At 43.5% G+C, this 60948-nt stretch overlaps 1 protein-coding gene across 4 annotated transcripts; it reads left to right on the forward strand.

Moving 5' to 3' along the window:
• The first annotated feature begins 12002 nt into the window (after positions 1 to 12002).
• NDUFV1 (NADH:ubiquinone oxidoreductase core subunit V1) lies at positions 12003 to 60124 on the forward strand. 4 transcript variants are annotated; one of them, XM_030222514.1, is made up of 12 exons: positions 12270 to 12354; positions 21925 to 22080; positions 30644 to 30753; positions 39477 to 39559; positions 40355 to 40525; positions 44366 to 44549; positions 44745 to 44934; positions 45835 to 46047; positions 50084 to 50250; positions 57245 to 57326; positions 58107 to 58252; positions 59755 to 60124. In XM_030222514.1, the coding sequence occupies exons 3-12, from the start codon at positions 30661 to 30663 to the stop codon at positions 59836 to 59838; spliced, it is 1413 nt and encodes a 470-aa protein (XP_030078374.1). In that variant the 5' UTR covers positions 12270 to 12354; positions 21925 to 22080; positions 30644 to 30660; the 3' UTR covers positions 59839 to 60124. The 4 variants fall into 4 exon arrangements, with proteins under 4 accessions (XP_030078382.1, XP_030078364.1, XP_030078374.1 ...); XM_030222522.1 differs by lacking the exons at positions 12270 to 12354; positions 21925 to 22080 and adding an exon at positions 12003 to 12067; XM_030222504.1 differs by lacking the exon at positions 21925 to 22080 and having other exon boundaries at positions 12256 to 12354.
• The last annotated feature ends 824 nt before the right edge of the window (positions 60125 to 60948 follow it).

Raw genomic sequence — 60948 nt, forward strand, 5'->3', positions numbered from 1 at the left:
TGTTTATCCCATGCATGTTTGAATTCCATTACCATTTTCATCTCCACCATCTCCCGCGGGAGGGCATTCCACGTATCCACCACCCTCTCCGTGAAAAAATACTTCCTGATATTACTTCTGAGTCTGCCCCCCTTCAACCTCAATTCATGTCCTCTAGTTCTACCACCTTCCCATCTCCGGAAAAGGTTTGTTTGCAGATTAGTACCTTTCAAATATTTGAACGTCTGTATCATTTCACCCCTTTTTCTATTTCTCCTCTGTCCCTCCTCTCCTCTAGCCTCCTCTTCAAATCTCTTCTCAAACATCTTTTGGCACAGACCCCATACCATTTTTCTTGCTTTCCTCTGATCTGTTTCAAGATATATCCTTAGCCAGATATGGCTTTCAAACCTGAGCATAGTTCTCCAACAGGGGCTTCACCAATGACATGTACCGGGGCATTATCCTCTTCTCCCTTCTGCTCCCCTCTCTATGCAGCCATGCCTCCTTCTGGCCTTGGGCACCACATTTGCCACTTTCAGATCCTTGGACACTATAATCCCGCAGACTCTCTCCTGGTCCATGAACTTTATTTATTTATTTATTGTGATTTATTAGCCGCTTTTATGAAGAGATTCACCCAAGGCCTGTATAACAGGTACAGTTTAAAATAAAACTTATCATTTTGTTAACAGCATAACAATAATAAAATGATCAAATATGAAACATAAATACAATGAATGAGGTAAACTTGAAAACAGCAAATTGAGGGGGTCTTTTACAAAGGCACAGTAGTATTTTTAGTGCACGCTAATGATTACTGTGCACTAAATGCTAGAGACGCCCATAGGAATATATGGGCATCTCTAACATTTAACGTACGCTTTATTTTTAGCGCACACTAAAAATGCTAGCGTACCTTTGCAAAAGGACCCCTGAAACCTAATAATAGAACTACCATAAAACAGTATAAAAATATACACATTTAAAAGTACTGCATTCAAATAAGATAGATATAATATTATGTTTATTTATTTATTTGTTACATTTGTATCCCACATTTTCCTACCTATTTGCAGGCTCACTGTGTCTTACATAGTACCGTAAAGGCGTTCGCCAATTCCGGTATGAACAAATACAGTAATGTTGTGGCAGAATAAGGTTCGTGTGTACAGACACATTAGGGAATCGTAGAGAGGAACAAATAAAACACTCAATAAATATGCATTAGAACATTCAAATATCATGGATACGATGCTATATGACATCACCCTCACTCCTGCAATTGCATACTGTTTATTTAAGTACCTCCACCCAAAATGTATCTCGCTGCCTTTCTTCAGATTAAAGCTTTACTGCCAAGTAATGGCCCAAGTTTTTAATTTTTGCAGATCACTTTTCATGTTGCTTACTCCCTCCAGGATGACCATTCTGCTGCACATCTTCATGTCATCCACAAAAAGGCAAACTTTTCCTTCTAACCCTTCAGTAATATCACCCAGAAAGATTGAACAGAATTGGTTCTTTTTTAAAATTATTTTATTTTATTAATTTCAAACAATTTACAAGTTCAAAACACTTGAACAAGAAAAGCAGAGCTCAATTAAAATAATAAAAGGAAAAAGAAGGATATCACAATATAATCTTAAGAGGAAAAATAAAAGAATCTTAAACAATATCCTTTACAACTTAGAAACATTTCTAATATTACTTTTTTGTTTGTTTTGTTACATTTGTACCCTGTGCTTTCCCACTCATGGCAGGCTCAGTACAGCAGGCAATGGAGGGTTAAGTGACTTGCCCAGAGTCACAAGGAGCTGCCTGTGCTGGGAATTGAACTCAGTTCCTTAAAACCAAAGTCCACCACCCTAACCACTAGGCCACTCCTCCATTCCATATTACCCTTCCTTAGGGGTCTTTTTACTAAGATGTGCTGAAAGATGGCCTGCGGTAGTGTAGGCATGGGTTTTGGCCACGCATAGGATCATTTTTCAGCGCACCTGTAAAAAATGCCTTTTTTTGAGGGGGGCTGAAAATGGACGTGTGGCAAAATGAAAATTGGCGCACGTCCATTTTGGGTCTGAGACCTTACCACCAGCCATTGACTTAGCGGTAAAGTCTCACGTGTTATCTGGGCGGTAATGGTCAATGCAAGTCAGAATGCTGATTACCACCTGTGCGCCAGAAAATAAAAATATTTTCTGACACGTGTAAGGGACTGCGTCAAAAATGAAATTACCGCCCGGGCCACGCGGTAGCCGGGTGGTAACTCAGAATTGATGTGCATTGGGTAAGGATAAGCACTTATGTGGCTTAGTAAAAGGACCCCTTAGATCCCAAAAGAAAAGAGGGGAGGGATCCGTTAATAAGGAGATCCAAAAAGTAGGATAAAAAGGAAAAGGCCTAGCCAGAATACAAACAGCCAATATTTACTACTACTACTACTACTACTACTACTATTTAGCATTTCTATAGAGCTACAAGGCATACGCAGCGCTGCACAAACATAGAAGAAAGACAGTCCCTGCTCAAAGAGCTTACAATCTAATAGACAAAAAATAAAGTAAGCAAATCAAATCAATTAATGTGTACAGGAAGGAGGAGAGGAGGGTAGGTGGAGGCGAGTGGTTACGAGTCAAAAGCAATGTTAAAGAGGTGGGCTTTCAGTCTAGATTTAAAGGTGGCCAAGGATGGGGCAAGACGTAGGGGCTCAGGAAGTTTATTCCAGGCATAGGATGCAGCGAGACAGAAGGCGCTAATTATAGCTAATTTATAGCTAATTAGATGGTACAGTGCTGGTTACTTTCTTTAGATGAAAAGATTGGAGATGTTCTGGGGCAAAAAATACATATTTCATCCCCAGGTATTTCTCTACGCATCTACTTGGGTATGCCAATAAAAAAGTAGCTCCTAATATTTTTGTTTCACCTAGGGTTACCATATGTCCGGATTTACCCGGACATGTCCTCTTTTTGAGGGCATGTCCGGGCAACTGGGCAGGTTTTGCCAATCTGCCCGTTTGTCCAGAAATCCGGACAAATGGGCAGATTGCTAGCCTCCCCTCCCCTTACTTACTACTGCCCTGGTGGTCTAGTGACCTCTTCCGCCTTCGGGGCAGGAAAGAGCCCCCTCTTTCCTGTCCGGAGCGCTGCCCTGCATGCATCCTTCCTGTTGCTGATCCTCGGTGCTGATTCAAAATGGCCGCCAAGAGTTGAAGTGACCTCGCGAGACTTCAACTCTTGGCAGCCATTTGGAATCGGCGCCGAGGATCAGCAACAGGAAGGATGCATTCAGGGCCGAAGAGGTCGCTAGACCACCAGGGCAGTAGTAAGGTAATGGGAGGAGGGGGAGGGGAGGGGGGGCGACGCGGTAATAGGAGGGAGGGGAAAATGTGACAGGGGGTGGAGTGAGGGTGTGAAAGGGGGCGGAGCAAGGGTGTGAAAAGGGGCGGGGTGTGTGGTGGGGCGGGGCATGTGTCCTCCTTTTTGGGGGACAAAATATGGTAACCCTAGTTTCATCTGTCATCACATGAATTCTTTCCATCTTTCATGTGTTGTCTGAGGGGCACTTTTACTAAGCTACATAAGCGTCTTCGTGTGCCCAAAGCACTCCAAAATGGAGATACCGCTCTGCTACCATATGGCTCTTGTGGTAATTTCATTTTTGGTGCGTGTCAGCTACGCGCATCCAAAAAATAATTTTTTATTTTCAGATGCGTGTATTGAGTGCACGCCAAGTGGCATTTGATGTGCGTTAGGTCGTTACCACCCGGTTAGCACATGAGACTTTACCAGTAGGTCAATGGCTGGCAGTAGGTCTCAGACCCAAAATGGACAATTTATGTGCTGAGTTAATTGGGCTCTGGTCTGAATATCAGCCAATGCCCTGTTAAGTTGCAGGTCAGCAGACATACTTGAGCATTCAGTGCCAGGGGTTGCCCATGCCCCAGTATTGAATGGCTGGGGTTAGATTTTCTTTACAAGCCACTTACTGCTATGGGCTGAATACTACTACTAATCATTTTTATGGTGCTACTAAATGTACTCAGCACTATATATATTATATGCAGGTACTTTCTCTGTCCCTAGAGGGCTCACAATCTAAGTTTTTGTGTCTGGGACAATGGAGGGTTAAGTAACTTGCCCAAGGTCACAAGGAGTTGCAGTGGGAATTGAATCCAGGTTGTCAGGGTCAAAGCCTGCTGTACTAAGCATTGGGCCACTCCTCCACTCCCCCTTACGGCCAGTAGTCTAGAAAGATGATAAGTATTACTGGTTCAGCAGACCTGAATGTTTCCATCTCACAGTGAGTCAGTGTAATGTACTTTCAAGCCCTTTCCCATCGTGATAAACTGGATTGCTTGATTACAGCATAGAGAATTAGGTCAGGCAGAGGTGCACGATCCAGGTGTGGAGTATTATTTCTTATTTCTGCAGGCATAATTACCAGTGGTTACATCATTTAACTAACAGCTTCAGTTCAGTCCTGGACGTTTACCCAGAGGCACAGCAGCTATTCAAAACTATGGCAATGTACTAGACATAAAACCACATGGGTTTGTGTCCCTTCCTGCAGGTACAGCCGTTGTGAATTTTCATCATTTGGATAGTTCCAGTTCCGAGGACATAGAGATCAGATTTATTGAATATAAAACGAAAATACAGTTGCATAACATGATTACCTGTCATCTTGCCAGCAGCTCCCGACTGACAGAAAGAATTGCTGTATAAATGCAGTGAGTGCAACCAAGAAGAAAATGCTGGTTGACAGCAGCGCTCTGAAGCCCCAACAACAGCATCTGGCAATTTGTAACTAGCTAAGCATTTTTTCAGAGATTTTCTTTACAGAATCTTTCCAGGTTTGCAGGCTGAGTTCATGACCCACAAGTTGCAGATTTAAGCTGTGCTGCAGTTATAGAAACAACAACCCGGAGAAAATATTTCTTCACTTAATGTGTAATTAAACTCTGGATATTTGTTACTAGAGAATGTGGTAAAAGCAGTTAGCTTAGCAGGGTTTAAGAAAGGTTTGGATAATTTCCTAAAAAAAAAAAAGTCCATAAGCCAAGATGGACATGGAAAAATCCACTGCTTATTTCTAGGATAAGCAGCATAAAATCTATTTTACTCTCTTGGGATCTTGCCAGGTATTTGTGACTGGATTGCTCACTGTTGGAAACAGGATATGGACTTTCAGTCTTTCCCAGTATGGCAATGCTTATGTTCTTATGGATTATTAGTTTCAAATCAGACTGATAAACTAAACTAGAGCTGATGAAGAACACGTACTTCCACAGCTTGCAAAGTGAGCACATATTTTGCTAGCACTGCCACATTCAACTGCTGTTAATCTAATGAGAACAAGCATGAGAAACAAACTACACATTGATGCTAGAAAGCTTACTGACAGTCAGAAATGGGTCTGGATAAGTTCTGTGAATACAGAGCAATGTTAAGCATTGCCGTTTTTCTTTTGCCATCTACTGGCTGTATTAAATATTGCACTTGAAAGTTTAGTTTCTAAGGGGCAGATATAACTTAGCTGCCAATAAATTTACAGCTTAGCAAGCACTTTTTAAGAAATGTTGCTATAAGGTGCAAATGAGCTCTTGGTTCATTCACATTCCATAGCAAAATTTTGTGAGACATTTCACATGTGTTTCTAGTCGTGGCATCCTCTAAGAAATAATGATTTTAAAAATGTGCTCTCTTTTGCACAGCTGTCATGCCTTGAGGACTGCTGGCCCTGTATTCTGACTGGAATTCTCCTCCCTTCCTGGCAGCAACCTCAAGGCACTGGAAGCCCAGTGGCCTCCCTCAGCACATCTCACAGCAAAAAATGTGAAATCAGTAATGTTCCTCAAGCAAGTGGAGGAGTAGCCCAGTGGTTAGCACTGTAGCAGGGGGAACTGAGTTCAATTCCTTGTGACTCTGAGCAAGTTGCTTAACACTCCATTGCCCCTGGTACAAAATAAGTACCTGTATATAATATGTAAGACCCTTTGATTGTAACCACAGAAAGGTGTTATATCAAGTCCATTCCTCCCCTCTTTAAAAAATCCCCCCTAACTTAAATTCAGTAAGACCCCCCCACTCCCCTGTAAGGTGGGGAGCAGGAACATTGCCCACTCACTCCTGCCCCAGCATCACTATTTTGTAAAATGCAAAGCCTGACACCTAAAAGTATTTTCTGATAATTTCCATATAAGACCATAACTTTTTTATTGGCCTAATATAAGCCAAATTTTATCTTCTTCTGTTTATTAAGTTCCTGACCATCCACAATCTTAATCCATAGGTAGATGTAACCATCCATATAATACTTATTATCATGCTGCACATCGCCAAAATAAAATCTCGGTCTACCAGTCAAATCTATAGACTTACTGTTCTTCAAAACGTGCCATATAGACAGTAGCAACAGAGGGTGCAAGAGAAGCCCCCATTGCTACCCCTTTAATCTGTTCATAAAAGTCATTATGAAACACAAAAAAAAACCCATTTTTTTTTAATTCTCACCATAAAGTCATTGATGCAGTGCTCTGATCTTACAAAGTGCTCTCCCATAGAAGTACATCGACAAATATGTTCCCAGCAAAATAATAATCTTCAATTCTTAATATAATTCATAGACCTGGTCTCAAATCATGTCAATAATTCCAATATATATATATATATAATTTTTTTGGACCATCAGCAAATGTAGGTTTACAGGCCATTGAGGGGGTTCCAAGCTGGACTAGGAGACTGGCGTCAATAAAGTTTCCTCCAGCTCCTGATTCGATTAAGGCCATGGTGCGAGCAGGAAAATAGGAATGGAGACAAGATTGTCTGAAAGAGGAAAGAATCGACCCAGGGCCACCCCCTTCAGAGGCCCTGGGTCAATGCATTTCCTGATTTTATTTGGGCAATATCTCAGGAAGTGACCAGCCTGTCCACAATAGAAGCAGAGTTGATTGCCCCGACAGCGAGCCCTCTCTTTCTCAGAGAGGCGATGCCGCCCAATAACCATCAGCTCTTTGGAGATTCCTGGAGTGGAGCCACAGCTCCCCTTAGGAGAGGAAGGACGTGACATCCGGGGAGATGGTCCCTGGGATTGACGCTGAGCAGAACGATCAGGTACTGCATACAGTTTAAGCTTCTCCTTTTAACCTGCAAATGCACTCGATCTACAGCCCCTCCCTACCACTCTACCCTCATCTCCCCTTACATTCCTACCCGTAATCTCCGTTCTCAAGACAAATCCCTCCTTTCAGTACCCTTCTCTACCACCGCCAACTCCAGGCTCCGCCCTTTCTGCCTCACCTCACCCCATGCCTGGAATAAACTCCCTGAGCCCATATGCCAGGCCCCCTCCCTGCCCATCTTCAAAGCCTTACTCAAAGTCCACCTCTTCAATGTTGCCTTCGGCACCTAACCACCATACCTCTATGCAGGCAATCTAGACTGCCCATTTGACATTTCTCCCATTAGATTGTAAGCTCCTTGGAGCAGGGACTGTCCTTTTATTAATCTGTACAGCGCTGCGTAACCCTAGTAGCGCTCTAGAAATGTTAAGAAGTAGTAGTAGTAACATTCCTGTGTCCTCTCTTGGAACCGAACATCAATACGGACACAGAGGGCAATCAGGGCATCCAATGTGGGCTGAAGTTCCCAGCCTGCCAATTTGTCTTTGATTCGGACAGTTAACCCCTGCCAAAAGATGGCCGTTAGGGCCTCCTGGTCCCATCTCACCTCAGAGGCTAGGGTTCGAAAGCGTACGGCATATGCCCCTGCAGAACAATTGCCTTGTTGAAACCGTAGAAGTTCTCCGGCTGCCGAGGAGGGGCGCCCAGGCACTTCAAACACTAACCTGAAGAGGTGGAGAAATTCCCATAGATCGGTGAGTAGAGGGTCCTGCCGCTCCCAGAGAGGGAAGGCCGAAGCCAGGGCTGGTCCGGAGAGTAGAGAGATTATATACGTGATCTTGAGTTTATCAGAGGAAAAGACTCTGGGTTGCATTTCAAAAAGCATAAGGCATTGGTTGAGGAACCCTCGACAAGAGGAAGGAGTACCTTCAAACCGGGGAGGTTCAGGGAGCTTTAACCCAGGAGTAGGTAAAACAGGTCCAGACAGAGCAGCCGGAACTTGTCATTGGGATTGAAAAGTAGACAACTGGGAACAAACGTCCTGCAGGACTCCGGACAGACGACTCAGCTGAGCCGCTGCTGAAGAAACTGGGCCATGTCGGCTTTGTCTGGCGAACTCATGGCTTCGGCTTACTGTCAGACCTGTGAGTTCTTGTACCAAGCAGAACGCTGCCGAGCCCAGTACTCAAACCAGATTCTGCTTGGTGGCCGGACAACCCCGGGTTTCACCTGCGCAGATCGCCGTTCCCCAGAGGTTGAGCCCCTAGGTACAGGCGGCCTGCAGGGCTTACGAGATGGAGCAGGAAGCGGGGTGATGAACGTGATGGCCAGACAGGCAGCAGGCAAGAGAGTGATCCAGGTACAAGCAGAGTCAATAGGCAGGCAGCAGGTCACAAGGGTAATCCAGGTACAGGCAGTCAGTAGGCAGGCAGCAGACACAAGAGTAATCCAGGTACAGGAAGAGCCAGTAGGCAGGCAGCAGACACGAGAGTAATCCAGGTACAGGCAGAGTCAGTAGGCAGGCAGCAGACACGAGAGTAATCCAGGTACAGGCAGAGTCAGTAGGCAGGCAGCAGGTCTCGAGGTTAATCCAGGTACAGGCAGAGTCAGTAGGCAGGCAGCAGGTCACGAGGTTAATCCAGGTACAGGCAGAGTCAGTAGGCAGGCAGCAGACACATGAGTAATCCAGGTACAGGCAGAGTCAGTAGGCAGGCAGCAGACACAAGAGTAATCCAGGTGCAGGCTAAGTCAGCAACAAAGAACAAAGTAGAGAAGAAGCACACTACTGAGCAAGTAACACCTACCAAAGTAAAAGCCGAAGCAAGGAGTCTAGGGAGAGCTCAGCTGATAAAGTGCTGGCGTCTGACATCAGCAGGGAGAAGGGGCACAGCCATAGGACAAGAGCAGGGGAAGGAGGAACCGGAAGACCAATAGGAGAGAAGCAAGGGAAGCCAGGCAGAGGAAGAGCAGACCCAGGTGGGTGGAAGCAAAGCAATCAAGGAGCCTGGAAGCCAGGCAGAGAGAGAGAGCAGAGCCAGGTGCATGGAAGCAAAGCAATCAAGGAGCCTGCAGCCAGAGAAGAACTATACACACATGGCTCAGGGCTGTGCCAGTCAAGTGTGTGTGTCGACGGGACCCTGCGTAGCCCGAGGACGTCGCTTGCGTTGAGATAGGGGACATGACACGAAGACAGGACTTGGGCATGCCTAACACATGGACGTCCTCGACCCATAATGGAAAAAAAAGGTCACCCCTGATGAGCACTTGAACGACTTTACCTGGTCCTGTTTTTTTTACAACCAAGCCCCAAAAGTTGCCCGAACTGACCAGATGACCACCGGAGAGAATTGGGGGTGACCACTCCTTGCTCCCCCAGTGGTCATAATATAGTATAGTATTTTGGATAATCAACATGCCAAAGCCTTAGTTTTAAGTACTCCACCTTTTATTTCTGTTTCCCTCTCCCCCCTTCCTTTATTGTAGTCTAAGTGACTAACCTAGGGATTGTTAATTTTCATATAAATATTTTTTATTGTAATTACTTTTCTTTATCTTTGGAAGTTGATCATATTTCTGTAACAAGTGGATTACTTGTAAAATTATGATTATAACTTGATAAAAATAAAATTAAATTAAAACTAAAGATAAATTACATATTATTAACAATAGTTCCGCAAGTTCATTTTTCAATTCTATCAGTACTCTGGGATGTATACCATCCAGTCCAGGTGATTTGCTACTGTTCAGTTTGTCAAATTGCCCCATTACATCATCCAGGTTTACAGAGATTTGATTCAGTTTCTCTGACTCATCTGCATTGAATACCATTCCTGGCACCAGTATCTCACTGTGTGTACCTGGTGTTCACCAGTATCTCTCCCACATCTTCCTCGGTGAAGACCGAAGCAAAGAACTCATTTAATCTCTCCACCATGGCTTTGTCTTCCCTGACTGCCTCTTTTACCCCTTGGACATTTAGCAGTCCAAGAATCTGTCATTGGCTTCTTGCTTCTAATATACCTAAAAAAGTTTTTACCTCCAAAGTAATCTTCTTTTCAAAGTCTCTCTTTGCCTTCCTTATCAGGGCTTTACATTTGACTTGTCATCCTTATGCTGTTTCCTATTATTTTCATTCGGATCCTTTTTCCATTTTCTGAAGGATTTTTTTTTTTAAGCTCTAATAGCTTCCTTCACCTCACTTTTTAACCATGCTGGCTGTCGTTTGGCCTTTCTTCCTCCTTTTTTATTACATGGAATACATATGGTCTGGGTTTCCAGGATGGTATTTTTGAACAGCATCCATGCCTGATGTACATTTTTGACCTTTGCAGCTGCTAAGTTGTTTTTTTTTTTTTACTGTTCTCATTATATCATAGTCTCCTTTTTGAAAGTTAAATTATAAAGTATAGGATTTCCTGTGCGTACTTACTCCAGAGCTTGTATCAAATCTCTTGTTGGCTCCTGAACCAGCTGCTCCATAAAGCAGTCCTTGATTTCATCAAGGAATTTTACCTCCCTAGCATGCCCTGATGTTACATTTATCCAGTTAATATCAGGGTGATTGAAATCACCTATTATTATTGTGTTCCCCGGTTTGTTAACCTCCCTAATTTCTAACATTTCTACATCTGTCTGTTCATCCTGGCCAGGTGGACAGTAGTACACTCCTATCACTATCCTTTTCCCCTATACACAAGGAATTTCAATTCATAGGGATTCTAAGATGTGTTTCGTGTCCTGCAGAATTTTTAGTCTATTCGATTCAAGGCCCTCCTTAGCATATAATGCTACTTCTCCACCAATTTGATCCACCCTATCATTGCGATATAATTTGTATCCTGGTATGACAGTATCCCACTGGCTGTCCTCCTTACACCAGGTCTCAGAAATGCCTATTATATCTATTTTTTTTTTTCATTTAGTGCAATATATTCCAACTCTCCTATCTTATTTCTTAGGCTACTGGCATTTGATATAGACATTTCAAACTATGCTTGTTGTTCCTATTTGCATCTTGCTCAGCAGTTGACCCTGATAATTTGCAATCTTGAAAGGCTGTCTGCTTTTTATCTAAAGACACCTGCAGGCTCATTTTCAAAGCACTTAGCCTCCCAAAGTTCCATAGAAACCTATGGAACTTAGCCTCCCAAAGTGCTTTGAAAATATGCCTGTTTGTCTACTATGGTCTCTATTGTCACCATGCTATCAGGATGCCCTGTCTTCCCAATTGGGCTGATATCTTTGAAAGATACCTTGTTCTGAACCATCCACTTTTGAGCGACTGTCGATCTGATATGCTCCCAGGTTTCAACCTAATTAAGGTTTAAAAAATTATTTGTTCTTAGAAATAAGAACTCTGACTGATGAGCACCTGATACACCTTTACTAGGTGAAAATATCTCTACACAAATACAACCTGATAGGCTGCTAGGGTGTCCCAATAACCAACCCCTTCCGAATGACAGAATATAATTTAGAACAAGGATAAAAAAAAAAAACCTTTTCATGCATATATTTTGTACTTTGTTTCTGTATAAAATCAATAAAGAAAATTAAACCAGAGAACAAATTAGCACTGTAACCGATGAAAGGTTATTCCGTTGTGGTTGCTCCTCTGTCTACATCCATAAGTTGCACAAGTTGACATGTTTCTAACTATAACAGTTAAAATAACAATGAACAACGACTACATGCAAAACCTCCTTGGCGCATGCTGCTGCAGCTACTACGGTAGTTTGTTTTGGACAAACCAATATGGCCGCTGAGCGAGTGGGAGGGCTTCAACTTTTTCACATCATGCCGTCTCCTGTTAATCCAACCTCCTTACGTAGATTCATGTATTGCTGATTCTTCTGTTATTAAATCTCCTTGGCTGCGTCAACCCGGGCAGACAGCATGTGCGGCTGCGTGAATTATTGAAGCTGGAGGAGGCGGTACTTAATGTCTTACAGGACACACTGGGTAGGTAGTTGATTACTGAGCGGCACAGTAGCTACCTTCATCCTCACAAACACCGTTCCAAAGCAGCTCTCTGTTCCAACTTGTCTTTGAAATCGCCCGTGACAGGCACCGTAGCTTTCCTTCTCCGGCGACGCCTCCCGCCCTCCTCTGACGCAACTTTTCAATTCTCTAGCGTGAGCGTGACGAAAGCCCTCTTCTGACGCAACTTCCTGTTTTGGTTTCCGGCAAGGCGGGCCGCGTCAGAGGGCACGGGGGGCACCGTAGTAGAAGGAAAGCTGTGATAGACGGTAAGATGGGGTGGAGGGTTTGAGGGAAAGGGGTCGGATCGCGGACAGGGACGAGAAAGGGAAACATTCTGGACCGGGAATATTGGAAGAGAGAGGGATAGATGGCAGACTGGGCCCCGATGCGTTTAAGGAGGGGTGTTCGGTGTGCGGGAACAACCGAATGCGTATGACTTGGTTGGTATCTCAGCAGCTGTCATTGCACGGGTTGAAACAATGAGAAGTGCTGCACCTTGTGGTTCGTCACAGCACTGAACTGTTGTATATTAAAAGTCATTCTTAGCGACTGTCACATTCCATTAGATAATTATAACAAATTTTTCTCTGCACTTGTTAATTTCTATTGTGCAAACATATGATAAACGGTCGTGCTACCCCTATGCTGCTGTTTTTGCCCTGCGTCAGAGAGAACTTCCAGATGTATGTGTTCCTGTTGTACAGCCTAATACTTTGTAGCACACTTTGAGATCTTGATAGTTGAAAGCCTAGAACAAACAAAAGATTATCCTTAAACTTGATTAGTATCTGGGGATTTTTATTCCAGTAGCCTGTAACAGATTGAATTCTAGATTGTATTAATAACTCTTGATATAAGAAGCACTGTGGGAGTTCCAACCAATCATACATCCAGTCCAATACTCTGTTTTTGGCAGTTGGCACTAGTCAGTTCCACGTGACTTGAAAACATCAGACAGCACACCTTCAGTCCTCAGAGGCAGCGAAGGTCAGGTTTTCATAATATATCCCTAATAAATGTGTATGCATGCTACTTTCATTGTATACAGACCTATCTTTTGTGTGTTCATTAGAAATGTTCTGAAAACCTGATCAGTTTGTGGCCCTCAACAACTAAATTTGTGCACCCCTAACGTAATTGGAAGATCTATTCCCAGTTTCACGTTCCCAGATTTGTAAAATAATCTCCATTCTTGCCTGGATATGGGATTTGGATTGAGTTCATTTATTGTTTACTAGTAGCTCAAAGTATGTTATATTATTATTATTAGCATTTGTATAGCGTTACCAGATGCACGCAGCATGAACACCTGATACAAAGAGACAGTCCCTGCTCAAAAGGTATAGTAGGTATTTCCTTTTTCCCAAGGACTTACAATGTAATGTGCCCTTTTACTGAAGGTGTGTTAAGCATGTAACTTACGAAAACAGGCTGCTGCATGACCACATTAAGGAATTTCGTGGTAGTTTGCCTGTTTCCATATATTAAACCAAGCATCACTGAACATTTCTGTCAGGCAGGGTGCAAGAGTGGAGAGTTAGTATGCAGTAATTGTAATGTGCTAACTGGTTAATGCACTGTTAATGTGGGATCACTTAGGCATATTTTCAAAGCACTTAGCCTTCCAAAGTTCCATAGGTTTCTATGGAACTTTGGAAGGCTAAGTGCTTTGAATATATGCCTCTTTACTACCTCCTAAATAAGAGATTGGGATAGTAAGTGCTCTCGCATTAACTGTGGCGAGCTACCTCACACTGATTGCCATTTCAGCGTGGGGCTAGCATTAGAAAATGCTAGTTCTTCCCCTACTAGGGGCTTCATAAAATTTGCAGCTACCACACCGTGTATTTTTGCATTAAGCCATGGTAACTTCAGATTTTATTGCAGTTTAGTAAAAGGGCCCCTAAGTTTGTACTTGAGGCAGTGAATGGTTGTGATGAGGAGCATCAGTGGGATTCTCAACCCAACAAAAGATGTTAGTGGACTTGTCTCTCAGGAACTTGCCCACACCTTTTTGTAATCATAGTTGTACTGTTAACTTTGACCCATGCTTTTAGCATAATTATGTGTAAATAGAATACTTTCTTAAATGTTACATTCAGCTTATTGGCATGTCTCCTACTGCTAGTATTATTAGTTAACTTATTCCTCGATTTATGTACTACAGTCTTGTCTGTTCTCCAAGCTGAAGAACCCCAATAAATGTTTAATCTTTCTTTGTGAGAGCTGTTTCCTTTTGAAAATCCAGATACTCTGGCTCACCTTTATCAATCTTCTTTGTTTCATCTTCAAACTATAGATAGATATAGAAGTTTGTGTGTTGGGGTGATGTTTGTTCACTTATAAAGTATAAATGAATCTTTTAATGTTTTTTTTCTGCCCTGTGTGCTTATCTTTCAGCAGTAGTGGCAGAGAGTCCAGAAACATCACCTGAGTGCACAAACTCCCTTTTATCCAAGTGTTGAATTTAAGAATAACCATACTGAGTCAGACCAGTGGTCCATCTAGCCCAGTATCTGCTTCCAACAGTGGCCAATCCAGGTCACAAGTACCTGGCAGAAACCCAATTAGTAGCAACATTCTATTCTACTTATCCTGGGGCAAGCAGCGTTCTCTTCCATGCTCATCTCAATAAGACTATGGACTTTTCCCCCCAGGAACTTGCCCAAACCTTTTTTAAACCCAGATACGCTAACCTCTGTTACCACATCCTCTGGCAACAAGTTCCAGAGTAGAGACTGCACAATTACCATTACTGCAGTAAGGGCCACAGAATCACTGCGAATGCAAGAACAAAACTTTTAACTGCCTTATGGAAAGGGTAAAAAAAAAACTTGTTCCCGCTGTAAAAAAATTCTTTCCTCCATTCCTGTCCTCCTCCCAGCTATTGTCGCTTACAGGAGTGTCGCTTACATTTTCCTGCAGCAGGCAGCAATTCCTCCTGCTGCGTCCCACCCTCTCTACTGCAACTTCCTTGTTTAGCGTCAAAGCGGTTGCAGTAGAGCGAGCAGGATGCGGCAGAAGGAAGGCCATGGAGTTGGCATGTGACTGTGAATTGCTGCAGGAAAATGTAAGTACTGAATACATGGTGCCTGTAGATTCTGTGAGAAAAAGTGAAGCAGACAGGAGGTACCTTTCCTATGGATGGCCTTAAATGCTGCAGCAATTTAAATAGGAGAGAAGTGTATCACTGAAGGAAAAAAAAAAGCTATTTTTAAAAATATTTTGTAACAAATAAAAATGATGATGATGTAGCACTGTATCCTTTCTGATCTAAGTCTGTGGTTGAAATCTTGCCCTGTTCAGTAGTGACTGAAAAACAAACGTTTTTGGTCCATACGAAATGAGCTGATGTCCCCATGACAATAAACGTTCTCAGGAACTGGCAGGAATGGACTTCGCTGCTGACAGTCTCAGCAGAGACCAAAGACTGCGCACGCATAAGAATCAAATTGGCCTCTTGCCTTTTGATGCAAGTTTCCTCCAGTTCAGTAGGGAAGGGTGAGGGGAGGCAGTGGCTTGTGTCTTGCACATCAGGCTACATACTCCTAATCTGCTGCTTTTTTATTCAGTGCTAAAGTGACAGGGGGGTGGTAGGGTGAGGATGTGGTCCAATGCACAGCTGTTCTCCTTTTTTCCCCCCTCTTGTATCACGATGTGCCACTGCTAGGGGTGGGGGAGGGGGGATAGAAAGCTGTGCACTTGCTCCCTGTCATTGTGTGTCCCTGCAGCACATTGAGATCAGGCACTGCATAGTTAGTTACACTGGAGCATTACATTTTCCAAATATTTCCAAATGTTTTCAGATCATATATTTGATTATAATGTTTTATGTATTGCAGGACTAGCAGGAACAGAGGTTCTCTTATGTTAGCTAAGTTTTAGTTAGGGATCTTGGTGAAATCCATTAGCAAATGGAATCAGAACTTGCGGAGAAGGGAACAAACTTTGTCCCTGTGTCATTCTCTATTCCAGAGCTTGACTATTCATAGTAACATAGTAGATGACGGCAGAAAAAGACCTGCACGGTCCATCCAGTCTGCCCAACAAGATAAACTCATATGTGCTACTTTTTGTGTATACCTTACCTTGATTTGTATCTGCCATTTTAAGGGCACAGACCGTAGAGGTTCCTAGCATTACGCATGTTTGAATTCCGTTACCGTTTTCATCTACACCACCTCCCGCGGGAGGGCATTCCAATTATCCACCACTCTCTCCGTGAAAAAATACTTCCTGACATTTTTCTTGAGTTTGCCCCCCTTCAATCTCATTTCATGTCCTATAGTTCTATCGCCTTCCCATCTACGGAAAAGGTTCGTTTGCGGATTAATACCTTTCAAATATTTGAACGTCTGTATCATATCACCCCTGTTTCTCCTTTCCTCCAGGGTATACATGTTCAGGTCAGCAAGTCTCTCCTCATACGTCTTGTAACGCAAATCCCATACCATTCTTGTAGCTTTTCTTTGCACCGCTTCAATTCATTTTACATCTTTAGCAAGATATGGCCTCCAAAACTGAACACAATACTCCAGGTGAGGCATCACCAACGACTTATACAAGGGCATTAAAACCTCTTTTCTTCTGCTGGTCACACCTCTCTTTATACAGCCTAGCAACCTTCTATCTACGGCCACCGCCTTGTCACACTGTTTCGTTGCCTTCAGATACTCAGATACTAACACCCCAAGATCCCTCTCCCTGTCCGTAGATATCAGACTCTCACTGCCTAACACATACGTCTCCTGTGGATTTCTACTCCCTGAGTGCATCACTTTGCATTTCTTCGCATTGAATTTTAATTGCCAAACCTTAGACCATTCCAGCTTCTGCAGATCATTTTTTATGTTTTCCACTCCCTCCGGGGTGTCCACTCTGCTACAAATCTTAGTATCATCCGCAAAAAGGCAAACTTTACCTTCTAACACTTCGGCAATGTCACTCACAAATACATTGAACAGAATCGGCCCTAGCACCAATCCCTGAGGCACTCCACTACTCACCTTTCCCTCATCCGAGCGAATTCCATTAACCACCACCCTCTGGCGTCTGTCCGTCAACCAGTTCCTAATCCAGTTCACTGCGTCATGTCCTATTTTCAGCCTGCCAAGTTTATTCAAGAGCCTCCTGTGGGGAACCATGTCAAAAGCTTTGCTGAAATCTAAGTAGATTACGTCTATAGCACGTCCATGATTCAATTCTCCGGTCACCCAGTCAAAGAATTCAATGAGATTCGTTTGGCATGATTTACCTTTGGTAAAACCATGTTGTCTCTGATCTTGCAACTTGTTGGCTTCCAGGAAATTCACTATCCTTTCCTTCAGCATCTCTTCCATTACTTTTCCAATAACCGAAGTGAGGCTTACCGGCCTGTAGTTTCCAGCTTCTTCCCTCTCACCACTTTTGTGAAGATGGACCACATCCGCCATTCTCCAATCCCACAGAACCTCTCCCGTCTCCAAGAATTTATTAAACAAATCTTTAAGAGGACCCGCCAGAACCTGTCTGAGCTCCCTCAATATCCTGGGGTGGATCCTGTCCGGTCCCACCTTATTTTCAAGTTGTTCATACACACTCTTAAGTGAACGGTGCTTTATCCACTCCATTCTCATTAGTGCTTTTGCCAGTCAATCGCGGTCCTTCTCCAGGAGTTCCTTCTGTGAAAACAGAACAAAAGTATCTATCGTGCAGCCTAGGGACTTTGTTCACCCTTCTCCAATGATTCTAGTTTAAAGCCCTCTTCAGTAAGTTAGCCAGTTTACAGTGGAAGGCATTTTGTCCCTTCTTTAGACCATCTCTGCTCAGCAGCCCGTACCCCACGCTTTCCCACACATAGCAGGTTCAATGTGGCTTACATAGTAAATAGAATTACAAAGTCTTGAAGGAGGATGTTACAAGTTGTCAGTAATACCCCCACTCCCCTTTCAAAATAACCCTTCCCCCTGCACCTTCTGAGGTTTCCTTGATGGGTAGAGGGTGAGAAAGGAGTAATTCCTGAGTACTCCTGTCCTTATAGCATCATTACCATAACAGTCTTTGCGGTACTACTGGTAGGGATCAGACTGCCAAATAAGCAGTTCTACTCTTTCCTCATCAGTTTATCCACATTCTTCCCTTCTTAATGCCACTTGTAGTGTGTCAACAGGCTGACAGGCTGAGAACCAGGGAAGCTAAAGGTTCAAACCCTGCTGCTCCTACCTACACTCCTTGTGACCTTGGGCAAGTCTCTTCATCCTCCATTTCCTCAAGCACAGCTTAGATTGTAAGTCCATTTTCATACCTGCTTGTCTTGGGAGTTTGGATTTGGAAAAGATGAGTAATTAAATCTCAAATCCACTAACTTTAGTTTTTTAAGATGTCTTGTCTCCCTGTTTTACCATATTAGCTATTTTGTATTTGTATCTTTGCTGTTCTACTTTCCTAACTTTTTATCTTTTCCAGATATTGTTGTTGGAGGTCTTTCTGGGATCTCATGTAGTTAATAAATGCTTGCCCCTTACCTTTTCAGCTACATTTCTAGAATACTGCAGTGGATTCTAACAAAAGGCTTTCTACCCTTACAATATCTCCTTCCAGTTTTTTCCAGTGCTCTTCTAAATCAGGGGAGTTTTCCCATCCAGCTAACAACTTCAGGTGTTCCTCCATCTGTGTCAAGTTTTGCTCCATGTGGTCCTACTTGGACAAATCATCTCAGGCTTCCATTCTTTATTATGTTGTCATGTTGAACCTGGACTACTGTAAAGTGGTTTATGTAAGAATTACCATTGCATTACTTGGACATCTTCAAACAGTCCAAAATACTGCAGTGCATCTTTATCATGCTCACAAATGTCACATCACTCTCCCTGCTTTTTCAGCATTATCGGCTGCCAATCAAGTACAGGATTCAATTTAAAATACTGACCCTACTTCATAAGGCGTTATATGTAGGCACTCCACCCTATGTTCTTCTACGCACTTTACGTTCCTCATCTAGCCACTGATTACAGATCCCTTTTGTTTTTCAGACTTGTCTGGCTTCTACACATAATGGTACCTTCTCTCTCTCTTTTTTTTTTCCTAGTCCCAGTTCATTGAAGAGACATCTTTTCACCTTAGCCTTTGATAGGTCATGGACAGACCGGTCAGATCTGGGCCTAGGATCTTACCTTTAGACTCCTTTTAACTTTTTTTTGTGTATTTCTCTGAGGTATTCTTCAGTAGTCCCTTGTGTAGTTTTGTCAATTGGCTTTTTCTATCCTTTCATTATATTACATTTGATTCTTATAACCCGCAGTGTACCCTAATAAAGAGCTCGGTGTGGTTCACATATCCAAGAAATGGGAATACTCATGAAATACAACATTATCTCACAAGTCTACTGATCAACCTTAGATAAAGCATAACTTCTAAAACGAAAAGTTTTTAATGATCTTCTGAACAGATTATAACGAGTAATCCGTCTAGTATATAGGGGTAGTAAATTCCAAAATTTAGCAGCTTGAAACTGAAACGACTCAGGGCCATGTTTACTAAGCAGTGTTATAGGCACGTTAACGTTTTTAACGCGTGTTAACCATGTAAGTGCGCTAATCATGTACATGCCTACAATATTCCTATAGGTGCCTACATTGTTAGCACGCTAAGTGTAGGCGCACTAAAAACACTAACGCACCTTAGTAAACAGGGCCCTCAGAAAGGACAGATCTATGGATCACTTTTTTAAGACTAGGGTATTGTTCTAAACATTGTCTAGCTGTTGTTTGTCTGTTACGAGGGAGGTTCTTTTTTGCTACTTCATATTACAGTGTACACCGCTTTGATTTACCTAACTATAGAGGCAGTGTAATAAGTGTAATAAAGGTAATAACATAGTAAATGTCGGTAGATATTTTATTTTTTCCTACATTTGTACCCCGCGCTTTCCCACTCATAGCAGGTTCAATGCGGCTTACATATTATATACAGGTACTTATTTGTACCTGGGGCAGTGGAGGGTTAAGTGACACGCATGGTCCATCCAGTCTGCCCAACCTGGTGGCCAGAGTTGTATCTGGAACTCCATATCATGATTAAACACTAGCATACTTAACCTCTTTCTCTCCCTGCCAATTTTGCAGCATCGACCGTAGAAATCTGCCTTGCACTGGTCGTACTTCCATTTCCCAACTGATAGAGTTGCCAAAGCCCACTCAAGCCTTGATCGTGATCTGTCTTTGCCATTTACGGGACCTAAATCACCTCAAGTCTTTTGATGACCAAGGTATGGCCTCCAAAATTGAACTTAATACTCCAAATGGGGCATCAGGAACGACTTGTACAGGGGCATTAACATCTTTCTTCTACTTGATATGCCTCTCCATGCAGCTTAGCATCTTTCTGGCTGAAGCCACCACCCTGTCGCACTCTTTTGTTGCATTAAGATCCTCCGATACTAACACCCCAAGGTCCATCTCCAGTCTGTGCTTATCAGCCTCTCACCCCCTAACAAATACAGCTCTTTTGGGTTTCTACACCCCGTGTGCATCACTTTACGCTTCTTCGCATTAACTGACAAACAATAGACCATTCTTCCAATCCTTTTAAATCACTTCTCATGTTGTCGACTCCTTCCAGGATGTCCACTCTGTTGCAAATCTTTGTGTCATTTGCAGAAAGGCAAACTTTTTTTCCTTCTAATCCTTCAGCGATGTCACTCACAAATATATTGTCTAGAATCTGCCCCAATACTGATCTTTGAGACACTCCACTACTTGCCTTTCTTTCTTCCGAGTGAATTCCATTCATCACCGCACTCTGTCAATTAGTCAACAGTTCCTAATCCAGTTCACTACTTTGGGTTGTAACTTCAGCCCATTCAATTTGTTTACAAGCCTCCTATGAGGAACCATGTCAAAGGCTTTGCTGAAATCCATATAGATTACATCTAGCACATGCCCTCGATCCCATTCTGTGGTCTTCCAGTCAAAGAAATCAGATCATTTGACATGATTTTTGTTTGGTAGAACTATGTTGCCTCTGATCTTGTAAGCCATTGGATTCCAGAAATTTTACTAGCTTTCCTTTAGCAGTGCATCCATTATTTTTCCAACCACTGAAGTAAGGCTTACTGGTCTGTAGCTTCCTATTTTTTTTCTCTTGTCACCATTTTTGTTAAGAGGAACCACATTCGCTCTTCTCCAATCTCATGGAACCTTCCCTGTCTCCCAGGATCTATTATGCAAATCTTTAAGAGGGCCCACCAAACCCTCTTTGAGCTCCTTCAATATCCTTGGGTGTATCTCATCTAGTCCCATGGCTTTATTTATAAACAACTGGAAAAGCTAAAAGAGGACAATAATCGCCTTCAAAGATTTTCAGGGTAGGAGTCTTCTCAGTAAAGACTGAAGCAAAGAATGCATTTCATTTTTCTGCTATGGTCCTGTCTTCCCTGAATGCCTCTTACCCTTCGTTATCTAGTGGTCCAACCAACTTTCCCACCTTGGTTTTGTGGTACCTAAAAAGGCTTCTATTATAAATTTTTCCCTCTATAGGAAATTTCTTCTCAAATCCTTTCTTGGTCTGATTTATTAAGTTTTTATTGCTTACCATTGCTTTTTTTGCTTGTTTGTTTTTCTTATTTCAGTCTGCCTTCCATTTAAAAAAATTGCTTTTTTAATAGAGTGTTTCACCTATTTAACCTTGCAAGCAGAAGTTTGGTCTTTCTTTGACTTCTTTTAACATGGCATAATTTTATCAGGCGGATTAGTAGAACTGTGTAATTCTGAGGTAGACCATAAGGGTAGTAAAACGCAGGGTAAGCACGTTGTATCCAGTTGGATTGCTAACTGAATGACCTTGTCTTGTGTCACCAGGGGGAAGCTCAAAGCTTGGAACATGTTATTGTGCTGTACCTTTGTTATAGTGGACCATCCTATTGTCTCTTACCAGTAACAGTGGACCAGTACATAATCCATTGCTCTCCTTTGAGCAACCAAAATGGGGCAAGATTTTGGAGGACAAAAGGATTGGTGGGTATGACAGTCAGATTTTAGTGAAATTGGTTATGTCGTTCCTGTGTTTCCCTAGAAACATCCAGAAAACACCATACCTGCTGACCAAAAAACAGCTCTGATCGAATGTTAAGTACATGATCAGGCTCATATTCAAAAGAGATAGCTGTCCAAAAAATGACATGTCAGCATTTGGGCGTTTAAGTCACAGAAAAGTACAAATCAATATTATTAAAACCTCTTTTTGGACGTCTTTCTCTGAAGTCTGTCAGAAGGACGTACCAGGGGAGTGTTTGAGGCGGGACTTGGGTGTTTCTAAAACATGGACGTCTTTCAGCAATAATGGAACAAAAGAAAGACGTCCAAGACTAAAACTTAGACGTTTTGAGCTAGACCTGTATTTATAACGAATAGCTGCACTGGGAATTGAACCCACTTCCCAGGATCAAAGTCTGCTGCAGTATCCACTTGGCTACTCCTCTACTCCACTTAAGAGATGCCCCAAATGACCAGATGACCACTAGAGGGACTTGGGGATCACCTCCCCTTACTCCCCCAAATCACAAAACATTTTTCCAAACAGCACTTTCAAAAGGAAAAGATAGAGTTTTTTTTGTAGAAAATGACCTTTCCTGTTCTGATTTTGGACGTTTTATAAAAAACGTCCAAATTCAGACTTAGATGTGATATCCAAAAATGCCCCTTGTGCATTTGACTTGCCCAAAGTCACAAGGAGCAGCAGTGGTAATTGAACCCATGTTGCCAGGATCAAAGACAACTGCACTAACCATTAAGCCACTCCTCCTCTGTTTTGGACGTCTTGCACTTGGACATCTTTTGTTCAAAAATGGACCAAAACAAAGGACATCCAAATCACAGGACGTCCATAGTATTTTCAAACACAAAAGATAAGACATCCATCTTTTTTGAAAATGATTTTCTGGTGTTTGTTTCTTTGCTTCAGGTGTCAACTTCCAATGCTCTTGTAGAAAATGGCTATAAAATATTATATGGCTGGTATTACACACCACAGAGATTAGCTAAAATGTTTAAAGGGGGGTCGGCTCTCTGTTGGCGTCAATGTGAAATGTTAGGAGATATGGCTCATATATGGTGGGCCTACCCTCATGCTCAACAATATTGGACAAGAGTGGTAAAATTGATCGTTAGCATAACGAAAATAGCTTTCCCTATGAAAATGGAATGTTGCCTTCTGCACATGTGGCCCCAGGGGACCAAAAAGCATGCATATCAGCTGGCCACACAGATATTGGTGGCTAGCAAACTGGTGTTGGCAGCGGCATGGAAACAACAAACTTTGCCGGGACTAAGGACTATTCTAAGGAAACTGGACTACATTCAGCTGATGTCTAAGCTAACTGCGATGCGACAAGGTCGTCTGATAGTGTATCATCAAGTTTGGTACCCATATATCGGGTGGTCGGCGCAGCCCGACCCTGCCTTGCCAATTAGGGGGGAGGGGGGGATGTAAGGGGGTTAAAGAGTAATAAAAAAGTGTTGATATTGCAGATGGAAGTAGTGATACAGTATGTTTACAATCATCTTTGTATGGTGTGTTTATACTCAATAAATATAAATAAACATTGAAAAGAAAATGATTTTCTCCCCACCTCTGAATTTGGTCATCTTTGTAAAACATCCAAATTCTGTTTTAGATGTTGGCAACGAATCTGATACATTTAGACTGTCTGGTGACACTGGAATTAAATCTCCATCTTGATGTTGCCCAGTGGATACACGTCTTTTTGATGGTATATAATAAACTTTACTCATGGGGGAATAGCCTGTAATGGAATTTTAAGAACATCATCAAATGTTTTTTCAACAAATTTCTAGGAGCCCTGTTTACTAAGCCATGCTGTAGGCGAGCAAACTTAGCGTGCGCTAAGGATAGAGACATCCATAGGAAAGTAATGGGGGTATCTATCGTTAACGTGCGCTAAAAGGTTTGCACGCCTATAGCATAGGTTAGTAAACAGGGCCCTCAGTGTCATAATTGCTATCTAAGGAAAGTTTAAGAATCTTAAATTAAACTGCCTCATGGAGTTCTCCAACTGTTCATGTTCTCAGTGTAATACCTGACAATCCCAAATGATTATATTCTGTATCACTTGAGTCTCCTTCAAACACTTCTCCAATTTATCCACTCTGTGTACTTCACTAGCCAAAGATGGCCGCTTAACTAGCCAAAGATGACATCCTCAACTTGTTGTGGACTTCCTCTTTTTTTAAGATCTGCTAGAGCCTCATATTGAAGAAAAGTCCTGTATTTGATAATAGTGATATATCTCCTGCCTTCTGATTCCACATTCCTCCATTAATTCCTAGAGTTGTCTTTTTTCATGTTCAATTGTGAAGCGCTGCGTACAACTGGTAGTGCTATAGAAATGATTTATAGTAGTAGTAGTAGTAGTGTTCATATAGTTCCCTCATCCAGGAATTGCCCTGAAGTTCTCAACCCTTGTGCTCACCTGCTGGGAAGTCATTAAGATACGGTAAGGGGGGGGGGGGGGGGGGGGGTCATTCTGAACTAGGTCTAAGAAGCTTCCACCAAATAGAATACCAGATCTGTAGAGTCAATGCCATATGACAGAGAAGTCTGGCCTGTAGAGTCAGTGCCATATGACTCGGGGGAAGTCTGGCCAGTGAGCAGTGTGATTGTTGATTACCAGGGGAAGGCCCAGAGTGCAACTGTCCCATTTGCAATTGTTCTAACTTTACCTGTTGCAGATGAACCCTTTCATCATGTGTGATGTGCTACTATTTGAGTTTCTGCCGAGTACTTGTGACCTGGATTGGAAACAGGATACTGGGCTAGATTGACCATTTCTCTGACCTAGTATGGCTATTCTTATGTTATTTTCTTGCTTTCTCCCCATTAATGACAATGGATGTTTCATTGTCTTTACCACCTAGGTAATAGTAAGTGTTTTATTGGAAACACTAATAGCAGCTGGAGGTTACAGCAGGCTGTTGCTTTCCTACTATTACTACTAATCATTTCTATAGCGTCACTAGACGTACGCAGTGCTCTACACATTATATGCAGGTACTTTCTCTGGCCCCTTAAGTTCTTGTACCCGGGGCAATGGAGGGTTAAGTGACTTGCCCATGGCCACAAGGAGCTGCAGTGGGAATTGAACCCAGGTTGCCAGGATTAAAGCCTGGTGCACTAACCATTAGGCATTCTCCATTCTCTGTTGTGCTTGTTTTGCCTTTACCCTACGTTTACTTCGTGCCTAACTTTTCACTTTATTATGCTACTGACTGCTGCTGTGTTTTAATGCTTGGAAACTACAGGATTGATATTCATCGTGAGTTAACTGGATAGGAGCGGGTCCTAAGTGGTTCACTCACACTCACTGGTTCCTGCCAAATATCCAGTGGCAAAATCTGCTCAAACTGCCTTGATACTGTCCACTTAGTGCCAGGGTGGAGTCTGGACAGAACCAGGAGTTACCTGGTTAACAGCAATTTTCAATCCAATTACTGGATAATTAACCGGATAAAGTTAGGACAGCAGAAAAACTATTCTATTTTATCCAGATATGGGTCTCAATATCACTAGTAACCATATAAGTGCTGGAAGCCACCCAATTCTCAGATATTCAGCACTGGTATCTGTGGATGGCCCAGCGCTGAATATTTGTGTATAAAATGCCCACAGTGGCTAGGTTTAAAAAAAAACAACAAAAAAAATGGCCACCACAGGCTGAATATGGATTGGATTGGATTTATTCATTTTATATACCGCCTTATACCACAGTGTCAAAGTGATTCACAATTTAAAAATACATAAAATAACAGCTACATACATAAAAATTGTAGCTCCATTACAAATTTTAAAAATCAACACTACCCAGCAAATAGTATCTTTAAGTGATCAAACAAAACATCCAAGTTTTTAATCTTCCAAAACACAGTATATGAAGAAGCATTTTGAACTTCCACAGGCAGAGTTCCAAAGAGAGGGGCCGGCATAAGAAAATGCATGCTTCCTAGTAGATGAAAGTTTCACAACACTAAGATTACGAACTTGCAAGAGATTTTTCTATGAAGAACGAAGTCCCTGCTGAGTATATTTCTGCAACTTAACTGGAGAGGTGTGGTAGCCGTGTTAGTCCACTCTTAAAGGTTATCAATAGACATCAAACAAACTAAAACATGGAAAAGAAAATAAGGTATCATCTTAATTTCTTTTCCATGTTTTATTTTGTTTGATTTCTATTGCAACTTAACTGCAAAGATAAGCTGGACGTCTCAAATAAAATGATTTGTAAACCGAACAACAATTTAAAAATAATACGTACTGCAACCAATGCAAATAGTGAAGCATAGGAGTAATGTGATCAGGTCTCTTAGACCCAGTTATCAAGTATGCAGCCCTATTTTGCACCAGTTGCAAACGTTGAAGGCTAGAATTGCTCAATCCAATCCTCTGGATGTCTTGGGCATCCTGATTGTATGACTCTGCAGCTGACATCCCAGCAGGGCAAAGGCAGAGGTCCGCTTTAGTCGGCAGTTCAGCCAAGGCCGTTGGAGGAGCCCTTATACATCTTCTTCCCTCAGTGACATCTGATAGGCCGTCTGTTGTGCAGGATTGTGCACTATCCTAATCTGGTCCTGCTAGTGGTGCCAGACTGGTCTTGCAGGCCCTGGTATGCGGTTCTCTGGTGCCTGCTGGTGGAGGATCCTTTTCCACTGCCCAGGGGTCGGAGTCTGCTCTGTCAAGAGCTGGTAGACTTGGAAGATCTTGCCAGGTATTTGTGACCTGGATTGGCCACTGTTGAAAACAGAATGCTGGACTTGATGGACCTTTGGTCTATCCCAGTGTGGCAATACTTATGTATTTAAGATCTGGATTCCTTCTGGCTTTCGGTTTTGCCATTGGGAAGAGACATTTAGAGAAGTGTGTGTCTTTATGCTGCACTTCTCCAGGGAGGCTTCCAGGTTCCTGGCCGTTGGGGTCTAGCGAGTTCTTGTATCCTGGTGTGGGGAGCGATCCCCGTCTCCCTGCAGGGCTGAAATTCCTGATAGTTTGGGGTTTCTGCAGCTAGGCCTGGATTGGGGCTTGCTCTGAGCTCCCTGAGAGTCCAGGGGCTGCTCTGGCCAGTTTTCATGGGAAGGTGAAGGGTATCTCTGTAAGTTTGCATAGAGAGGTGGCTCAGTTCCTGAATGGGGTGGCTCATATTCACCCTCTGCTACACCCTTCCTTCCCTTGTGGGACATCAAGCTGATGCTCCAGTCGCTGCCCGATGCTCTATTTCCACCAAGGACCTTACTATCAGGGCAATGTTTCTGGTAGCTATCACTTCTGCTCATAGAATCTCAGAGCTGCGGGCACTGTTTGTTGGGACCTATATCTGTCCTTCATGGAGGACTTGGGGTCCCTGTGAACAGTCTCCTCCTTTCTGCTGAAAGTGGTGTCTTCATCCCATGTTAATCAGGAGGTCAGCTTGTCCTCCATTTTGGCAGAAGGTTTGGCTCCTGGGGATTTGAAGTTCCATGAGCTAGATGTCCAGAGGACGCTGCTCCGGTATCTGAGGGAGATGAATGGATTTCGTCTCTGCCCACCTATTTGTGCTTTCCATGGCTCTTGGAAGGGCCAGGCAGCTTCTAGCCCTTTATTGTGAGGTGGCTCAAGGCATCTATTGAGTCTGCCTACATTGCAAGAATTGTCCAGTGTCTCAAGGACTGAAGGGCTATTCTACTAGGGCTCAGACCACTGCCTGGGTGGAGGCCTGAGCAGTGTCCCCTGAGGATATTTGCAAGGCAGCAACTTGGTTGTCGTTCTATTCCTTTGCTAAGCATTACAAGTTGGACCTGTTGGCCAGATTCTGTTCGGACTTTGGCAGAGCTGTCATTCGGGGAGGGGAGGCGCTTGTCTTACCCTGCCCAATAGAATGCTTTGGTACATCACATTTGTGCAGGTTAGTGGAACTGATGCTTAGAAAGGAGAACTTGTCTTACCAGATCATTTTCTTTCCTTTAGTCAGCAACACCGTTCTGCAATCCCTCCTTGAAAGACCTTGGCTTGGGTTCTGGGTTTGCTCTGTGCTTCCTTTTCAGTTCTTCAAAAAAAAAAAAAAGACATTCATTTTGTGATTGGCAGCCATACGAGTTCCTGTGATAGGGTATATCCTGGTAAATGCAGGGTAGGAATTGGTGTTTTGCTTGCTTGATTACTGCAGCTGCAGTGGTTGATGCGTTAGGTTTGATGGGGCATGGGTGCGTTATAGCGGGACCTTCTGCTGCTTGGGCAGATGCACACTGGATTGTTCCAGGGAGCACCTCTGCTTATGCTGGTGATGTCAATGTCAGAATTCAGTTTTCTCCAGCTCCACCTACTGAAATGAAGGGATATCGCCCATTTGTGCAGAATGGTGTCGTTGACTAAAGAAAAGAAAATTATCTGGTAAGACATAATTTCTCCACGGCTTTCACCACATCTTCTGGTGACTAATTCCACAGCTTAATTGTGGACTGAGAGAAAAAATTACTTTCTTCAAGTTATTTTAAATGTGCTTCCTATTAGTTTTTTGGAATGACCCTTCATCTTAGTGCTATCTGAAAGGGTAAATAACCATCCCCTAGTTACCCATTTCATCCCAGTCATGATTTTGTACACTTCTATCATATCTGCTCTCCATCAACTCTTCCCCCCCCCCCCCCCCCCCCCCCAGCGAAAGAGCTATGATCTCTTTAACTTTTCTTCATAAAGGAGTCGTTCCATCCCCTTTACCATTTTGCTTGTCATTCTTTGTGCTTTTCTAGTTCGATATATATTATTTGTATAATTGAATATAAATTGCCGTGGACAGAATTTTGCTGGTAAGTTAATAAAAAGTCAAAGCATTGCCTAGCTTTATCTGGCGAAATTTAGTTGATTAATGCTGAATAACACACTTTAACTGATTAAATACCAGTCCCCTCCCCTGACACATCTCTCACCCCCTTATATCACAGTAAGTTTTGTCTGCATAGTGATTTGTACAAACAATCTACATAGACAGTTCAGGAGATTTTAAAATGACAGCACTTATACAGTTGAAAGCCAACTTTAACTACATTTCAGAGGATCTCTGAGGGAGCAGAAGGGATTGTAGAGCGGAACAGTTGGTGCAGATAGGCAAGCTGGATGGGCCATATGGTTCCTGCTGGCTGTCATTTTTCTCTTTTTGTGTTGAAGAAAGCATGAGACAAGCAGAGGCTATAAATGTGTTATCTACCCCGTAATGACCTTTGTAGCTTTCCTAACATTTTGGATGCTCTTATGAGGATGACTGTCCAAAACTGAACCCCCACACAGTGTAAAGATGATTTCTTCTCTGTTTCACCCTTGACCCCTCCTCCCACACTTGTAATGTACAGAGTTGTTGCAAGAAGTATGTATGAAAGGCGGCCACCCTGGGTAACCGAAGGGGCCTCTTCATCACCCTTTTGAGTCAGTCTGTCATCATATGAGCTTGGAAAGAAAGTAGGGAGAACTAGCACCCCTGGCCCACTGACTGCCCTACTTATATCTGCCAGCATGCGCTCTGCTTTGATTGATTCTCCTGCTTGGCTTAGCATGTATTCTGCTGGTCTCTCTCCTCCAGTAGCATTGGAAGAGTACTTTGGTTTTCCCATTGATAGCAACAGTGATCTAGCTACTGCTACTATGGATAGCACTCTCATTCTCCCTGTCTCATCAGCTCGTAACCTTGGGGTCATCTTTGACTCCTCTCTCTCCTTCTCTGCTCATATTCAACAGATTGCCAAAACCTGTTGTTTCTTTCTCTATAACATTAGCAAAATCCATCCCTTCATCTCTGAGCACTCTACCAGAACCCTTATCCACACTCTTATCACCTCTCGTCTTGATTATTGTAACCTGCTTCTCACCGGCCTCCCTCTTAGCCATCTCTCTCCTCTTCAATCAGTCCAAAACTCTGCTGCGCGGCTCATTTTCCTCCAAAGTCGTTATGCTCACATTAGCCCTCTACTTAAGTCACTTCACTGGCTCCCTATCCGTTTCCGTATTCAGTTCAAGCTTCTCTTATTGACCTATAAGTGCATTCACTCTGCCGCTCCCCAGTACCTCTCCACTCTCGTCTCTCCCTACGCCCCCCTTTGGGTACTCCGTTCTGTAGATAAATCTCTCTTATCCGTCCCCTTCTCCTCTACTGCTAATTCTAGACTCCGTTCCTTTTATCTTGCTGCACCTCACGGCTGGAATAGACTTCCTGAGCCTGTACGTCTAGCCCCGTCTTTGACCGTTTTCAAGTCCAAACTTAAAGCCCACCTCTTTACCATTGCTTTTGACTCCTAACCACTACTCACTTGCCCTGTCTTTATCCTCACCCCCTTATTCCCTTACCCTTAAATGTTCTGTCTGTTTACGTCTTAACTAGATTGTAAGCTCTTTGAGCAGGGACTGTCTTTTCATGTATGGTGAACAGTGCTGCGTATGCCTTGTAGCGCTAAAGAAATGATAAATAGTAGTAGTAGTACTGCAACAGAAACAGGATAGCCTTCTTTGCTAACTGAAAATTTCTGCTTTTTCTTTCCATCACTGTAGAGTGAACGTTGGGCAAAATGTTTGTAGTGAGACAGGCTTTTCGATCCCAGTACCCCTCACAGGGAGCTGTGCTGTCGCTTGTACGCTTCACATCCTCTGCCCCACAACAGGTGAGTGAGTATTTTTATACATAAAGGAAGCAATTTTAGAAAGACATTTTTATGTGGGTAAGAGAGCAGCGTATATAATATGCCTGTTACATTTTATGCACAAAATAATTTTATATTTCTACACAGCTGTAGTGTAGGCATATTGTAGGGCAGTGTTTGAGCTAAGCATGGGCAGAGTCGGGATATCTATGTGTAATTTCTAAAATAAGCACAACAGTACACACTGTATGTGAGTTCATTTTACCCACCATTTCTTCTGGGATCTTGTAACCTGGATTGGCCACTGTTGGAAACAGGATGCTGGGCATGATGGACCCCTGTATGGCAATACTTATCTACATATTATGTACTTATGGATTTGTGCTAGTATTTTCTAAAGACACATATAGGTGTATTTTCAAAGCACGTAGACACAAAGTTCCATAGTAACCTATAGAACTTTGTAAGTCTAAGTGCTTTGAAAATGAGCCCCATAGACACCTACATGTCTTTGATAAATTTCACCTAAGTAGGCGCCTCCTTGGCCTCTTTACCTCAGTGACTAGGGCTGCAAGTTAATTGCAGTTACTCTTCAATTAATGCATAAATTAATTGCAGTTTTACAAATTAATCATGTTGCAGCATCCCCTGGCTCCTCCAAACACTTCTGTTCTCCTGGGGGGAGGGGGGGAAGTGAATTGCAGGACTGGAGAGGCCACCGGTGGAAACCGTGGCTGAGGAGGTGAGCTCCAGCATCCACGAAAAGAGCTTGGTGCTGCTCACCATCAAATTTGTGTTGCTGCTCATGTGGGTAGAGGGGAGGGACGGAGAGAGTGGAATCCAGGGGGGGAAAAGAGATAATGGATTTGTGGGTAGAGAAGAGGGAGTGAACAAAGATAAAGGAGAAAGATGCTGGATCTGGGGGTGGGAGAGAGGGAGATTAACATAAGAACATAAGAGTAGCCATACTGGTCAAACCAAAGGTCCATCTTTCCCAGTATCCTGTTTCCAACAGTGGTCAAGCCAGGTCACAAGTACCTGGCAAAAACCTAAATCGTGGCAGTATTCCTTGCCACCAATCCCAGGGCAAGCAGTTGCTTCCCCATGTTTGTCTCAATAGTAGACTATGGACTTTTCCTCCATAAACTTGTCCAAACCTTGTTTTAAACCCAGATACACAACCCACTGTTGCTACATCCTCAGGCAAAGAGTTCCAGAGCTTAACTATTCATAGAGTGAAAAAATATTTATTTCTATTTGTTTTTAAAGTATTTCCATTTAACTTCCTTGAGTGTCCCCTAGTCTTTGTACTTTTGGAACGAGTGAAAAATCGATTTACTTCTACTCGTTCTACACCACTCAGGATTTTGTAGATCTCAATCATATCTCCCCTCATTCGTCTCTTTTCCAAGCTGAAGAGCCCTAACCTTTTTAGCCTTTCCTCATACGAGAGGAGTTCCATCCCCTTTATCATTTTGTTTGCTCTTTGAACCTTTTCTAATTTCGCTATATATTTTTTGAGATACGGCAACCAGAACTGAACGCAGTACTCAAAATGAGGTCGCACTATGATGCGATACAGAGGCATTATAGTATTTTCAGTCTTATTCATCATCCCTTTCCTAATAATTCCTAGCATCCTGTTTGCTTTGTTGACCACCGCAGCACATTCTTGTGCTCCATTACAGCACTGTGATGCTCCTGAAAATAAAACATTACAGCACTGTGATGCTCCTAAAAATAAAACTGAGGCAGAGGAAAAAGCAATAAAGTTGGAACAAAAAGATACGAAGGTACCCAAAGTGAAAAGACACCCCCAAATCACAAATGTTGAAACACATACCAGGAAATATAGATGGAAAGCGATGGCCACAAATGCTCGTAGTCTAAGCAATAAAGTTCATGACCTTCATGCCCTGATGTTGGAGGCAGACTTAGATGTTGTTGCAATCACGGAGACGTGGCTCAATGCAAACATACCAGGCTATAATCTATTTAGGAAGGATAGAGAGGGTCAAAAAGGTGGAGGAGTAGCTCTGTATGTAAAGAATGATATCATGGCGACTGAAATGACAGGGACCTGGGGAAAAGAAGAAGCGATATGGATCACCTTAAAAAGAGAGGATAGAACCTCTGTCCATGTGGGTGTTGTCTACAGACCCCCGACACAATTAGAGGAACTAGATAAAGATCTGATCGCAGATATTCAAAAATTAGGAAAGAAAAAAGAGGTTCTGTTGATGGGAGATTTCAATCTGCCGGATGTAGATTGGAAGGTTCCGTCTGCAAAATTGGAAAGAAGTAGAGAGATCGTGGATGCCTTCCAAAGTGCTCTGCTCAGACAAATTATGACGGAACCCACGAGGAAGGGAGCGACGCTGGATCTGGTGCTCACAAATGGGAATAGTGTGTCAAATGTCCGAGTGGGTGCACACCTGGGAAGCAGTGACCATCAAACGGTTTGGTTTGATATGACGGCTGAAGTGGAGGGCGGCCACTCTAAACTCAAAGTCCTGGATTTCAAGCGTGCTGACTTTAGTAAAATGGGGGAATACCTGAGGAAGGAGCTGATGGGCTGGGAGGACGTACAAGAAGTGGAAGGACAGAGGTCCAGGCTGAAAGAAGTAATAGATAGGGCCACAGACCTTTATGTAAGGAGAGTAAATAAAAGCAAGAGAAAAAGGAAACCGATATGGTTCTCCAAGCAAGTGGCTGAGAAAATAAAGGCTAAAGAGTTAGCGTTCCAGAAATATAGAATATCTCAAGAAGAGGAACACGGGGAGGAATACCGGATGAAACTGAAAGAAGCCAAGAGAGAGATACGTCTGGCGAAAGCGGAAGAACAAATGGCTAGAAATGTAAGGAGGGGAGACAAAAATTTCTTCAGGTATATTAGTGAACGGAGAATGACTAAAAAGGGAATTGTGAGACTAAAAAATACAGCGAAACGCTATGTAGATAATGATGAAGAAAAGGCCAATTTGCTAAATAGATACTTTTGTTCTGTTTTCACTGAAGAAAATCCTGGAGAAGGACCACGAGGGACTGGCAAAAGTACACCTGAGAATGGAGTGGATAGAGCACCGTTCACAGAGGAGAGTGTGTATCAACAACTTGGAAAGCTAAAGGTGGACAAAGCCATGGGACCGGACGGGATCCACCCAAGAATATTGAGGGAGCTCAGAGAGGTTCTGGCGGGTCCTCTTAAAGATTTGTTTAATAAATCCTTGGAGACGGGAGAGGTTCCAAGGGATTGGAGAACGGCGGATGTGGTCCGTCTTCACAAAAGTAGTGATAGGGAAGAAGCTGGAAACTACAGGCCGGTAAGCCTCACTTCGGTTATTGGAAAGGAATGGAAGCGATGCTGAAGAAAAGGATAGTGAATTTCCTGGAAGCCAAAAAGTTGCAAGATCCGAGACAACATGGTTTTACCAGAGGGAAATCGTGCCAAACGAATCTCATTGAATTCTTTGATTGGGTAACTGGAGAATTGAATCATCGACATGCTATAGACGTAATCTACTTAAATTTTAGCAAAGCTTTTGACACGGTTCCCCACAGGAGGCTCTTAAATAAACTCGATGGGCTGAAGATAGGTCCCGAAGTGGTGAACTGGATTAGGAACTGGTTGACGGACAGACGACAGAGGGTGGTGGTAAATGGAGTTCGCTCGGAGGAGGGAAAGGTGAGTAGTGGAGTGCCTCAGGGATCGGTGCTGGGGCCGATTCTGTTCAATATATTTGTGAGTGACATTGCCGTAGGGTTAGAAGGTAAAGTTTGCCTATTTGCGGATGATACTAAGATTTGCAACAGAGTGGACACCCCGGAGGGAGTGGAAAGCATGAAAAAGGATCTGAGGAAGCTAGAAGAATGGTCTAAGGTTTGGCAATTAAAATTCAATGCGAAGAAATGCAAAGTGATGCACTTAGGTAGTAGAAATCCAAGAGAGACTTATGTGTTAGGCGGTGAGAGTCTGATAGGTACTGAGGGGGAGAGGGATCTTGGGGTGATAGTATCCGAGGATCTGAAGGCGACGAAAGTGTGACAAGGCGGTGGCCATAGCGAGAAGGTTGCTAGGCTGTATAGAGAGAGGTGTGATCAGCAGAAGAAAGGAAGTGTTAATGCCCCTGTACAAGTCGTTGGTGAGGCCCCACCTGGAGTATTGTGTTCAGTTTTGGAGGCCGTACCTTGCGAAGGATGTTAAAAAAAATGGAAGAGGTGCAAAGAAAGTCTACAAGAATGGTACGGGATTTGCGTTCCAAGACGTATGAAGAGAGAGTTGCTGACCTGAACATGTATACCCTGGAGGAAAGGAGAAACAGGGGTGATATGATACAGACGTTCAAATATTTGAAAGGTATTAATCCGCAAACAAATCTTTTCCGGAGATGGGAAGGCGGTAGAACGAGAGGACATGAAATGAGGTTGAAGGGGGGCAGCCTCAGGAAAGATGTCAGGAAGTATTTTTTCACAGAGAGGGTGGTGGATGCTTGGAATGCCCTCCCGCGGGAGGTGGTGGAGATGAAAACGGTAACGGAATTCAAACATACGTGGGATATGCATAAAGGAATCCTGTGCAGAAGGAATGGATCCTCAGAAGCTTAGCCGAAATTGGGTGGCGGAGCAGGTGGGGGGAAGAGGGGTTGGTGGTTGGGAGGCGAGGATAGTGGAGGACAGACTTATACTGTCTGTGCCAGAGCCGGTGATGGGAGGTGGGACTGGTGGTTGGGAGGTGGGAAGTACTGCTGGGCAGACTTGTACGGTCTGTGCCCTGAATAAGGCAGGTACAAATCAAGGTAAGGTATACTCATATGTTTGTCTTGTTGGGCAGACTGGGTGGACCGTGCAGGTCTTTTTCTGCCGTCATCTACTATGTTACTATCCAGCTTATAATCGAAAGTAATCGCCGGCTATTTCCCGACACAAATCAGGATATGGCCGTCGATTTCGCAAAAGCGGCGAAAAGCGTATAATCGAAAGCTACATTTGTGATAGCTTCGCCGCTTTCCCTTCGCCTCACCGGCGAAAGTTCAAAGGGGCGTGTTGGCGGCGAAGCAAAGGCAGGACATGGGCAGGCTTGGGCGTGGCTACCAGATGGCCGGCTTTCGCGGATAATGGAAAAATAAAACCCAGCGGTAATCAGTATTTCGCCGGGTTTACTTGGTCCTTTTATTTTCACGACCAAGCCTCAAAAAGGTGCTCCAACTGACCAGATGACCACCGGAGGGAATGGGGGATGACCTCCCCTTACTCCCCCAGTGGTCGCCAACCCCCTCCCACACTAATATTATTAAAATACAAACCTTTTTTGCCAGCCTGTATGCCAGCCTCAAATGTCATACTCAGCACCCTGACAGCAGTATGCAGGTCCCTGGAACAGTTGTTGTTGGTTGCAGTGGACTGCAGAAAGGCAGAGCCAGGCTCATCCCCCCTACCTGTTCCACTTGTGGTGGGTAATGTTGAGCCCTCCCAAACCCCCCAAAACCCACTGTACCCACACGTAGGTGCCCCCCTTCAGCCCTTAGGGCTAGGGTAATGGTGCACACTTGTGGGCAGTGGGTTTTGGGGGGGATTTGGGGGACTCAGCACACAAGGGAAGGGTGCTATGCACCTGGATGCTAATTTGGTTGTGTATAAAAGATGTTTGAAGTGCCCCCTAGGGTGCCCGGTTGGTGTCCTGGCATGTGAGGGGGACCATTGCACTACAAATGCTGGCTCCTCCCACGGCCAAATGCCTTGGATTTCGCTGGGTTTGAGATCGCCGGCAGTTTTTTCCATTATCGCGGAAAAACAAAACTGGCAATCTCAAACCCGGTGAAATCCAAGGCATTTCGCCGGCCCACACCGTATTATCGAAAAAAAAAAAGATGGCCGGCCATCTTTTTTGAAAATACGATTCCGGCCTACTGTTGCGCTGCCGCCAAACGTTCGATTATTCCCCTCTGTTACATTGAGCAGAAAATTTTAACACATTATCTACGATGACACCTAGATCTTTTTCTTGGGTGCTTACCCCCATGGTATACCCTAGCAACAGGAAACTATGATTCGGATTATTCTTTCCAGTGTGCATCACCTTGCATTTGTCCACATTAAATTTCATCTGTCATTTGGATGCCCAGTCTTTCAATTTCCAAAGGTTGTCCTGCAATATTTCACAGTCCACACATGTTTTAACAAACTTGAATAGTTTTGTGTCATCTGCAAATTTAACTGCCTTACTTGTCGTTCCGATTTCCATATCATTTATAAATATGTTAAATAGCACCAGTCCCAGTACTGATCCCTGCAGCACACCATTGTTCACCCTCCTCCATTGAGAGAAATGACCATTTAACCCTACCCTCTATTTTCTGTTCAATAATCCACACCAGAACATTGCCTCTTATCCCATGACTCTTTTTCGAGAGCCTCTCATGAGTAACTTTATCAGAAACTTTCTGAAAAATTTAGATACAGTGCATGAACTGGGTCACCTTTATTCACGCCTTCATAGAAATGGAGCAAACTGGTGAGGCAAGACTTCCCTCAGCTCAACCCAGGTACAAAATAAGTACCCGTATATATGTAAATCGCTTTGAATGTAGTTGCAAAATACCACAGAAAGGCGGTATATCAAGTCCCATTTCCCTTCCCATACTGACTCTGCCCCATGAAACCATGTTTGTCTGTGTATTCTGTAATTTTATTCTTATAGTTTCCACTATTTTGCCCAGCACTGACATCAGGTTTACCGGTCTGTAATTTCCTGGATCACCCCTGGAGCCCTTTTTAAAAATCGGCGTCACATTGGCCACCCTCCAATCGTCAGGTCCTACGGACGATTTTAACAACAAGTTACATAGTACTAACAACAGATCAGCATGTTCATGCTTGAGTTCTTTGAGTACCCTTGGATGTGTGCCATCCAATCCAGGTGATTTACTACTCTTTAATTTGTCAGTTTGGCTCAGTACCTCTTCCAGGTTCACCGAGACTTTTTTCAGTTCCTCCACATCATCACCCTTGAACACCATTTCCGGTACAGGTTCCGGGTCATCTGTCTCAGGGAATGCCACTTGCAGCTCTACCTTGGATAGTGGTAGTCATAAATGCCAGCCTTTCCGGTTGGGGGGTCTCGTCTTCATTGTAGTGCTCAGGGGCGGTGGAGCAAGACGGAGTCTTCATGACAGATCAATCGGCTGGAACTCAGGGAGAATTGGCTTGCGCTTAGAGCGTTTCAGGTGCTCCTGGAGAGCAAGTTGGTTCGAGTTCTCTCAGACAACACTATGGCAGTAGCTTTATATCAGTTGGCAGGTAGGGACTTGCAGTCTTTCCTTAGCATCTTCTCTTTCTCTGGCAGAAGCTCACTTACAACGGATCTCGGCTGCCCACATAGCTGGATCTCTCAATGTTCAAGCGGATTTCCTCAGCAGATCATCGTCATTGGATCCATCAGAGTGAGAATTGTTGGTGGCAGCCTTTCAGAAGGTGACTCAAAAGTGGGCCCGCCAGTCATGGATCTCATGGCGACTCGGCACAATTTATTTATTTATTGCATTTGTATCCCACATTTTCCCACCTATTTGCAGGCTCAATGTGGCTTACAATGTGTCGTTAAGGCAATTGCCTTATCAGATTAGATAGCATTAGTATTGCAATGCCAAGGCTCCCAGATTTTACAGCCTTGTTCGACATCGCAACTTCTTTGTGTTTCCACTGTGGCCCATGATCGTCGGGGTCCTGCTCAGGTTGAGTCATCACCTGAATTTTGTCATTCTCATTGCTCAAGATTAGACCCAGCAGCCGTGTTATGCGGATTTGATTTGCCTTCTGGTGGACAAACTGTTTTGTCTTCCTCTGGATCAGGACCATCAAGGACCGGTTCCAATAGACGATCCCTCCTGCTTTGGTCTTACAACATGGCTCTTTGAGAGGGTGCAGCTGAGAATGAAGGGTTATTCTAACTCTGTTATTGCTATCTTGCTTCACACAAAGAAATGTTCTATGTCGACAGCCTATGCGAGAGTCTGGCAACTTTTTTGAGTCCTGGTGTTCAGGTACAGCCATCGATCCCTTTAAGGCATTGGTTCAGCACATACTAGCATTCATGTAAGATGGGCTTAAAGGTTTGGCCTATAACTCGCTTCAGTTACAGGTCGCAGCTTTGGCTTGTTAAAGGGGCAGGTTTCTCAATTCTTCATTGACTTGTCATCCAGACGGGGTGTGTTTCTTGAAGGGGGCTAACCATCTTGGCCCTCCTCTCCATCGAATTTCCCCAGAGGACTAAGAAAGATATTAAATAACAGAGGAAACAGGACAGACCCCTGAGGGTCACCACATTGCGGTGAACTAGGGGAAGACATTGATAATGCTGTACAAACAGTAAAACTCCTATCAGTAAGGAAAGAAGAAAACCACTGAAATACCATGCTCAGGACTCTAACAGACTTTAGATGAGAGAGAAGCAGAGAGTGATCAATGAGGTCAAAGGCTTTAGAAAGATCTAATGAAAGAAGAAGAACATTAAGGGTTCTAAATTATATTTCTGTACCTGTGTCTAATTTTGGAAATTTTCAGTCAGTTTCTCAACTAATATGTTTATTTCCTTTAATGTTCACTAGTTGCTATAATTACCTTTTAGTTTTTTTTTCTTAATAAGCACTAATATGTCACACTATATGCATAAAATGTAAATAAAAAATAGTTTGATACTTTAGGTACTTTAATGCTCTCTCATTTATTTATTTTTGGTATTTCTCTAGGCTCCTCCAAAGAAAACTAAATTTGGACCTTTGAACGATGAGGATCGGATATTCACAAATCTCTACGGACGCCACGACTGGAGGTATTGCTACCAGACTTTCTTTAGCCTTCAGTTCTTACCAGGGTCCGTTTTCCTCAAGATCCAGACGACTCTATACGTATGTGATGACCCCCTTACCATCATCTTTGCAGAGGTCTAAACACAAAACTGCTCGATAATCCAAAGAGCCATGAGCACCATTGTAACCGTTGACCCAACCACCCAACAGGTTGGCGGTAGGGTATCATTCCCTTTCAGGACAGTACTCTACCACCACCAGCTCACCTGGGAGTGCATAGCCTTCTAGATAGATTAAGCTACATGAGCATCTGTGTTTCTACGAGGATGTTTAGCTGTTACTGTACTTGAAGCCTGCCAGATAGAAATAACTAGCAGCTGTATCTATTGCTGCATATAGTACACTTTTTCCACCTTCCCCCCACTGCTGTTTTTAGGTCTGATGCCTTTTGTAAGACCAGCACAGTTTTCTAGACAAGAGAGCCCTCCTCCAGATGTGACAAGTGATCTCTGTTATCTTGAAAGCTCCGGTGCGTAGTGCATTTTGTACTGGTTCAGTAAAAGGTGTCGCAGCCTACAGAGATAGAAAAAAGAGTAAGGTTAACCAAAAGAAACGTTGCACTGGAGATGCTGATGATTTTAAAGCATCTCCAGCTCACTGTTTCTTTTGATTAGCCCTACTCCTTTCTCGGTGTACCTATTTTTGTGAGGAACCCATTTTTCTACAGCCCACGGAGATTCCTCTTTAGGACCACTACGGCTAATAGAAGTTGTGACTCTAGAATGATTTCTTCTCACCCTGCTGTTTCCTACCTGTAGGTTGAAGGGAGCACAGAGCCGTGGTGACTGGTATAAAACTAAAGAAATCCTGCTGAAAGGAGTTGATTGGACCTTGAATGAAATAAAAATATCAGGCTTACGAGGTAGAGGTGGGGCCGGCTTTCCCACTGGCCTCAAGTGGAGTTTCATGAACAAACCATCTGATGGCAGGTAATGTTAAATTTACTGATGAAATGAAAGACTTGTCCACCCTGCTGTAGTTTGTTATTTATTAGGATTTATTTACCGCCTTTTTGAAGGAATTCACTTGAGGCGGTGTACAGCAACAATAAACCAAAGCAATTGGGAATTGCAGCAATAAAAATATTCAAATAATACAAAGTGCGGAATAGAGGCTCATTTTCAAAGCAGATAGTCTTACAATGTTACATATGTTACTATGGAATTTTGTAAATGTGCGTGCTTTGAAAATGAGCCTCATAGTATGCTACATTACAATGTCAACACAATATGCAGTAAAACATTTTAATAGAGAGTATAGGGTGTAAGCAAAGATGGAACACATAGATAAGATACAGTAACAGAAAATAAGAGTCAGAAAGGTGCTTTGATATTAGAACCATGGATAGTGCGGTCTAGAAACTATATGATAAATAAATTATCCTAGCTAGGGTAGAAGTGAATAAACATGTCCTGCTATAGTATGTAGCCGGTATTACTCCCTTGTATGCATGTGTGTGTTTAATAACCCTTTAGTGCCCAATGTTCCCGTAAAAAGCCATATGGGAACAGATTGATGGGAACATTGGACACTAAAGGGTTAACTAGCAAGTTCGTTACTTCCATTAAAGGCCTGGGTGAAGAGCCAAGCTTTCACCTGCTGCCTGAAGTAGAGCTAGTCTTGTGGTAAGCGAAGCCTTTCAGGAAGTGCATTCCAGAGTGAGGAGGCTACTCTGGAGAAGGCTCTCTGGTGGGTATCACTTTGCCTGATGTCCTTTGGAGAGGATGTGGTTAGGGATACTCCTTGGGAGGACTTTAGTGCCCTTGGAGGTGTGTAGCGGAAGATCCTGTTCTCCAAGTACTCTGGGCCATTTCCTTTAAAGGCCTTGAAGATCAGACATAGGGATTTAGCCCTATACCGGACTGGTAGCTAGTGAAGTTATGAAATTGGAGCAGTCCGATTGCTTCTCGATCCTGGGTTTCATTCCCAGCTTGGCTCTTGAGTGTTGCTGAGGTACTCTGGCACTGTGACAGAGTCTTGTGATGTGTGTGTGTGTGTCAAGATCTCAAGTGACAACACTGGGAGTCTGAAATTCCTTATCTAATCAATGACATGCAGTAGGAGCCTGTTAAAGGACTCATACAATACCCCATGTTCATTGCAAGATACAGGAGAAACTTCCAGAAAAGTACATAACCTTATGTGTGGTGTGGGAATGGGAGATACTGTTCCCTCTAAGCCAGTGATGGCGAACCTTTCAGAGACCGAGTGCCCAAACAGCAACCCAAAATCTAATTATTTATCGCAGGTGCTGGTACTCATTATGGGCGGGGTCACCACATATGACTCCACCCCTATGATAGCCACACCCCTTACACCAGCCATGGCGCGTATAAACAGACATCATTGAAACTATTATACTAGTATAGGAGAAAAAAATAACATGATTTTTTTTCATTATAAATCATTTCTGTAAGCTGTTACAGCTCCAATATACCCAGTGCAAAATAAGACAGCAGATGTAAATTCTCAAATTGGACATATTCCAAACACTAAAATGAAAATAAAATGATTTTTGTCTGGTGATTTTGTTTTTCTATCCATATTGGTCCCAGTCTCTGATTCTGCTGCTCTCTATCTGTTCTGTTAACTCCGTTTCCAGGGCTTTCTTTTCCATTTATTTCTTTACTTTCCTCCTTTCTTCTTCATTTCTTGCCCTCCTCTCCCCCCTGCCCTCCCCTCCATCCACCCATGTCCAGAAACCCTCCTCTCCCCTCCAGCCACCCATGTCCAGACACCCATGTCCAGCCACTCTCCTCTCCCCTCTGCCCTCCCAGCACCAGGCAGGCCTCCCTCCCTCCCAGCACCAGGCCTCCCACCCAGCACCTGCCTCCCTCCCTCCCAGCACCAGGCATCCGTCCCTCCCTCCCTTTCCAGCATCACTCCCTCCCAACATCAGGCATCACTCCCTCCCACCCAGCACCAGGTCACCCTCCCAACATCAGGCATCACTCCCTCCCTCCCACCCAGCACCAGGCCGCCCGAGCACCAGGTCGCCTGCCCGCCCTCCCTCCGAGCACCAGGGTCCCCCCCCCCCCCTCCGAATAAAAGTCATACCTGGTCGGAGTTAAGGCAGCGTCGGCAGCAGCAGTGAAAAGCGCTGGCTCGGTACGCCTTCAGCCTTCCCTTCTGTCTCTCAAGCTGTGGTCCCCCCCTTGCGGAAACAGGAAATGAGGGCGGGACCAGAGCTTGAGAGACAGAAGGGAAGGCTGAAGGCGCGCCGAGCCAGCGGTTTTCACTGCCGACGCCGCCTTAAATCCGACCAGGTATGACTTTTATTCGGAGGGGGGCTGGAACTGACTGAGGCGACGGCACACGTGCTAACAGAGAGCGCTCTGCGTGCCCTCTCTGGCACGCGTGCCATAGGTTCCCCATCACTGCTCTAAGCTGTTTGGCTGTGCTCACTTTGGTAAATGGCTGCGCAGCCCCCCCCTCCCCCCAGATGTCCTGGGACCTAGGTACCTCCCACACCACCCTTCCACCCTCTGCTGCTGCTGTTCTTTTCCCAAACCAGTAGCTGTCGTGGCAAACCAAAATACAGCCATCGCGGGACCTCCCTGTTACATACCCATTGCTGCCGGATCTGCCCCGGCACAAGAAGTGATGTTGGAGGGGGTGGACCGCCAACCATGGGTATGTACAGGGAGATCCTTCAATGGCTGTATTTTGCTTTGCCACTGCTGCCGCTGGTTAAAGAAAGCAGTGGTGGGGGTGGCAGGGGGCCGACACTGGATGAAAGTGTGGAGGAGAGAGAGGTGCAGATGCTGGATGGAAGTGCAGAGGGGCAAGAGAGATCACGTGCTGGATGAGAGAGAGGGGCACCCTCTAAAGCAGGACCTCTTCCCTCATGGCTTCTCTAGTGCAGTCTGCAAAGGACAGGGCTTCTTCTCTCACAGTTCAGCCCATGTACGCTTCCACTCCTTCAGAAGCCAATTCCCAGGGTGTGGTGTGCACCTGCCTATCATCAACAGACAAACTGCAGCTGCTCTGTTGCTGCTATTTATATAAATATTCTGTCAGCTATCTAGAAAGAGTTCAAAAGACGATTAATACAAGTTGTTGACCTATTACCTGAAAGGAGACACATTTTATATAAAAATGTTAAATGCTGTATTTGTAATCATAATACGTTTGTTATTGTGTCAGGAATTAGCCATAAACCTGTCTAAATAATCAAGACTTAGAGCTCCGTGTTCGGCAGAACAGCCGTTATTCACTTAAAGCGAGTGTTCAGCAAAGCTATTTATTCATGTTTACTTTATTTGTTATACCACCTATACAAAAAGGTCTAAGTGGTTTCCAGTTTAAAAAAATATATATTGGGGCAGAAGGAGAATCATACTGTTAAACCAATTAACATAAAGAGACAGTTAAAAACAAGAACTATATCAACAGGAGGGAAACTTTATACAGGGAAAAGTTACAGTCACAACATATGGGAAAAAGTCTGAACACTGAAGATGTTGTAGCTGAATTTCACCCCGTCGCCTACAGCCGTCAGTTTTGCACATAAATGCCGACATTTCCTTTTTTAAGAAAAAGAAACACTTGTGTGGTTGGGTCCTGCTGCCGACTGCATAAGCATTTTTGAATATTGGACTTAGGATATTTCCAAACATATAATCCTCAGTAGCACATATCGCTGTGGAAGTGAATTTCAAAGCTGTTCTTTTCTACGAGAGAAGGCTCTTAAACTTTCAGTATAGGTACCTCGTATTGTGCGTATTCCAAAAAATCCCAGTATATGTGTGTTTTTCTCTTGTCCTCAGACCCAAGTACCTGGTGGTGAATGCTGATGAAGGGGAGCCGGGGACCTGCAAGGACCGTGAGATCATGCGCCATGACCCCCACAAGCTGGTGGAGGGCTGCTTGGTGGCGGGGCACAGTATGGGTGCCCGTGCTGCTTATATCTACGTTCGGGGGGAGTTCTATAATGAGGCTTCCAATCTGCAGGTGAGGAAGAGGCTCTTACATTAAACCGCTTTGATCTTTTATAAGTTAAGTGGTAATATTAAATTTTATTAAACATAATAAGCTTCCAGCCTGCAGGTGAAGGGGCTCTGGAGATAACTGGGGGAAGGAGGGTGGTACTGTCTCTTTCCTGTATTGTGCTCTACTCTCCTTGGCACTCCCACTTTCTGCCAACAGATGGCGATCCAGGAAGCGTACAGTGCAGGTCTCATTGGAAAGAATGCCTGCGGCTCTGGCTATGACTTTGATGTCTTTGTGGTGCGAGGTGCGGGCGCATATATCTGTGGCGAGGAGACAGCACTGATTGAATCCATCGAAGGGAAGCAGGGCAAACCACGTCTGAAGCCACCTTTCCCTGCTGATGTTGGTATGGACCCTTCAGTGTGATGACCTGTGCAGAAACTATCCATGTGACAATCTTTAAACAGTACTTGTGGGAGTTAACGAAATTGTTAAAATGTTACAAAGAGCCTCTTTATAGCATTGTCTAGTTATGTCCCACTGTGTGTATTTGTGTGCTCGCTTTCCAACAAGCTGCTCTCTGTGCAAAGGAAAAAATTTTTTTAAATACCTTAGAAGAAAACTAACCCTTATGTAACTGTACACATAACAAGTAGCATTTCTAATGCCATGTTAAACAAATTGCATTTAGATTTTTTAAGAATTTTCCTGAATGTCGGGCATCATCCATGAAACCAAATATCACAAATTAGCCGTTTTCATCTGATGACGAGGTGGTTTTGGTGTCATAATCCAGTCAGATCCCAGGGTATTTGAGGTAATCTGTGACTCTGGATCTGGCTGCAAAGCCCTAAAAATTTCAAAGCTAAAAATGACTAAGCCATGTTAGGTTTGTCCTTAGAGCTGCTAATTGGGGGTTGGTTCTCATGTATAAGAGCCGGGTGTTTCTGCCTACTCTTGAGAGGTTGTTATGATGCACTGTATGCAGACGGTTCAAGCTGTTTGATAATCGCCTGCATTTTGTAAGCTGGAGCCTGCGTCAAATGCTTCCGGTTTGGAAAATTCAAGAACAGCAGCACAGGAGAGTTGTCTTTTTAAAATCTCCTGTTTCTCTTCTTACAGGGCTTTGGCATTCTGTTAGATGTTAGATAGATAGAACTTGCTCACCGTTCTATTTCCTCAGCAGTTCCCTGTTTTGCTGTCCCCGCTTTTTTGTCTGCTTTCTGTTTCACAATTTTTGTTCTGCTCCTTTGGCTGAGCAGGAACATTAAAGAGCCTTTTTTTTCTCCCCCCACCCCAATTCCAGGTGTTTTTGGCTGCCCCACAACAGTGGCAAACGTCGAGACGGTGGCTGTGGCTCCCACAATCTGCCGGCGAGGAGGCACCTGGTTTGCTGGGTTTGGCCGGGAAAGGAACTCTGGAACTAAACTATTCAACATCTCAGGTCACGTTAACAACCCATGTACAGTGGAGGAAGAGATGTCCATCCCACTGAAGGAGCTGATAGAAAGACATGCTGGTAAGAGCCCCCATCTCCTGCATGACATCCTAAGAATAACACTGTTACCTCCCAGTTGTTATAATGAATCCATTATTAGGGAGGAGAGCTAGGTTGACAGCTCTGTCCGTTTGTACTACAACAGGCCCAACTTGGACAACAGCTATGGAAACTTCTCTTATGCACTAGGTACAGCCCAGACAGCAACAGTGCAGGCTTCCCTCACACACTACATGAGTTTAGCAAGGGAAGTCTTGTGTCTTTTGAAGCCATATATAGATTTAACATAGTAAGTGACGGCAGATAAAGACATGAACTGTCCATCCAGTCTGCTCAACAGTCGCATTCATTATCAATCAAACATATAAATGGCAAGTGACCGACTCACCTGCAAATGCGCAGTAGAGACTTCCCTCTCTGTCCCGCCCTTGCGTCAAGACGTGATGACGTCAGAGGGCGGAACAGAGAGGGAAATGGAGTCGGACACTGCCCCTGGAGCCTGGAAACGAACATCGCGTGCACCAACCTCCACCCTCCCCGCCGCCGCTCCCGCCCCCCTCCGTATCGGGCCCCCTGCACTGACCTGACAGCGCCTCTCACCTCGGTGTGGAAGCACTGCAAGCAGCAGCAGAGCAATCTGCTGCTGCCTGCAACGCTTTCACACGGAGGTGAGAGGCACTGTCAGGTCAGTGCAGGGGGTCCGGCACGGAGGGGGTATGGAGCGGCGGCGAGGAGGGTTGCTGGAAATCTCGCCTGTTTTAACGGGCTTAACGGCTAGTTCATGATTAAATCAACAATGAATGTGGTATTATATACTTGATCATGGTCTTTTTTTGGTGTTTCTGGGACATAGACCGTAGAAGTCCGCCTGGCTCTGGCCTTATGTTTCCAACTACTGGAGTTGCCATCAAAGCCCACTCCAGCCTATCCAAATCTGTCTTGTCATTTGTGGGACACAGACCGTAAAAGGTGCCCGGCACTGTCATATGCGGGACCCAGACGGTACAAGCCTGCCAAGCACCGGAGGTTAAAACTGTTTAATTTTCTGAAATGGGCTATTTGACTGTGGCCCTTCCTGCATATCACTAAAAGTGCATGCTTACATGTGTTTCCGCTATGCTCAGACTCTTACCCACATTTGGGAAAGGCATTCCCAAGGGCAGGAGTTAAAATAACTCATGGAGTTTTGTATTTTCAAAAGTAAGCATGTTTTCAGTCAGAAAAAAAGTGCATTCTGCAGAAAGCCCTTAGGAAGTTCTTAAAGTGAAAGGTCCAGATGCACTTTAACTCACATTGCTGCTAATTTTGTGAATAAAAGTACCTGTGGTCTTTGTAACATTACAGGCAGTAAGAAAATTGCTTCCATAAAGTACCTGGATTTTCAGAAGTCATTTTATAACGTCTCTTCTGAGAGCCTGCCTCGGAAATTAAAATGTCATAGGATAGGATGTTAAGTCCTGTTGTGGTGTTGTTAACTGGTTAAAGAGCAGGACTCAATGGCCAGTTTCCTAGTGAAAAGAGGTGAAAGTGGAAGGTGCCATGGATCTCAACACTGACCATTGTTTGACATATCAGAAAAGGGAGCAATGAGTGAAGTGATCAAATTTCCAGATGACATCCAGAATAGAGTGTCCTGTCTTAATGGAATTCCTTTCTCTATTAGATAGCTATTTATATTTTGTATTGTGTAAACCACTTCGATGGTACTCCCTAAATTTAGAAAGAGTGTCAACAGTTGCAGCAGAAAATTGCCAAGCTGGGTGTTTGGACATCTATATAGCAGATGGAATTTACTATGGACAAATGCAAAGGGATGCACGTACAATACTAGGCCGTACATTAGGGAGTTATCGCTCAGGACAAGGACCTTTTGAAGTCACCTTGGGGTAATTTTTATAACTGGTTATCTGTATATGAAAGCCAAGTAGGTGCCTGTTTTAGGCCTAATTTATAAAGACATGAATGTACTTCTTTCCTTTATAAAATGCAGCCGATATTACCCCAGATTGAAGCCCCAAGCATATGCCTGTCAGGAGCAGATATAAATGTTTAGAAGTTTATATTTGTTCACATTTGATGAATCACCTTTTTTTACAATGTAAAAAAGAGGATATACAATAATAAAAATAAATAAATAACCAAAAAAAGAACAGCATTAGAAGTAGGAAAGGATAGCAATCACATCAGAGACATACACACACCAGTCTTGACTATAAGCAGCAAGTCCTTGGAATGTAAACTGAGACAATGTACAATAATAAAAATAAATAACTTAACCAAAAAAAGAACGCCATTAGATATAGGAAAGGATAACAATTAAAGAAATAACAAACTTTCGCAAATCGTTGAAAACCTATCTATTCACCAAGGCTTACCACGAGAATCCATAACTAACTACAACTCATCAACACCCCTCCCTCACTTTGACCGTTTTCTCTCTATAACTGCTTGAGTAGATCGACTGCTAACCTTGTTATTATTATATCTCTGTACCACCAAATGTACTTCTTTTCCCTGAAATGGTGAAGCCATTACAGGTTTTTGTAAGCCACATTGAGCCTGCAAATAGGTGGGGAAATGTGGGATACAAGTGCAATAAATAATAATAATCATATCACCAGTCTTGACCATAGTAGCAAGTACTTGGAAAATTTCATCTCGCATTCACCATTCCATCCTCTGGACCTCGCCAGTCAGTGGTTTCCAAATGCCAAGGCATAAAAATAGGTTTTAAGACTTATCTTAAACATATTTATTGATGGTTCCAAGCTTAACTAAGGGGGAGATTATTCCACAGAAATGGAGCCAAAAAATAGAAAGCGTTCTTTTCTCGTGGATTCATAATAGGCGACGGATTGGGAAGAATTAAGCGATGGTCATTAAGGAAACGGAGGAGCTGAGCTGGATTTATTCCCTCTGTCCCCCCCATGGTGTCCAGCATCCCCCTCCCACCTGCTAGTGTCCCTCCTCTGCCGCCACCACTGCCAGCCCTCTGAACCGGCAAAGTTTCAGAGCCTCCCCCCCAACAGGTATGGATCGCTGTTCCTTCTTCTCCTCCCTCCCGGGTATCGCTCTCCTCCCCCCCCCCCCCCCCCCCCAAGTACCTGTGTGGTGGTCCAGTGGCATGTTGGGGCAGGAGCGATCCCCACTCGCCCATGCCCCCTCTGTGGTAAAAATGGCTGCCGTGACTTCCAGCAGCAGCCTCGCAAGACTAGAAGTCACGTTCCTGTGACAGTGGAACTGGAAGTGCTGTGTCTGCTTCAGTGCCTGGATTACTTACATCCTTAATGATTCATTCTAGAACAAAGTTTTTGTACCATCAAGGAATAAACTCCCTTCATTTTGTGTTTCCAGGCTTGTGCTACCACTTTCTGTATTTTATAAGAGAAGCTGACCCGTTCTCTTTACCTTTGTCACTCTGAAGTTATTCCAGCTCTCACCTCCATCAGCTGATGGTCCAGATCATTTGCCATCACACCGTCCAGGCTTCCTTATTAAACAGAATAGTGTTCTGTGTTTGGGCTCATACATCTGAGTCCCCTTTACACTAGGTCTTCACTGATGCAGTCTTCCCACACTTCTTCACCCAACTGAAGCAAACTCCGTAACACTAATTCTGCAGACAGCACAAGGTCTCCCTGGAGTTACTTCTACTGTATGTAAGTGTCTAGAGTGCGCTTGATAGGAATGCATTCTATAAAGAAAAGTAGGTACCTTTTTTCTTTATAGAAGATTAGCATAGGCATTGAGATAGGAATACATAAGAGCTGGTGTAAATACTGTCACCTAAATGCTTGAGTAACTTAAATGTTTAACTTACAGAATACTGTGTTACTGCCAATTTCATAGAATTACCTCCTGCCCACTGGGTTGCTCAGGTGTATGAGACATCGACACTGTAGCCTTCACTCCAGTGGAATGGGAGGTCCAGCTGTATTGGAGGTTACAAATTCTAGTCCTGCAGTGCTGATCAGATCAGCCACTCATGACCTTTGGCACATTAAGATCCAGTAAATAAAAGTGTGAACCCTGAAAACGCATTGCTCTGTCTCTGCAGGGGGTGTTACTGGTGGCTGGGATAACCTCTTGGCTGTGATTCCTGGTGGCTCCTCCACACCCCTCATCCCCAAGTCGGTGTGTGAGACAGTGATGATGGATTTTGATGCACTGGTACAGGCACAGACGGGGCTGGGAACTGCTGCCATCATTGTCATGGATAAATCGGTGAGTGAGGACCTGTCGTCCTATCATAATAATAATACGTTTGTTATACACTCCACCATACCAAGTGTGTTGAAAGCACGTCACAATATAATATAGCAACTGAAAGAAATGTTAATATCGGTAATGCAAAATAAATTCACACACACACATGGTGGATATGGGTTCAAAAATCTTTAGTGGTATCAGTATATGGCAGGATTCTACACCCTCCTACCTGTTGGGATAAATATGAATTTGGGATATCTGCACTTTCTGGTGTAACCAGGGCCAGCCCAAACTTTCACCTGTATGCTTTCTTCCCTTCCCTTCCTCCTTTCTTTCTACCTCTGCCCTCAGGTAGTTTATTAGTACTTGCTACACCACCTTGAGTGAATCTCTTCATAAAAGGTGGTTAATAAATCCCAATAAATAAATAAATAAAATAAACTGCTCTAGCTACCTAGGCAGAGCAGAGCCGTGTACAATCTATAACAGATTCAGAAAAGAAAGGAACTCCATTAAAAACAGTACAGCTCTACAATCATACCAAAAAAAAAGGAAATGAGGGTAAAAGGGGAAAGAGAAAGCTAAAAGCAATCAGTGGCTGGTGTACCCAATCAGTACCCAAAAAAGCCTGTCTGAAGAGCCAGGCCTTTAAGTTAGATTTAAAACTCTCCTCGCCCCTTGTCCAGCTTCTCCTCCCTTTTCCTTCCCTTTGCTGCCACCCTCTTTCTTCCCAGGCTGAAACGTCAAAGGTTCTCTGCAGAAGTCCATTCTGAAGTGCTGCTGCCTTCTGCCCTCCTGATGAAGGATCCTGTGTGGCGGGAGGGCAGGATGTGGCAGTACTTGGGCATGGGCCTGTCTCGGTTTTAAATGTCTTGAGAGCTTTGACCGAGGAAGAGGTTGGCAGCAAGAGGGGGGGTGGAGCGGAATAATGGACACGGGTAGGGAGGGGGCAGGTGACGTGCTCTCCTGCCCTGCTGCCATCCCCCAAATACTGCACACTAGGCTGGTCCTGGGTGTGCTACTACTACTACTTATTTCTATAGCGCTACTAGATGTATGCAGTGCTGTACACTTGAACATGAAGAGAGAGTTCCTGTTCGACAGAGATTACAGTCTAATCAGGACAAATAAGGGATAAGGGAATTGCTTAAGGTGGGAATTATAAATCAGACATGGGTACTGAACAAGTAAATAGGGGTTAGGAGTTAAATGCAGCCTCAAAAAAGGTGGGCTGTTAGCCTAGATTTGAAGACGGCCAGAGCTGGAGCTTGGCGTACTGATTTAGGAAGTCTATTCCAGGCATATAGTGCAGTAAGATAAAAAGAACTGAGTCTGGAGTTGGCAGTGGAGGATAAGTTACAGATAAGAGAGATTAACCAATGAACAGAGTTCCCAGGGAGGAGTGTAGGGAGAGAGATAAGAGTGAAGAGGTACTGAGGAGCTGCAGAGTGAATGCACTTGTAAGTGAATAAGAGAAGTTTGAACTGTATGCAGAAAGGGATAGGGAGCCAATGAAGTGACTTTAGGAGAGGGCTAATAGCATAGCGACACTGGTGGAATATAAGTCTTGCAGCAGAATTTTGAACAGATTGAAGGGGAAAGAGATGGCTTAGTGGGAGACCTAGAAACATAACAGCAGATAACGGCCGTATGGCCCATCCAGTCTGCCCATCCTCAGTAACCACTAACTCCTCCTTTTCCTAAGAGATCCCACGTGTCTGTTCCACGTCTTCTTAAACTCTGACACAGTCTTCGTCTCCACTACCTCAACCGAGAAGCCATTCGACGTATCCATAACCCTTTCCATGAAAGAGTATTTCCTCAGATCATCCTAAGCTTATTTCCTCTTAACTTCATCTTATGCCCTCTCATTCCAGAGGTTTCCTTCATTTGAAAAAGGCGCAGCTCCTGTACATTAACTCCACTGAGGTATTTAAATGTCTCTATCATATCCCCTCTCTCCTACCTCTTTTCCAGCGTATACATGTTGAGGTTCATGAGCCTGTCCCTATATGTTTTATGACCGAGACTGCCGACCAATTTTGTAGCCACCCTGTGGACTGACTCCATCCTGTTTATCTTTCCATAAGTGCGATCTCTAGAATTGCATACAGTATTCTAAATGGGGCCTCACCAGATACTTGTACAAGGGCACTATCTCCTCTTTTTTCCTTCTAGTCATCCCTCTCCTTATGCATCTGAGCATCCTTCTGGCTTTGAGTGTCCTTTTCTACCTGTTTGGCCACCTTAAGGTTATCTGATACAATCACTCCCAAATCCCGCTCTTCTTTCGTACACAGAAGCTCTTCACCCGCTATAATGTACTGTTTCCTCGGGTTTTTGTGACCCAAGTGCATGACTGCATTTCTTAGCATTAAATCTTAGTTGCCGATCTTTGAACCATTCTTCAGGCTTTGCCAGATCCTTCCTTATGCTATCCACATCCTCCGTGGTGTCCACCCTGTTACATAGTTTGGTATCATCCACAAAGAGACAAACCTTACTAGAGAGCTTTTCCGTAATATCACTCACAAAGGTGTTAAAAAGAGCCAGCCCAAGGACCGACCCCTGCGGTACACCAATTGTAACTTCCTTTTCCTCAGAGCAAACTCCATTTACCACTACCCTCTGTCTCCTTCCATTTAACCAGTTTTTAACACAGTAAGTCACTTAGGTTCGATACCGAGGGCATTCAGTTTACTTATCAGTCGCCTGTGTGGAACCGTGTCAAAGGCTTTGCTAAAAACTAAGAACACCACATCTAGTGCTCCTCCCACGTCCAACTGTTTGGTCACCCAGTCAGAAAAGTCAATCAGATTTGTCTGATAAGGTCTGCCTCTAATGAAACCATTCTGCCTCGGGTCCTGCATTCCATTCGATTCGAGAAACCTCACAATCCTTCGCTTTAGAAGCGTTTCCATTAGTTTTTCACCATTAAGGTCAGACTGACCGGTCTGTAATTTGTAACCTCTTCCTTGCTTCCATTCTTTTTTTTTTTTTTACATTGGTACCCCGCGCTTTCCCACTCATGGCAGGCTCAATGCGGCTTACATGGGGCAATGGAGGGTTAAGTGACTTGCCCAGAGTCACAAGGAGCTGCCTGTGCCGGGAATTGAACTCAGTTCCTCAGTTCCCCAGGACCAAAATCCACCACCCTAACCACTAGGCCACTCCTCCACTCCTTGTGCAGAAGGACCACATCTGCCCTCCTCCAGGACCACTCCAGATTCTAGGGAAGGATCGACTAGGTCAGACAGTGGAGCCACCAGAACTTCTCCAAGTTACATGAGTACCCTCGGATGTATCCCATTAGGCCCCATCGCTTTGTCTACTTTTAGGTTAGCCAGCTCCTCACGAACACAGTCTTTCGAGAATCGGTCCTGGTCTGCCATATATGCATCCTCATTAACATTTGTCTTCTGCGATCCCGTCCCCAGTCTTTCATCTGTGAACACTGAACAGAAATATTTGTTTAGCAGTTCAGCTTTATCCTTATTAGCTTCTACATATTCCTCCCCCTCAGCCTTGAGCCTCGCAATGCTGTTATGCCACTTCCACCTGCCACTTACATATCTAAAAAATGTCTTGTCCTGCAATTTTACTGTATTGGCTAACTTTTCCTCCATTTGCCTCTTCGTTTTCCTGACATCTTTTCCAAGTATTTTTACCCATCTTCCTCTTTCTGCATCATCTTGTAATGTATAAAGGCTAACCTTTTCTCCCTTACCTTTTCAGCTACTACTTTCGAGAACCAGAGCGGCCTTCTTTTCCTTTTATGTAATTTTCTAACATAAAAGTTTGTTGCCTTTAGAATAGCTCCTTTCAGTTTCGCCCACTGATGTTCTACTTCCTTCAGTTGTTCCTATCCAACTCTTCCCTGAAAAATTCCCCCATCTCAGCCAAGTTAGTTCGTTTGAAATCCAGGACTTTCAATCTCAAAACATCATAAACATTCTCCCCGTTTGTAAGCATCAGGTTTAGAATTGCTCCATCCCACATCGGTTCCGTCGTCCACTGCTGGAACAATTCTTCCTGTAGAGAAACTAAGATCCCTTTGCTTCTAGACAGCCCCACAGCAGGGACGCTCCTATCGACATCAGGCATATTAGTCACCTATTAGTAGTACCTCCCCTTTCTTTACTATCTTGTGAATGTCTTCAATTAAATCTCTGCCCATTTCTTCTGACTGTGAGGGTGACCTGTACATTACACCAATGTAAATACATTTTCCTTTCCCTTTTACCAGTTTAACCCATTGTGCTTCTTCCTTACCTCGCATGTCCTGCAATTCTGTCACTAATATTATTCTTAACATATAATGCCACTCCGCCACCCTTTTTTCCTACCCTGTCCTTCCTGAGTAGATTATAGCCAGGTATAACTATGCCCAGTCATGGTTCTCCGTGTGCCACTTTTCTGTGACCGCCACTAAATCCAAATTGGCTTCTTATCGTTGCAGCCTCTAGATCTAGAAATTTGTTTCCTATACTACGGGCATTGGTATACAAGTCTCCACAGATTTTACTCTTCCCCTCCCCACCTGTTCTATAAAGGTATTTGATGTCTTGCCCTTCTGAGGGTTATTAATGACTTTGGGGCTTCTCTCTATGAGAAACGCATTGCAGTAGTCTAAGCGAGAGGTGATAAGGTTTTGGTAGTGTGCTCAGAAAGGTAGGGACAAATTTTAGTGGTGATATAGAGAAAGAAATGACAGATTTTAGCAGTCAGTTGGATATGTGCAGAGAAAAAGAGAGAGGAGTCAAAGATGACCACAAGTTTACGAGCTGATGAGATAGGTAGGATGAGTGTTATCCACAGAAGACAGGGAGGTTGAGTGTGTATACTGAATATGGTGTGACCACCATTGCTGGAAGAGGGCATGCTAAATGTGGCTGTCTAGCTGACTTGGTTATGGAAGAAATGAAACGACTTGAGAGAGGCTATAAACACCCTAAGGATATGATGGCAAAAATTGACCTTGGTTCCTTAAGTATGATGCTCTTTTCTGATCTCCAGTGACATGTTGTAACTGCTTGGTGTGAAGTCACAAGTTCTTCAAGCTGAGACTAGATAATTGTGCTACTGAGCAGGTGATATTTCCCTGATGGAGTAAGAGTCAGCTGAGCAGTGAGTGTCAGTGCCTAAGGCTTAAGTTCAGCTCACTGCATGTGTTTTAAGCAGAGGAAGAGGAACTGTTTAAATAATTTCCCTACATTTTAGAAGTGTAAATGGCCCCTTATTTTAGGTCACACAAGCTGGTGTGCACAGAGGCAGAGCTGGGCAGAGTTGTTATTATTATTATTAGCATTTGTATAGCGCTACCAGACGCACGCAGCGCTGAACAACTGATACAAAGAGACAGTCCCTGCCCAAAAGAGCTTACAATCTAAATAATACAGACAGACATGCACTCACAAAAAGTAGATTAGGTTAGATTTATTTAATAAAGAGCATGTTAACATTTACACCTGTGGTGCAAAAAACAGAAGCAACCAGTCTTCGCAAAAAATAGCAATAAACAAAACAGCGAAGAAGACCAACAAAAGAAAAAAAAATTAAAAATATAATGAAAGAACTCAAAAAAATCAAAATATATATAAAAAATGTAAGGCGTCAACACTTGGTTGTTGAAATTTAAAAATAAACTTTATTTGTCAATGGATAGCAGGGAGAAAGGGACTCGACACAGCTGTGTTTCGGCCATACAGGCCTGCGTCAGGAGTCTTCTCACTGTATGCTGATCTTATATACTATCCAAATAGGGAGGGAATGTATATATCTCTTTCTAATGTGATAGCGTTGTACGATATTCAAACCAAAATCAAGCAGGAATCAGAGTAGCTCTGTTTAACCTTAGAGAGACGAGACGCTACTCTGATTCCCGCTTGATTTTGGTTTGAATATTGTACAACGCTATCACATTAGAAAGAGATATATACATTCCCTCCCTATTTGGATAGTATATAAGATCAGCATACAGTGAGAAGACTCCTGACGCAGGCCTGTATGGCCGAAACACAGCTGTGTCGAGTCCCTTTCTCCCTGCTATCCATTGATAAATAAAGTTTATTTTTAAATTTCAACAACCAAGTGTTGATGCCTTACATTTTTTATATATATTTTGATTTTTTTGTGTTCTTTCATTGTAACATTTACACCTGCTCTCAAGCAGGTATAATATCTGCTCCTTGAATATAGATTCTAAAACTGCTGGATTTGTGCTAATATTTTAACAGTCACATAGGCACCCTGTGTTTATGGACATTACCCCCTGGATGTCGATCCTCTGTAAGCACAATGCTACCGCACAGGATAATTAGCAAATGATTTTGGGTGTGGGAGCTCCAGTGGCATAAATTTCCAGAACTTACTTGTTCAGCAAGAAACAAATTCTGGGATTGTCTTCCATTATTCCAGGATGACAGCTGTTCATTCCTTTTTGGTTTACTTTTCCCGGGAAGCTTCCATGGATATAGATGATAAAGTCCAAGTTAACCTAACTTCTTTTGAAGTCTTCTCAGTGTTCAGTGAATTATTTCTGTGTTCGTTCCAGCAACAATTTGCTGCTGGTGGGCAGGGCTGTGACTAGGGTTGGGAGAGGAACAATGATTGAAATGCAAGTGTGGGCTGGTAGCAGATGAAAAGCCAGGAAGTGTTCTGCTGTTGTCCTCCACCCAGGTGGAGAAGAAGAGGAGAGAGAATGAAAAAGGGATGGAGATCAGAGTAGGGGCCAGGAGGCACAGATATTCTTGCCTGCCCCAGGAACCAAAATGTATAGATACAACTCTGCTGCTGAGAGACTGTGGAGTGACACCCTGTGGAGTGGTAGACTATGTAAGAAACAGCACTTGGAGCAACAAGAGGGGTACAGCCCTGAGGGTATTGTGTGTGACAAGAGTAACCCCCTCCCATTACTTTGCAGCCTGTTTGTGAATTTTTCTTTTCTCCATTCTCAGTTCTTGGATTTGTGTTTTTTCTAACCTCGTATGATCCCTCATTTTGTCCACAGACAGACATTGTAAGAGCTATTGCACGTCTTATTGAATTCTACAAACACGAGAGCTGTGGACAGTGCACGCCATGCCGGGAAGGTGAGCATTTCATACATAATCACAATTATGCCTCTGGTGCACACTGCCCTGGAAAGATGAGTGTGCCACATACTACAGGTGCATAGTGGGTACACCAGAATGTGCCGCACATGCTTTGCTGAACGGAAGATAATATGACATGTAATATCCACACACAATTCCTCTCAAACATTCAGTGCATACTGCTCTGGAAGGCACACAATCCATGTTGCACCTCCAGTGTAGGCTGCCCTGAGAGGGGGGGCATACCCCACACATACCTCTATCACAAAGCACCAGGCAAGAGAGTACATCATATATTGTACCCTTATTATACACTGCTGGTACACGCCATGCCGGGAGGATCAGTATCAGAGCATCACACACTCGCACTCATTCTCTCTATCTCTCTTTTCCTCATTCTTCACTTGTGAAATCCGTTTCATGCTGCCTGAGACATATCATCATGTAGTATATGAATACTGTCTTCTTCACAGACACTTTTCTCTTTTTCTCCAGTCCCACATTCTTGTTCCTGATTTTCCTTGCTTGCCTCTGATGCAGCAATTTTTAGATGCAGGATTTTCTTTTGAAAATGTGGGCTGGCAGGGAATAGGGCTGCAGTCTGAGTGTGTTTATCCCCTCCTGAAACAGGTTGGTGGGAGGTAGTTTCAGTGGGGCTTTTCCTGTGACTGAACAGCTGTTTAATCATGGGAAATGTTTGAAAATGACCTTAAGATTTGTAATGGCTTATAACGACTTCACCTGTATCTTATTGGCTGCCATGTTCTTTTCTTTTAGGTGTTGATTGGATGAATAAGGTCATGTGGCGCTTTGTCAAAGGAGAGGCTCGTGTAGCCGAAATTGACATGTTGTGGGAGATTAGCAAACAGATCGAAGGACACACCATCTGTGCTCTGGGAGATGGAGCTGCATGGCCTGTGCAGGTAACCACTGGAGGGACAGATATGGAGAAAGATTCTGCAGCCTGGCACTATCTGTGACTTGCAGGGCTGAGGATAGACAAACTGTAAAATGGACTGGAATGAGTGTTAAGTGCAGCTATGCCATTTTTACTCTTTCTCTGTAAGGGAATTAGTCTTTACAAATAATAACGTCGGTTGCAGCCTAAATTGCCCTTCTTTTAACCATCGTCTGTGGGTGTATAATATTTATAATTTGGCCCAAATAGAGGGGTGTTTGTCACATTCCAGAAACAGATTTGAGCCATGTCGTAGAACTTTAAAGTAAATTGATGAAAGCTGTGAATACAGTAATATTTGTAACAGCTTTTAAACTCTACTGTTAAACATTGATGGATGAGAGAGTTGATGACATTTGGTTTTTTTTGGAGGACAATAAGGTCAAAAGATTCCCAGTAAAGGTATTCAGTAATAGCTCTAGGCCTTTTTGCTTATTTATTTCAACACTTGCTATATCGTTATAGCTGAATCACAGACTTAAGCGGTTTACAGGCTAATTAACGAAACACCAAAAGGCACTAATGAAAGTCACACGAATCAAACTAAAAAAAGTGGAAAAAGCCAGTCAAAATGTTCAGGATGATCAAAGTTTATTCTTCAAAATAAATGCTGAACATTTTGGTTGGCTTTTTCCACTTCTTTGGCTTGATATAGGCTAATTTAAAACCGCTTGCAGTATACCATCAAGACTACATTTTTGAATAAATTTTCATGACATTTGATAAGTCATTCTTATTTTCTAACTTTTAAGTGTAAGTGAACAGTGAGTATAGTATAGTGAAGGAGTAGCCTAGTGGGTAGAGCATTGAACTAACAACCAGAGAAACCCAGTTCAAGTCCTTCTGCTGCTCCTTGCAATCTTGGGCAAGTCACATAACCCTCCATTGCCTCAGATCAGGGCCAGCTGAAGGGACTGTGGCACCCTCAGCCAAATTTGCGCAGGAGCACCAATGCCCTTTATCACCGATGCTGTGGGCCAGTGCCTTAACTGGTCCATAGGTTGAACCGGCCCTGCCTCAGATATAAACTTAGATTGGAAGCCCTCCTGGGAGAGGGAAAATCCCTATTGTACCTCAATGTAACTCACTTGAGCTACTACTGAAAAGGTGTGAACTAAATTTAAATAAATAAATAAAGGTACATATGAGAAATGACTAGGAGGAAAATGAAGAAATAGTTGCCAGGAGCCAGTCTCTAGCTCAAGAAGAAAGATGCAGAGGGCAGATCGTCGACTCATGAGACAGCTATGGTCTGTCCCACCCATGTAAAGGCTAGCGTATTTTGACCTACCGTTTTGTTTTCTTTTTTTACTTTATGCTTTTAGTTTTTGCTGTTTATGTATTTTAGATTGTATTTTGTGCCTTTTTTTTTTAAACCCTTAGGCTATTTGAGGTAGAATTTCAAGGGTTTGATTGATAAAGGAGAACTTAGAGCTTATGCTGACTGACATCTCCTCTTTTCTGTAGGGTCTGATCCGACACTTCCGCCCAGAGCTGGAGGAGAGAATGAAACAATATGAGGAATCTAGAGCCCGGCAGGCGAGCGCATGAGAAAAGACAGTGAGGGGGACTCAGGATCTTCTCAAATCACCTGAATAAGGACTGCAAGAGCACGTAACCACCTTCATGGCTTTCTATTCTATTTATCGACTCTTCACAATGCCAGTAGGACATGTAAACATGTAACCTCTCTGCATATGGTGTCCCTGAATAAGAGCTAGCATCTGATGCTTGTCCCTTAGGGATGAGGAAACGGTATGTGTGTGTGAAAGTAAATGTCATCTTTGAAGTAATGAAACTGCTCTTTATTGTGGCGCTAACCCCCCCCCCCCCCCCACTATAATGGACTTAAATACAAGAGGGTCCTGTTTATTAGGAATGGTTTTGTCCTTCAATGCCTGTATATATTTGTTTTGAGGTGCTCATTTTCTGTTCAAGTGAATAATCTTGTATATTTTTTTGAAATTGCATAAATAAAAAAAATCCAAAACAAAATTTCGTCTTTAAGTCATATAAACATTCTCAGTCTGTCTTACCTGTGTCTTTTATTAAAAGGAGTGAAGGAGTAGTCTAATGCTTAGAGCAGCAGGCTGAGAACCAGGGAAGCCAGATTCAAATCCCACTGTGGCTCCTTGTAATCTTGAGCAAGGCACTTAACCCTCCATTTCCTCAGTTACAAACTTACCTCCCTGTTCACTAAGCCGTGCGGGAATGCCGACACAGCCCATTCAAAATGAATGGGCTGAGTCAGCATTGGTGCACGGCAGCAGCTAGCATGGCTTAGTAAACAGGTGGGTTGAACTGTAAGCTCTCCAGAGACAGAAAAATACCTGCTGCACCTGAATGTTACTACAGCCGGAAAAGGTATGAGCTAGATGCAAAATCCTCTCCCTTAATATGGGGGTCAAAAACCAGGTCATTCCAACTTTAGTCATAAGTATATTGCAAAACATAGGACGGGCAGTTTTCAGACAGGCAGGAAATAAGTTTGAAAATGACCTTCCTATATGGGAATAAAAGTGAGCACGCAGTGCTACTATGCACGTTCTTTCACCTACATCACAACGGAGGTTTTAGTGAGTAGTTTATTTAAATGAAGTCAAGCGTGCAAACTTTTGATCAAAAATTGTCTCCACAGAAAATATGGGTACATCCCCTGAC

The sequence above is a fragment of the Microcaecilia unicolor genome, chromosome 1, assembly GCF_901765095.1.
Source record: "Microcaecilia unicolor chromosome 1, aMicUni1.1, whole genome shotgun sequence".
In the NCBI taxonomy this organism is placed as follows: domain Eukaryota; kingdom Metazoa; phylum Chordata; class Amphibia; order Gymnophiona; family Siphonopidae; genus Microcaecilia; species Microcaecilia unicolor.

Bases quoted from the DNA above. Each gene is read 5' to 3' on its own strand.
- NDUFV1 (XM_030222522.1), top strand. From the start codon at position 30,661: ATGTTTGTAGTGAGACAGGCTTTTCGATCCCAGTACCCCTCACAGGGA. The intron at 44,550-44,744 runs GTGAGGAAGAGG...TTCTGCCAACAG, and splicing joins ATGAGGCTTCCAATCTGCAG to ATGGCGATCCAGGAAGCGTA. The intron at 57,327-58,106 runs GTGAGCATTTCA...CTTTTCTTTTAG, and splicing joins GTGCACGCCATGCCGGGAAG to GTGTTGATTGGATGAATAAG.